This window comes from Pagrus major, chromosome 11, assembly GCF_040436345.1.
Source record: "Pagrus major chromosome 11, Pma_NU_1.0".
NCBI classification, from domain to species: domain Eukaryota; kingdom Metazoa; phylum Chordata; class Actinopteri; order Spariformes; family Sparidae; genus Pagrus; species Pagrus major.
Window position 1 is genome coordinate 30,019,165 of NC_133225.1, and position 72,089 is coordinate 30,091,253.

The window sequence follows — 72,089 nt, forward strand, 5'->3', positions numbered from 1 at the left end:
AGACACCTTAGTCTCTTGTAGCAGCATATACAATTAAATTGTATGTTTGAGATTACGCTGGATGTCTATAATGTTAAAGGTAATTCATGGCAGCTATAGCTATATTTTTATAATAACAGTGTTATGTCAAAGGACAAGTTTCGTAACCATTCGTATGAAGAGTCAGAGAATTATCATCTACATCTGCTGCTCTTCTTGACTTTACCACGTTTTATAGTATCAGCTAATTATTTAGCTGTCTGGCCACAACTATATATTTTTTATTCACTCTCACTGCATTCACAGTGTCGTTTTCAGCAGCAGCAGGCAGCTGTTATCAACTTAAACTCACCATACAATCTGCTGAGCACAAAACAGCAGAAGGTGAATTTAATGACAAAAGGGCCAGCTTTTTCCTTTAGGAGTTGTTAGTGTGGAGACCAGAAACAGAGAGCCAATACTGGACTTTATTCATTGGATAGATGCTGGACTTGTTATGAGTGACTATATTCACTATAACAACATATGTTACTGGCGTTCCCAGATTGTTTCCACTGCTCCCCAAGTGGCCAAAGCATCGGCTATTGCAGGTTTAAGTTTGTGTGCATTTAACCTGCACTACTCCTGGCTGCAAAACAAAAATGGAAGCCATAATAACCCTTGACAAAACAGGATGGGGGGAAATAATGGACTGGAGCTGGCAGAAAGAATGAATGAAAAATATTCTTATTGTACATTGTAGTAATACTACAGAATCTCCAGTTCTTCAGGGTTTACAAATTTCAAAACCAATGCAGGAAGATGTCTTGCTCAATGCAGTTGCCAAGGTTCCGCTTTTGCAATCTCGGGTTACTGTGGACTCAAAGAGCAAATGGATGACTCCTGTTGTAGGTCACTGCTCAGCCAGAGTGGGCTACACGTTTCCTTCACCTTTCTGGAGCTATAATGAGCCCTTTGCTGTGACATTCTCTTTGATTTTTGGAATGTTGGTTTTCATCTGGTATTGCATGGACATCCGCATGTTCCATCAATTGACACTCAATGGCATTGCCTTGCCTGTCTCTCCTAAAAAAGAAAGAAACAAGCACATACGCATGTTACCGCATCTGCTCCCGTACACACAAACACAAACAAATTGATGAATGATTTATTCGGAACTCTAAATATAAGCTGCAGGGACTCGCTTCCATTCTGCTCATATGAGACCGTTGGCTCTGAAACCTGAAAACATTGTTCTAAAAAAATGCCTAAAATGCAATGTGAATCCATGAAAGTAATGAGCTGTGACACAATCTCCACTAAAAAGCATCTTTTATTCAGAGCTTTAACAAAAAGTTTGACCTGCGCTTGCAAACAAACTTTAAATGGTCAGCAATGCACTTTAACAAGCAAGGAGAAACATCTCTGTCCAAAAACAAGACGATGGACCAAAGAATGTCTGTTCTTATTAGGTAGTCGTCCTTCACAAGCCATCATAGCTGCAAGGCAGGGTCAGAAGAAAAGCCACCCAATCCCGAGACATCATGATGAAACCGTGACAAATCAACTCATTCTTTCACTCCAGAATCTGCAAGTCGCTATGCCACGGGATTTCAGCTTCTCTTTGAGTTTGGGAACCAGTGAATCTCACGACTCAATGGTGTTCATTTCTCTAATCCAATCCCTGTGTAAAACCTCCCTTTGAACGTCTACAGAAAAGCTGAAAGGCAGCACATATCCCTCCCTCCGTTCGCCTGCTCCCTGCCTCTCTGATCCACGCTCGGTGTCCGACGCACAAGCGCTCGGATAGAGCGGGGATAGAGCAGATCTAATTAAGTTTGCTGATGGTGGAAGTGATGATTATTCTGCAGGAAGAAAGGAGAGGGAGGACGAGGGCAAAGAAGATAACGAGAGTAACTGCAGGGGGCTGACTACACCCTCTCCCTCCTACTCATGATCGCCGTCATCACCACCACAACCATCATTAAAGTCATTATTCAAACAATTAAAACTTTTTTGGGGGATTCATCTGCACTAAGATGATATCCATTATGGCAATCTACATTTAGTAGATTGACTCCACATGTAGCTGAGTCCTGGATTGTTAATTTATTAAACCTAATTCCATTGTGATGACTTTTCCTCTGGTTCTTTAAATAACTCAACTTTTATCAAATATCATTTGAACCACAGTTTATATTTTTCTGGGTAATAATGTGGTTTTTTTTTTTGCCTTATTTCTTGAAGGAAATTGGTACTTTTAGCAGAATTAAAGAATAAAGAAAGAAAATTAAGACTTCAAATGTTATTTATTATTATTATTTTCCTTCTTTTAGTTTTACTGTGTCCACTTTCCCTCCATCCTGCTTCATCTTCATCACTGTTTTCTAAAATGAAGCATCTGACTCCAGCACATCAGCATCCTCTGACCGTTCCTTATCCAACCTGGCCCCCCCGCCCTCCTCCCTCTGAACACCTCCTACTCTCACTTCCTCCAGTTACGTCTCAGCCAACCGGGAGTGTGCTCGCTGCTGGAATAAATTAAATTGCGGCGGTGTGGTACAGGGGAGGGAGAGAGAGCCGCGAATGCCATTCACACATTCCGTGCGCTGGAAGTCCAGGCACCGTCAGCAGCATCGGCAGCTCTCCGTGCGCCCTGCGTGCGCCCCGAGCGCGTCTCTCCAATAAAGAGCAGAAATGAGTTAGAGGACAGCAGTTATCGACGCTTCTCACATGCGGGTGGTCATCTGGTCCCCGCACATTCACCGACTTTCTCGCATCCCGGTGTGTTTTAAATAATTAGTCCACCTGGAAGGTTTGACCCTGTGCGCTCTTGAAGCATCGTGTCCGCTGCGGCTCATTCCGTTGGATTGGACCTACAGTATCTTACTGCGCATCGTCTGAGGCTCTCCGCTGGAAATATGCCACTGTGAGAAAGAGGAGAGGAGTGCGCTCTGAGGAGGTTGGATGTCATCTTGTGTTTCGTTCAAGTTGCGCTGCCCCTAATTGTGCGTCTGTTTGCATTTGTGGCGATAACCCTCCCCAAAGTCCCTCTCCAATGCCGCCCCGTCTGTGCACCGAGCCGAACCCAACTTCACGGTCCTATCAGGGGATTTTGCGGAGACTAATTCCGACCAGTCACGGACCACAGTACTTGCACAATAAGGTAAAAAGCAAGCAGAACAACTGCATTTTAAATATTAAAGCTTGTGAAACATCAGATTCAATTTGAAATACATTCTTTTAAGATTTAATTTGCTTTATTATCTACATTAACTGCACTGAGATATTCTGACCTCTAAAATGAGTGACCCTTTGCCATAATTTCTGACCCAGCAGTGCTTGACAAAGGCATCTCTCTCAGATCCTTTTTATCCTCCTCATGCCCAAACCAAAATTTCCACCTTACTGTTTTCTGTGATTACTCTGCTTCAACTCCTCTCCCTCTCCTTCTTCCTTCCAGCAGAACTCATCCAGAGTGCAGGGAGAATGAAGAGTCACCGGGGCCGGGGGAAGCAGCATGAGTGGCCCGTGCATCTCCATTAGACTGACGGCCCTCATGTTTCTATGGAAGTGGTTAATACTAAGCCTGCTCCAGAGCTGGGTGTCAGTAGGGGCCTGGGCAGCGGACCCTGCCGGAGCTGGCTTCAGCGGCTCTACTGGGCCCCTGGGCTGGCTCCTTTCGGACAAGGGTCCTTTTCACCACTCACAGGAGTTTGTTGATTTCACGGAGCGCTACCAACAAGGATTCACCACCAAGTACAAGATATACAGGTGAGAGACGGTGGGCAGGAGGGTCAGGGATCATTGTCTGCATGGTCTGCACAGCTGAGAGGTTGTTTGTGAAATGTAAAACCACACTGGAGCAAATGCAGATATATTGTGCAATTACATGAAGCCCGACATAATTCAGCCTTTTATTCTCGTGGCTTTGCTTGGAGAAAAAGAGGGATTTTTTTCAGGATCTTTAGAAAATTAAAGGCACGAGATCACACAGTACTTTTCTTTAGACTATAAAAGATGCAGATTTAGTAGGTGGCAAACTGTGGGATGAAGCATTGAGACGATTACTTAGCAGAGTTTTGCATACAAATGAAAGCTCTGCATGCATTCTGTATAGATGCAAGCTTCTTTGGGTGCGACTGCCTGATTCCCCTTTCTGTGGGCTGCGGAGACATATGGTTTGAGTACGATACAAACCGTCAGAATGTTGCATATCAGTGGAAACTCAAAGTGGAGATACCGCAGGAGGGTTTGGGCAAAGCAGCGGGACGTAACAGATATCTGACTGAGCCAGTTGATGTGTGACAGTGGGAAGACAGGATGGCTTCAGAAGTGTGTGGTGTGAAGTATAGTGGGTGTGTGCTTAGAAGCAGCAGGGTATTGTTTAAAAGCATGCTACAGGAGGACATTTTTCTTCACTTTTTTTTTTTTTACAGACAGGAGAGTGGAATTACAGGGAAAACTGAATGTTTCCATATACAAACTCCCACGTATGAACTCACAGGATATTACATACTTGTCTACTTGTTGTCAGTCGGATACGTGGCATGAAATAGTATACAACATGTGTGTTTTATGCTGCTTCCAAGTAGTGTTTTTAAAAATGCCAACAATTCAGAATCCAGCATCTTGTGGATTTATAGTTCACCCGCCCTATAGGGAGAAAGATTTGGGCTGAACAAGCAAACCATAGTGTTACAGCTGTAAAACTCAAGTGCACCTTGCAGGCTTTTTCCATTTGTGTGTCTGCAGATGTGGTTGTGTGTTTGTGCTGGTGTTTCCCTCTGTGTTTTATTGTCTTGAAGACAACATTTAAACTCAACTCATACCAATTAAATTCCTCTAGGCGGTGGTTCAGTATCTGTTTTAGGCAGGGACCCACACACATTGTAAAGCTGTAGGGCTGACATTGTGTGTGTGTGTGTGTGTTTGTGTCTTGTCTAATGGATATATAAACTTATATATGTTTACTTTACAAATTGCCATGGTAACTTCAAAGCGTCGCAGTTCTCTCGAGGTTAAGAAGTTTTGTGAAACCATTTCAAAATGCATTTTCCATTATTCACTCTTTCTATGAAAAGTTGACCTCCTGTTTTCAGCCATCACCAACAACAATAAGCTTCCCTACAGGATACTGTTGGTTTGACCGCGATTGCGTGCGCATACTTGAGTGTCTGTACTGTATTGTGCGTCGAGCCAGGTAAGTGTTTTGATACTCGTTGATGAGAGCGATGCTGTCAGAGCGTCCACAGCCCTGCAGTAGAGGGGCTGGTGCCAGCTGAACAGAGGTTTGACTGACACTGGCATTTAGCAGCTGACAGGGGTGACAATGCCAGGCAAAGATAGGGAATGTAGCGCTGTTGGCTTCCCCACATCCATCACTTCCTCCCTCGCTGCCTCTCTGCTGGCCTCTTCTCTCTGTCGCTCAGGATGTCTCTATACCTCCCTGTCTTCCTTATTGTTTTCCAACCTTGGCATGAAAATCATTTGCATACATAAGATTGGCAGTTTTACTAAAACTCGAACAGACATTGTTTGGCTTGTCATCACTAAAACTGTAGCGTTAAACCTTTTTTAGCATTCTGTAACCTACAGCATGACTTTTATTGACCTCTGTCAGCAAATAACCAGAAATGCAAACTTGACAAGTCCATAACCCTGCTTTCCCCTTGAGCTCTAGTGGCCTTTTCTGTTTTACTCTGAAGAATACGAGTAAGCGGACTAATTAGAGCAAAAAATTCGACAAAAACTCAAGAGAGGAAGTAGAATTTCAGCCTGTTAAAAAGTGGAATAATGTCCCTGCATTGTCATTCGCCTTCCCCGTCTTGAAAAACAAGTCTTTTTAGGCTTTAAATATCTTGCACTCGGAGCACTGTCATCCATCGCTGAGCAGTCGAGGATGCCAGTTAGTGGAGAACTGAAGAGATCAGAAGTGCCTTCAAAATGCAATGGGCTGCTCAGTTTTTTTTTTTTTCTTCCTTCCAAAAGAGACTCATGAATTTTGAAAGCCAAGCAAAGTAATCTTTGAGTCATTCGTATTGATCAACGACACTGTTCTGCTTCTTGCAGACACAATGCGGTCCTTTATGGCTCAGTAAAAGTCTCGTTATTGCCTCTTGAATCGTCACCACTATGTGTTGAAATTCTAAGTGCCAAACCGATGCTGAGGAGCGGCTAAAATGTCTTCAGTTTGGACATAGATATTTGTTCCTTGTAACTATAGGAAATCAGTGGCACACACTGAGTTCACGTACACCCATCCACAGAGAGGAAGACGGGGGATTAGTAATCACTTTTAATTAACCAGCAGGCTAAAAGAAGTTTAAATAAATACATTGAAATCCAACCTCTGTCTTTGCCTTTATCTCCACCTGCATCTCACATTTTCTCCCTTTTCCCTCCCTCCTCCTCGCCATCCCCCGCTTCTTTTCTCTCCCTCCCTCCCTCGTCAAATGATCTCAAACCAATTGCTCTCCCTCGCTCATAAATATTCTCCAGAGCTCGGTTGGCCTTTCCCGTCAGGGGGCAGGGGAGAGGGAGTCGGAGATGAGGGGGAGGACCGGAGGAGTTTGAGCACAGAAAGGAACCAGAGCTTTATCCCCCCCTGCTGGCCGGTCGCTGCACCAGAACAGCTTGTAGCCATTTGATATCATAAATTTAGAAATATAAAAATTTGAATGGGGAATTATTCAGAGTAGAAGTTATGAAGTTTATAATTTTACACTAACAACCTTTCATCGTCTGTCTGGACTGCATGAGAAGGACATTAAAAAGCTGGGAGAATTAGAGCTCTCCGTCACACCAGTGTGCTGTAATGTAAATGTGATTTTCAAACTGCAAATCCTCTGAGTGAAAGAGGTTTTCTCGTCTCAAGGTCCGATCAAATGCACAAGTGGAAGCGACGAATTAATGGATTTGTTGGATTCAAAAGCAGTGAAATCAGGCGTATTGGCACTTAGCAATCTTATTTCCAATGTGATTGCAGAAAAATGCGCCTGTTATGTCGGGAATAATGACAGTTTTAAAACACCTATTCATTACTTAATTCCCTCTCATCTCCTGGCGAGGGTCACAAATCTCATTAATGTGGCTTTTCATTTTAGACTGACAGCCGCCAGCTTGTTGCATCTTTACTTTTCTCCCACATACACCTGGTTATATTTGAACAAAAGACACAATTAAATCAATTACCAACATTACTTTGTTTAATCCTTTTGTCCACAGGTGTAGCATGAATTCACGTTTGATATTTGTGTGCAGTCGCTGCTGGTGTGTACACATCAGGGTTGGAAATGGGTATAAAATGAACAAAAGCATGTTTAATAATTTAGAAGCTTGTGGAGTTGTGAAATCAATTCAACGAATGTGAGAAGCTCTTGCTCCATGATTTCTTGTGTGTAGCCGAGCCGTTTCCAACGACAGTAGCATATTAGTCAAAATGTCAGCTCCTCCTTTCTTCTTCTTCATGGGCCATAAGTTTTATAACACGCCTCATCTCCCGTGCTTTCGCCTCTCTTTTCTCCTGTCAGCCCACAGGCTTTTACATTGACTTCATTTGATGTAAGGAGTTGTCGCTTGTAATTATGAAGTGATTAGTGTTTCAATTATATGCAAACATGTTTGTTAAGCCAATGGAATGCGGAGGCATGGCGTTACAATACCTGTGCTGTAATCGTGTCATTTAGAAATGGAGGAGGAAGAGCCTATTGTGTATTATCTGCCTCGTCTGTATGATTCCTCCGTTGTGTTTTGAATGCTTTAGATGGGACAGCACATTTAAAAGAGATTATAAAATGGGGTGGAATAGATGGCAAACTGCTGCATTGTGTTTACAAAGCAATGAGAGAAGAGAGGAGAGATAATATCATAATGCACTGCAGTGAAACACAAAACTATACGGAGCCCTACCGTATATCAGTCATCTGAAATTAGCAGCCCGTCACAGATATACTGGTATCAATGTATGTGTTATCTGATATGCATCAATATAACAACTTTCTTTTTACTGAATATAATGCAGAAAAAGTTGCTTGGGGTAATTAAAAATTAATTCCCAGTAAGTCCCAGTGGGTACCGTGTGAGTGCACTGATGTAATTTGAAAAATAAGTGCTAAATTATGTGTTTATGTTTATATTCTTCATGATGATGTGCATGTTAGAATATTACCGACATATCAATGTTGGAATTCTATTAGTCCCTAATATCAGTGTCAGCATCGGCCCCAAAAATCTGTATCAGTCAGGCTCCGTTACTATAGAAAACCATACTGTAGATAATACAGTAGGTGTACAGGAGATAATGATATAACATTTCTAAATGCTAAAATCTTAAAGTGTTCACTTCTCGTAAAGGCTAAATGTCGTATATTTAATACAAATACCCAAAGGACAGCTAGATTTTGGGGAAAATTTTCACACTCACCTTCACACCTACAGGCAATGTAGTCACCAATTGACCTAACCTGCATGTCTTTGGATTGTGGGAAGTATCCAGAACACCCGCAGGAAACCCATGCGGGTTTTGCTGTGTGGTGACAGTGCTAACCGCTGCACCAATGCTGCTCCTGGATTTAAAATATTACAAAACAATTTCCAAAAGACTGGCTTTACAATTGTTTAATGGGAAAGGAATGGAATACAGCACATTTGTCAGGCCTCAGTGCTCTGAGTGTAAACTGAATTTATGTTTACATGAAAACATCTTTCTGCACACCTCTATGACGATGTATTTAAAGTGGAAACAGACTGCTTTTCAAATTCCCCCTCCTCGTATTTGCCTGTGGAGGTACTGCTGGCGTCACTGTCACAGCGACAGTGTTACCAATGTAGCTACTGCTAATGGCCAGGCTACTGTCCAAAGCAAAAAACAAACATAAGAATCCCAATTTGACCTAGTTTATTCTGTAAAAAGTCCAGCCTGGTGGTGGGCAGAATAGTAGAGAAAACAAGTTTATAAGAAACCAATCTATATGCAGATGATGTTATTTTTCTACAGCCATTACACTTTGCATTTGGCAAATATTTCAGATGAATCAGTTAAAAAGTTATGGATATGGTCTGGTCATATTAAGGAAATTAAGTTGCTGGGTTAAAAAACACCCAAAAAATCATTGGTCATTTGTTCAAATGCCTGAAACGGCTTTTTACTTAGCCCTAAAACGTCTATGCAAATATTGACAGTTGTCTCTTAGTTGCTACAGCAACACAAAACCTCTCATCAAGGAGGTCAGGGTGGACAGTTGGGTTAACAAAGCATGAAACTTTAACACCGTTTAAACTTTTTTTTTATTTGAATTTGAATTTGATTTCTTTGAACAACCACAGTGATTTTTTCATAGCCTTAACTTAAGTAGCGTTAGTGCTAGGGCTGCTCGATTATGGCAAAAATCATAATCACGATTATTTTGATTGATATTGTAATCACGATTATTAAAGACGATTATTCATTGATTTGAGAACAAGCATTTATTGAACTTTTAACTCTGGTATTTCTTTTAACACGATAAGTTTGAACTGAAAAATGCAAATAAATAAGAAAAATATTTTAATAAAATGAATTAAATAATATGTAATGTAAAAATAAAAAAACATAGGTCCGTTGTGGTGGCAAAATATAATGCTGTTGACACTTCTCTTGCAACTTTTCCGCGACATTCGTCATAAAGGGCAGGCAGCGCAATTCTGCTGAAATGGTGACGTGATGGTAACACATACTACCGCTTGTTCAATGTGTTAATCAGTTAATTGAACCCCGGCTCGCTAACGGTGTTGATAGGGCACATGTCTTTGGCAATCATGTATGTGACGGCATCCGTTATTTCTTCATGCCTGCGGGAGCCGGGTGGATGTGCCTATCTTGCACAATATCTTCGTTTGTTCCGAGTCAGACTCCTCGAAACCGAAGTGTTTCCACACCACAGAATTCGCTTTATCTTTCTTCCCGACCAGAGGCTCCTTTCTGCCATCTTCTACCGTCTTCTTCTACACATTTTTTCCAAACACGCACCGGCGTGGCTGAAAGCGAAACTGTTCAGGCGGGGGCGGGGCGGAGCGGAGTGCACAGGTGGAGATGGAAGGGTTCGCTGCATTTACCACACAAGACACGGCGTGCGGCAGAATGATCGTTTTATTACGATTATCTTGTTTTCATGATCGAGGGAAGCCAAAATCGAAATCGAAATTGAAATTCAATTAATCGCCCAGCCCTAGTTAGTGCCAATACAGAGCAAACTTTCATATTTATCATTGTGTAATGGTTTTGGAAGGCACTGACAAACAATTTGTCCTGCGGTGAGGGATGCCAGATCAATAAAACACTTTGGAAGGCAGTGACAAACGACCTATTATGTTGTTTCGTTTGGAGGAATATTTGGGAAGATTGCTTTAATGGTTCATGTTGAGACTGAATGGGACATTAACTGTGGTCTCTGGCTTCAATGTGACATGGATGTACACCAAGACACCAACAAGTCCTTCCTAAGAGGTCTATTACATAACAGGACTGTGAGATGTTCGTTGTCATGGAATCACAAACATCGGAGCAATTTGAGGACACGCTTCGTTTATTGTTGGTGCTGTTTCTTTAAATCCGAAATATATTCCAGCACTTCCTCTCTGCTTCTCTACTTCCCTGACAGCCAAAACAAATCTGACCTTGTTGCACACAATGCAGCCGCAGGTAGAGGCTGTGAATCCTCGCTGCAATGGTCTTGTTTGTTTATAATCAATATATTTGTGTCTGGAAATTATTATGGTAGAGATTTATCTGGAAACACAAGGCAAAACAGACCCAGAGAGAGTAGAAGTGTAGACCAAGATACAGTTTTCATCGAACTACAGTTTTTCTCTCATGCATGAATGCCTGGGCGGCTTGTTCAATGAGAGAGTTGTGCTGGAGACTCCCAACAGAGGGTGAATGTGTCTCCAGGACAGAAGCAGTGCAGCCTCCTCCTCTTGATCACCAGCAGCGATGGCAGTGACGAGGACTTCATCCAGCGCAGAGCTTATGGCTTCTGACAAGTGTGAGATGGGGGAGTTATCAGGGCCAGAGGTCCATGGAAGCAGCTTTTATGAAAGAAAGACTCTGCATGAGTGTTTGACTATGTTTTGTACGGATCATTGGGCTTGGGCCGCATACCAGTTTCTGTAGGTATTTTCTTGTGCTGTAAAGGTCAGTTTATAATTGGGAGAAAGATTTGGATATCAAAATGTGTATCAGTATCATCTTACAATGGAGAAAGAGCCTGAAACTAAGAAAACATCCCTGCTACTCCTTTACTAAATGGTCAGAATTCACTCTGTTTGCCCAAATTTAAGTCCGTCATAAGTGTTAGAAATAGCAGGATATCTTCTCAAAGCACAGGAAGCAGGAAAAAACTGAAGATGTCAAAATAAGAGCATGTATCACCAGTAATGGCCTTTCAAAGCCAATTTTTGTTGCGCTTTTACCGTCTTCATGAAGTCATAAAGATGGAGACACTTCATGTCATGACGACAACAAATTCCTATTAACTGTTAACTAAAGGAATTCCTTTAACCATCATTACAATTTTCATTCGTTTGATCGTCACTTCTTTGTGTTATGATTGCATGTAACATAAAACTGCAAGATTCATGAATGCAGTTTTTACCACATGCATTTTATCTGAGAGAGAAAATTAAAGCAAATGTTAGAAGTAGGCTATTATCCAACCTGTATTGTAAATTACATTACATATTGCTAAACATAATTTTGGTTCAAGCATGTTCCATTATTGTTGTGAACATGCACTTCCTGTATAATAAACAAATAATAACATGCTTGCTTGTTTTTTGCAAATCACAGATATATCAAACTTTATATTTCTTCATGTGGCAACTTTACATTTCTTTAGGTTCAGGTTTCAATTTTACATTGTACTTAAACCTCACCCGACCATTGCACATTGTGTTAAGGGTTAGGAAAGATCATGTTTTTGCTTAGTATATCTCTAAAAACACCCAGTTTTGTCACTAGATACACAGCTTCAAATGGCCCGAATTCTCCTTAAAAAACGGCTTGAAATGTGCTGACATTTTATTATTTTTTTGTTCCCACTAGCACAGCTGAAAAATGTTCCGACATCTCCTTAAAGGAATAGTTCACTCTAGAACGAAATTCAGTCATTATCGACTCACCCTCATGCTGATGAGAAGTCTGGTGTAGTTTCTTATTCCTCAAAGTGCAGCTGGAGACCCGCGGGGGTACCCTCCGCCAACAATAATCCATATAACGAGCGTAAATGGTGTCCGAGACGAAAAGGTCCATAAAACTACACAAAAATGTTGTAATATTCCTCCATACTGCTCGTCTGCTGCAATCCAAGTGTCCTGAAGTGGCGACATCCAGAGTTTACTCGAAACGACGTCATTTAGTACATTTTTCTAGCCTAAACAGTCACTATGCTATATCTGCCTGGAGGCACGCTCCGCGTTCACGCGTTCAGTCGCGATAGATACACACCGGTATTTGGATGTAAATACCGGTCACTTGGATTGCAGCGGACGAGCAGTATGGAGGAATATTACAAAGTTTTTGTGTAGTTTTATGGACCTTTTCGTCTCGGATGCCATTTACGCTCGTTATATGGATTATTCCTGCCGGAGGGTACCCCCGCGGGTCTCCAGCTGCACTTTGAGGAATAAGAAACTACACCGGACTTCTCATCAGCATGTGGGTGAGTCGATAATGACTGAATTTCGTTCTAGAGTGAACTATTCCTCCAGTTGAGCTTGAATGTTACCATGTTTTAACAGTGGTCTCTGACTTGGAAGCCTTCTTGCCCAGCTGTAAGGAGACGACCATTCCCTCCACCTCCTGACATGGAATTCAGTTCATATACATGTAATGTGAATGTAATATATGTGAAACATATTGTGGAATTGTTCATTCATGGTTTGCAGAAACAGAAACTGCCAACATTTTATTCCAGCGACTCGGTTGTGTCCACTTTGAATGTAACTTCAAAATAAAACCTTTTGATCGTTTGGTTCAGCTGGTGACAACCTGGTTCACTCTTCATGTAACTGGGCCCGCTCACTGTACTGATGTCACTAAATACTCGGTAACATTGTTCACTGATGATAACACTGCAAAATCTTCTCATAACTGATGGGAATGGGAAAAAAGTGTTAGGCAACTAAGTGTGCAGTAAAAAATGGAGAGCTGTAAATGTGAGCGACTGTGTCATGAGGAGCAGGATTTAGCATCACTGGTGGCTCTTCTGTCTTCTGTTCCTTTTGTTTGTGTGTGTATTTGAGGTTGAGTGTGTATGCACAGCGTGTATTAACAGTATGTGCACGGCTCATTATATACACAATATGATTCCAGGCTTTCCTTGTTTTGTGTGCGGAGCAGTCTCTTGTCAACAGTGTTATGACAAATTGCAGTACAAAAGGGATCAGTAGTCTTCATGTCAGCTCACCCTCCTGCAAATCACGCTCTCTCTTGGATTCGCCCTTGCTTTCTGTTATCGGAGGTGTAGTGATATTCACGGGAGCTGCAAATCAATAATGCAATTGCTTTTTTAACAAATTCACCCTCCTACAACATTTTAGCTGTTTTCTTTCACGCTGAGCAGCATTTCACAGTTTCACAAAATTGCCCTGAGTCTGAATGACCTTAGTAGGCAAAATAAGGTGGCAAAATCGCATGTGGTTGTTTTCCTTTTCTTCCAAAAGGAATATAAATGTAAAAGCTTTGCTAAAAGGCAGAAGAAAAAACGACAGAGATAGCCACTTTGTTCTATAAAGGGTGTAAAGAAATAAAAATGGGTTTGGTAAACAGCTCAGTCAGAGTGATTTACAGGAAGTGACCATTTGAAACAAATAGTTATACAGTACCGATTTCTGCTCTTTGAGGGACGTCTCAAAGAATCAAGGATGATTCCTCTCAACATGCGCACACACACACACATAACCATAACATTTTAAGTCAATAATATCAAAAGCACAACATCTAAGAAGGAGGTTGGGGTGGTGGAGGGGCAAAAAGCATCAGTGTGAGTGTTTCAGCAGAGTAGAGTGAGAGAAGTGAGTCAGGTCAGGTCATAAAGGCCACTGTGTGCAGTTGCCAGTGATGGTAAAGCATGAATGAAGCCGATCAGCTAATTCAAGCGCTTCTTCAGAGCTCTGCCTGAGCTACTGTAACAGCATGGTTGATGATTTCAAAAACTCAGAGACCTGTATTTTGAGTTTAGCTTCATTTCATTATATGAGACTGGCCTCGGCAGAAAAATGACAGCAGTTGGTTATTTTTTTTTTTTCTGGCAGAAGCGCAAGTAGCATTTTTAAAACTATTCAGACCTAGTAGAGGTAGTCAGGGTGGAGGACAGGGCTGAGAAAGTGTCTGACTACAGTTTGCATCTGGTCGCCTGTGTACGCTAAATATGTAGCCTCAGCCAGTAAATAATTAGCTTAACTTAGAATAAAGGTTGGAAGCAGGGGGAAATAGCTTGCATTACTCTGTCCAAATGTAAAAAGATTTCCTCTCTACAGCACACTAAAAATGTGTTATATTATCTCTTTTTTTAAAGTATCAACATTTAAGCATTAAAAAGTCAAGTTGTTGTTTTATTGGGGGATATGTAGACTATTTCCTGGCGGGGTGCTGGGAGCCAAGGAAAAATCCTGAATAATGAGCAACAAAGAGTGACTTAAGTTTTGTTCTCTCTGACTTTAGTTCTCTTTAGTCCCTCTGTTGAGTATTATTTAAGAACCTTAACATTTAGAGTTTATCCATATAGACAATATATCGATATAACAATATCATGATGTCGCAAGTTTTGTCATTTCTTGGTATTAAAGGCTGCATTACAGTCAAGTGACCAAACTGTTCTAGCTGTATATCCACATACTGATTAATTTTTATCAAAAATCTCATTCTGTTAATATTAGCACCAATAGTCATCCCCACAGTATTGTCACAATACACAATGTTGAGGTATTTGGACAAGGCATTGTGTTATTTGATTATTTTCCCATATTGCCTAGCCCTACGTCCACAACAGAGTTTATGAAAGTGTATTACACTTGACATGAAATGCATTTATTAGATTTTTAATCGTTCCAGCCTGCATTTAATGCAATACACAGCTACTGCATTAAATTGCATTGGACTTTATGGAAAGCTACTGCTTGCGTGACAATTATTGGCAGTTGGTTTTGAAATCACTGTATGGTTGATGAGAAAATGAGGTTTCAGGAAAAATGGATCAACTCTTACTTTGTCGGACCTCAGGGAGTGGATAAAGCGATCTGACTTAACAGCTTAATTCAGTGCTCAAGGAATTTAATGTCAAATGCCGTTACTAGACTACAGATCCTATTACATGGGCGTAGGTTTCTATATAGATGGTCGTGACATGTCACAACCAATGTTCGAGGATTGCAAAATAGTCACTACCAATATTTGTCTGCTGCTGAGCCAGTAGTAACGTTAGTGAGTGGTAGTAGTGAGCATCTTCCAAACTGTGTCCGCTACTTGAAATGGATAAGAGGAAGAAACAGCTGAGAAACAGCGATTAAAAAGTTGAAGTCTCTGGAGGTGGAGGCTGCTAAATGTGCGAAGTTGACGGAGCTTTTTGGTGCCGGGACCAGTGACACCGACCCGCCAGCAGCCACAGGTGCTGCTGCGCCGGGAGACGAGGGAGGAGGACCTGACGATGATGAGCGAGTGGAGGCAGACAGGGTCAGTAACGTCAGCCTGGGGCTGGCTCGGCTAAATGTTTGAGACATGTCCAAAACAAAGTAAAAAAACGTTTTTACATTGAATGTGATGCGACCTCACTTACTGCATACTGATGAACGCAGCTAATGCTAATGCTAACGTAGCTGCCGCTAATGCTAACGCAGCTCCTCAGGGACTGAAGTCGTTATTTTCTAACTTTGACAATCTAACATGTGGCAGCACATCAGCCCGGAGTTAAAGGGCTGTGACTGTTGGTAGTTCTGGTTGATTTTGTTCAAATACGCCGAATTGTGATATTATGGGTTATTATTGTTCAGATGATTTAGCTAAGCTAGCTAACAGATGCTAACGTCAGCGGTCTCTTGTTGCCATAGCAACAGTAAACATTCACGTGGCCTGATGAGCTGTAAACAGAGATACAAAACACAAGTAAACCTGTAGGAAATAATAAGTTTAATTTGCAATATTTACCATTGAATTTATTGTAATCTTTCAATTCATTTATTGTTTACTGAGGTGATAACTATCTAATAGGTATAATTTGTGTGTAAATGTGTTACTTTTACTGTAGTTTTCAAATGGCTGTGTATAGTGTTAGTGTATAGTCTTGAGCATTTTCAGGTCACAAAGATCTGGCTTTTTTGCATTGGGAAACACTAGTAAAGTGTCCTAATGAAAACACGACAAAGCCATTTGACTACCTTGTTCATAAATGATGGTGTCAGGACTTTTTTTTATGACACACACACTTTCATTGATAGGAATACTTGGTTTTGAGGAATGACCTCTATTTTGAGCATGTGACATGCTTTTGCAGGTTATCAACAAGGTTTTGCAGTTTGTACTAATTGTTTTGAGAAATGCACCAACTGTTGTGCAAATGTAAGTAATGATGTGAGAAAAACTCCACCCCGTCTCTGGTTTTGGGTTCTTCCCGTTAGTCTCGTCCCACCCCTGGTCATAACATAACTTCTGTTGTGATTTGACACTATAATGAACAAAGATTGATTGGTTGATTGCTATAGCTGTCAGTTTTAGTCCTTGAGTTCATAGCTACGTGCTTTATTTGTTAACTGCTATCAAGGAATATGACTCTCCTTTGTAGTATGTGTGAGAAAGGACGCCACGAGATTTGTGGACTTCTTCGTGGTGTCCGCTGATAATATAGTGGGCTGGTCTGGACAGAAAATGCCAGAGCTGAATTTTTGTCCCAGTCCACCCCTGGTAATGTCACTACCAAAGCTGAGACCAAACCTACGCCCTTGTCCTATTACAATAGGCTGGCTCCCTAAATTGGTACTCAGTCATCAAAACTTTGAGAACCCCTGATCTATGACAAAATATTCTCCTTACATACTTGTATCTACAAGTTTCCTGGGGATGTTATTGGGGACATGATTATGGGGAATACTTTAACTTCTTGGCAGAACTAATGTATCATCATAACTAACGTATCAGCAACACATTAAATGGGTTAAGCAATAACAACAGTGTTAGTAGTATGGTATTAGTGGCTGTGTTCCCACATCATAAGCCAATTCAACTAGCTAGATGTCAGGATTGAACAAATGTACATAAAAATGTCGGTTCAGTTTCCGTCACCAGAGACACCGGAAGTTGTGTCCATAATTCGCACAAGGTATCATGAGGGAATAAGGTGGATACATCAATGTAGTAACAGTATTAATATACTGAATAAGATGTCCATTAAGGCGGAATCCACTTCAACCCTTAAAGGTAGGACTGAGCTGCTTTCTTCTGCACCATTTTGCCTCCCCGGTGCAAGTCAGTCTAATCCTGTGCAGCAGTTTTAGTGTTTGTGGCAATGGTTTCAGTCTTAGGTGGTAATCAGGTGCTTGATGCTACTAAGTGTTCCTCAAGTATACAGTTCAAAGGCATGCAAAGCAAAATGAGCAGGAAACAGTATGTTGTCTTGTTTATAGGACCTCTCAGCAGGTTTAATAGGATTTTCACAAATTAACGTCTGATGTTTGTTTGATGTTGGAAAAACTGTTGGTGGCAATTTCATGAAGCGTTCGCAACCAGCAGCTATTAACTACATCATTACACTCGGTTCCTCTGTCTTGATCTCGCTTTCGTTCCATTTGTCTCCGCTGGGGATGAATAACTAAAAGACATGAGTCTCTCCATTTTTTTTCCCCCTCCATCTTACTCCCACTCTCATTTGAGTCCGCAAGTCTCCTCTTGTTAAGACTGGATCATCAGTTGATTAGTGCGACTATGAAGGTGCCTTTCAGGAAAAGGCTTGCTTTGCAACTGGCATGTGTACAATCTCCTTTGATGTTGCTGAAATGAAAAGCCTCTTTGTTTGTAATTCTTAATTTCTGAAATAATTTCTCTGTTGCTAATAGCGTGTGCATCTTGAGAAGGATCAATGTCACATCAGATTAAACCAAGAGAAGAATAAAAAACAGGAAAGAAAATAAATCTGCAACATTGAAAACAGCAGAGTGGTTTCAGATTGCTTGCAAGGTCTTCCAAATAAATGTAATTTGGTTTATCTTACTGTGTGAAGCATGAAGGACTTTTCTCCCATTTTGCACAATTCTCTTTGGGGAGGTCCTTGAAATAACTTTGAGTCTGCATCAACCAACTGTTTTGCACAGCGGGTTATTTTGGTATCTGGGGTAACCCAGCTACAAAACACAACAATGTGTTCTGGCTCAGGCCTCTTTGATGATTAGAAAATGTTTGTCTATCATCTTAAGGTGCATCTCTTGGTAGCTTGTGAGAGTTTTTGTCTTCTTTTTTGAAAAATTAAGACGTAGAGAAATTACCGAACCATTACACAATAATAATCATTTTAATTGACCTGATACCTTTCTTGTTTGCTTTTTGTTTTTTCCATGTTCTCTTATGTTTTTTTAAATACAGACCTCCCATAGCTTTCATTATTTAAAAACGTGTACTTTTAGGGTCAAAATGTAAAAAATTTAGAACTAGTCTTGTCATCGCTAGTTATAGATTTTCCAGGTCAATTGTGTCTCCTAGAAATGACATCTCATTTTGAACAGGAAATATGTTTTAAAGGAAACATACCGCTACCCGAATTAGTATTTTAACAACAACATAGCGAGAATTTTTTTATATATAATTATCTGCAAAGTTGCAACTGAAAAATAATACACTTAAAACATATTTAATTTGTTTTACCCAACCTAAGCACCAGAATAAATGTTGGAAACCACCTACATGTTGGAAATGTACCATTTCTTTCAATTAAAAGTTTTAGTTTTATCCTGTGACAGTGCTGTGCTTATGCTCTGGTTAGGTTTAGGCACAACAACCACTTGGTCAGGGTCAGGAAAACATCATGTTTGGGCTTAAAATGTCTGTTCTAGTGGCCACAAACATGGCTTGAGATGCGGTTGAACACAAGTTGAAACACAACCTTGAACTGCGGTTGCTGGCTTGGCAGCGTTCTTGCTTGCAGCTCCACTACCATCCTCTCCACCTTTGGATACAAAAATTAGGTCATAAACTTGTAACGACATGATATGACACATTTTGTAGAAATGTCAATATATTACATAGCATATGACGCCACAAATGTGAACGTATCAGTAGTTTGCAGAAAACATTTCAACGTGGTGACTGGGCTGTTTCCACTCTTGCAATACATATCTGAAGCAGGGGTATTCAATTCAATTGCATAGAAGTCCAGTTTGAGAAAATGTCCTCAAGTGAAGGTCCAGAACTTCATACTGTCTGACTTGCATTCAGTGCCATATACAGTAGCCTATACTGAAGTAGCCTAGTAGTTGTGTCACCGTCTGTATGTGGTCAACAACTGTCAAATTAAATAAAGTACAATTTTTTTCTCGATTTGATTATTTCAGTAATATTGTCAGTTTTTACATTGAACTGGAGGGGCTGTAAATACGTACTTCAATAATAAATAAATGTTCTTTTCTCATTGTAAGTAAAATAAGGGTCGCGTTTTAAAATAGAATAGGCTACATAACAGAGAGCTTTTGAAAAACATGACTCTAAAGTGCTTAATTTTAGAAAAAATACAGTTTACCTTGAGTTTCCCCTTTTTTTCTTTTTTGTTAACTCCATTTCATATCTTAACATTCTCAACCAACTGTGTGAAAACAATCTCAACACCTCTTAACAACTGAACAGTGGTTCTTTGCCTCTCATGCCTCACTCCCCCACCTTCTCTTGTCAGTGAGCAAAGTGAGCTTCAGCTTTTCCTGCCAGGATTTTAAATCTGGGCTGTAATGGTTTCAGGTCCGTCCTCATACACCTGTGTAGGTGCTCAATGTGAGCCTGGAGCCATATTTTCTTTAAATAACGTTCACAGTGGAGAAAGCTGCCTTTATTTTTGGTGCCCTTAATTCAGATTTGAGTGTGTATGTTTGCTTAAAAGACTTGTGCTTCATCTCACAGCAGCGCTTAACAATGTTGCTTTTAATAACTGACACGGTATCAGAACGTATGAGACATACTGGTTTTAAACTGACTGTGAGAAGAATCAACATGTTAGAGTCCATTCTGGATTAAAAGCTGTTTTCATTGTCCACTTTTCTCTTTTTAGAGCACCACATGTGAAATACCTCTTCTCTGACCGACAGATTCCTGTCTGTATTATATCACTCACTCTAGTCACCCTGCTTGTCCGAATGTGCTGATTTGATTGGCTACATTGCGTCATGTGAGATGATTTACAGCAAATGCAATTGTTCTGTGGGTTTCCATGGGCCACTAAACCAACACTGTAAAGGCTGGAAAAGTGGTGCCATGTAATATAGAAATGCTCCATTAAAATGTGATAATTTGCAATAATTTATTGGTTATAGGCCCGGATCCGGGTCTGGATAGGACGGCCTCTGGGTATGGACCCGGAACAGGGTCCACCAATTGGTGACCTCTGATCTAAAGCATTATTAACCTTTTTATTAAACCATAGTCATGGTTGGGTACTTGAAGCCTTTTGTACAAATCCTAGCGCTTTCTTCCCCTGAAAAAACTTTGCAAGTGAACGTGATCTATTAGAATCCCGCTGAAACTGAACTGGCAAAACAAATTAGTTGTATAAGTATGTAAACAAAGTCTCTGGTAGACAAATGAGTTTTTAGGGCACCTAATATGTAACAGAATCTTATGTGCAATGAAAGACAAATATGTGATTTAAATAAAGGCTCCATATTGCATGAAGTCAGATGTGAAATTAGACTTTCCTGAGTGAATCCATTAAATGAAGTAAGTCATTTAATTAACCTCCTCCCCTTTATACCACTGATATAGCTCAAAATGTGCACTAATTACTATATAATGGAAGAAAATTGCCTCCACTGCATTCCACAGTTTTTCCAGTTTGTAAATATTGTGCAGTAAATCACAGTTTGAATCCAGAGTGTTGATATGAAGACCATCGATGTGGACCTAACTGCTGTAAAGTCATTACACAGTATCTGAGTAAAGCGGCGAAGAGATGCGAGTTGGAAGAAAACCGTGTCTTTGGCAGTAATCAGCTCGCTGTCGGGAACTGTGTATAAATGCAAATACTCAGAACACCTGCGAAGACAAGTCGAGTCATTTTGACTTTCTCTGATTTATCTTCCTGTTTTTCGATGTGACATTCAAATGTTCTCATGATGAGCTCAAATGAGAATGCACTGTAGCTCACCACATTATAATTAGCATTATCGAGACACTGACGACAGAGGAATTATAGAGCTGTTAGGTTTATTCATGCTAAACTAATTAACTTGCATACATAAAGTGAGTTCAAACATAAATTATATACATATATATATATATATATATATATATATATATATTTAAATGAATCTGCTTGCTCTTTGCTGTTTTAAAAGTTGTGTGTATGTGTGCTAACTATACTGCAAATTTTGACATAACACAATTTAATCTAAGATGCTGGCAAAGTGTCATCCAGTTTCACATCTGGTAACAGAGGTTTGGGTTTTGTATCAATTACAGAAGATCCTCGCACGTTGCCAGTCACATGTGACCTTGTGTATACGGCTCATGAATTGGCCACACAATTGTTCAGGCTAATAGGAGCAAATAACTGAATTAATATGCAAATCCCTCTGAAAGGATTTCAAATTGATCATGCATTAGCACAACCTCATTTAGCTTGATTTATTTCCCAAAGTTTGAAAGACATGGTTTGGCCCCCCCGTGTGGTTTCCAGTCATTAAACAGAATTATGAAGCAGTCAGAACTTATCTTTTGGGCTTTTTTATTAACCAGAGGGTCAGGATTTCACCCTGCAGCAGACTTTATATAGACACTCCCTGAGGTATTTTTCAAAAAGAATAATGACAGAGGCTGATCTAAACAACAGTGTATGTGGGCCAGTGCCACTGTAATTGTTCATGTGATACAGTATCACACACAATACAGTTTTACTTGATGCTTGAAATTAATTCAAGAAAAATAAAAATAAAGACGATACATTTTGGTAACCTTTAATTTACAAGCTGTGATTTATGTAGTAGTAATAATAATATAATAATAATTTATGTAGTAATGTAAAGAAGTTGCTAAGAAATAACAAAGTCAAATCCGTAAAATCAGGATAGAGACAAGTTGTAGTTGTAGAGATATTTAGTATTTGTATATCTTAACCTAACAGAAAGAGGGTGTTGGCATACATTACCAAAGTTTACCAAAGTCAAAATTCTTGTCGCACAAAACAAACGCAGCAGCCAGTTTCCATGGCCAGGTACCTTCACTACAATAAATCTAATATATCTGTGTTTTCATTTGAGGGTGACTCTATACACTTAAGTTATAATGTTACTATGTCGTTTTTTACTTTGTCATTCCAAAGAGTTCATGTTACGCAAGGTAACAACATTTCATGGTACCTACCTTGTCTTCATTTCATATTTTTTTTAATAATTTATTTGTAAAATATTGACATATTTCATCCAGATGGGTTACCAGGCGGGCCACACTGGCCATGGGAAAGTTATTACAGATTTACAGTTAGATTGCTTATTACCATGCTCTTATTTGTGTTGAAACTACCCATATGTTTGAAAGAAACAACGCACACTTAATGTCTGTAAATTTAATGAAATGAAAAAAGAATCAAACAAATGACAGTAGCAGCCATGTTGTTTCAAGGTAGCAATGTTAAAAAGTTTGAACTAACTTACAGAATAATCCTTTGAGCTAAAAAGCAGTTTTAGATTTGCATATTGCTTTAGTATAGACTTTATCTGCTACCAAGTGCCCTCTTTTGATTTTGGAAATCACAGTGTTGTCCCCTTTTGATAACATTTAATTTTCCTTATAATAATGTCCCCATTAACATGCCTCAGCAGTAGCAGACACTAGCCTTCTCAGTCACATACTGTACTGAACACTGACACAATCTGCATTGCTGTGCTTGGTAGCGTGTTTCAACTGCGTCAGCAGGTTATTCGCCAGGTTGATCCCCTGATTTGTTATGTTGGGCACCAAGCGGCACCCTCAGGCTGCCTGTACGCTGTGATCGATCTCAGACACCTGGGCTTTGATGGACAGGTAGCAAGGTATGACTCCCCCGGTCTGATCTCGGCCCCCCGTACCCCCTGCAGCTGCTCACCTCCTAGTGCACAGCGCTCCAGATCGCTCAGAGGGGGGGCTGACAGGTAGATGTGCAGCGAGCGCCCCGCTGCACAGAGCTGCAGGTGAAATAAACCTGCTGCCTGTTTGTGTGAGTGTGTGTCTTTGATAGGCTATTGCAGTCACTCAGCTTCTCACTGAAAACAGTTAGGGGTAAAATAAACCTGCAGTCTTCCATGAAACCCAAGATCTTTTCGTGTGGTGTGTAAAAGGTGAGGTTGAATTTCACGTGCTCGACACCAGATCTGTGCACATGCGTGTGTGTGTGTGTGTGTGTGTGTGCGCTGTACTCTCCAGCCTTGCTGTGGCACCATTTATAAATGTCCATCAGCGGGCAGCATAGCGAGGCACTGTGTCGATCACAGTTAAGCTCTCCCTCTTTCTCTCTGCGCTGCTCCCTTCTTCAGCTGGCCCCAGTGGACGGAGAGAAACACTAATGGCCGCTCGTTATAGAGAAACACTGACATGAAACGGGTCTTAATGAGCTGTTTTCTGTTTTGTATTTTTCTCTGGGGGTCATTGTTATTGGTGGGAAATTGATTGGCAGCAGGCCCGCACCCATGGGGGCTCTGCGATATTCTGGGCGATAGCAAAGTTGTTGCAGCAAGGGCAGCTTTGTTGCGATGTTTGCAGCTGCGGGGTGTGTGAATGCATGTGTTTTTGCATGAGGGAGCCGGTGTGTGTCTACTGGGTGTTGGAGGGTTGTATGCACTGTTAGAGAGAGAAACACACATCGGAATACCCAGGGTTCCCATTTGCTCCCTTGCAAAGAATATTTCAAGCAGTGTTCGGAGAAAACTTTACATTATTGAAAGTTTCAGGGATTTTTCTTCTCAGAAACCACATTAGTGGACAGCTACAGTATCTCTTTTTGCAGTCCTGCGCTATTGAAACCCAGCTTACCTTCAAATTAGATTGCGTTTGCCTGCCTGTCACAAATTGTTTGCATTGGATGCTACTAATGGTTGGAGATAAAGATAAAGTAATGGTGATGCAAATGAACATACTGATTGCCATATTGCATTTTTTCTTAAAATTCAATTGAGACTCAAGCAATTGAGATAAACCAACCAAATCAGGAATTGTGTTTTGGCTAATCCAGTTGAATAATATACCTGACTTGCATTAACTTGCATTGAAGTATGCAACACATTATAAGAAGATGGAGCTTTATAGCTTCATTTAGCTCATTTCATAGTTTTGTAACGCATATTTACTGCATGGTTCAGCCTCAGTGCTCTCATCAATCCTGTTTCCAGGAGCAGCAGGAAGCTGTTTCTAGCAAATGAGCTCTGACAAACTCACTGTATGCTACCTGCCAAGCACTCGAAAAGACAAAGTTAGTTGCTAGCTGGTGAAGACAGAAGGACATGTAGCTGCTAAAGAGGCAGAGATTTGTCTCAACGCTTGGTGGAGACCAAAACAGAGCTACAAGGAGAGGAGATACTGGGTTTGTCGGAAACACAGCTCCAAGTATTGTGACATTAGTTTCAGCATGTAACTATTAAATTAGCATGACAATAGCATTACGTTAGCCTTATATTTCAGAGGTTTGTGTCTTGTGGCTTGTTTTTGAGTATATTTTTGTCCAAAAATGCATTCATGCAGTTTTGATGGTGTAGCTAGTTTGGTAGCAATCGTGGAGTAAAATATGTAACACTTAATATCTTATATTCTTGGACAGTTGTCACTCAGATGTGAATAATAAAGGAGGGACTAATAAAGGAATTCTGAATTCTGATTCTGAACTGGTCCACCTAAAAGGTCAGCATGTTAACTTAGCCTGGGTCGAAGTTGTCGCAAGCAAGGCGCTGGAACTTGGGCCTGGTTCTTGAGAAGTTGTAGCATTTATTCCCCCACAAACAGCGTAAACTGTACATACACTGCACTGCTACCATCACAGCATGACTCCCAACGTCATACTCTCTCTCTCTCACTGTCTAGCACGCACACTCACTAAAGGTACCCAACTCACTGAGCTACTTGTATATCACATTGTGATTTGAAAGTCTTCGACAATGACCCAATGCTTAGGCATAGTGGGCTACCGGTCTTGCCGGAGATGTAGTAGTAATGTAAAATATGGAGATCGAAATGTATGTTGTGTTGCAGCCATCCTTTGACAAAACACAGTGTATTTTTACATGTAAATCTCACCTTTTGCAGCTTAACATGGCATACAAAATTCAAACTCAAATGCATGTCAAATTTTTTCTGTGTTCTTCTTCTCATTAGACAAGTCATCTACCTACCCAACAGTGATCGAAAGGTCTTCAATTTCTCCCCTCCTATGAACCATGTTTTTTTATCAGCTGTATTTGAAAAGCCCTAATCTATGCATCAAGCAGCAGCACTCAGTCTGCACTTGGTAGATAAAGGCAGCTGGCATGCTCCGAGGCCAGACTGAATATCAAACGACTTTAGATGAAGCCCGTTCCCTCCAAGAGAGGCCCTGAAAGCAGCAAGACTCCATCCATGATTATAGCCCGTCCAGCGCCTCAAAAAGTGACTCGAGATGAGAAAAGATTGCGCTATTATTTAAAATCGGTGGAAAAACACAATGTTTTTCACTATGGTGCAAAGCAATTCTCCGAGCCGGAGGTAGAAACAGCATGAGACCATTCATCTTTTAAAGAGTGGCACATAAGATTCACTTAGAGGTCGTGCTGACATCATATTTTATGCCTGGCAAGGAACAGATCTGGGTATGAGCCTCCTCATGTGGGGCAAGCTGTGTTCTGTCCACTTTAAAATCACAACAAAGGGCTGCGTTTTCTTTCTTTTCAAGAACTGAAAACAAGTGTTCAGACCAACTTAGTGGATTTGGTCTTTGAATTGTGTTTCCAATGAAAATGTCTCATAACAGATTCCAGATCCCTGTCACTTCTGACAATGATAGATCCAAACAGGGAACTTACAGTGTATGAGTTTATATGTAGCTTTCGTCTGACAAATGTGCCTGCATGCAGCATTCATATGTTGTCCTTTGCTTCCATTGAGTTTGTGTTTGTGTGACATTGCAGGGAGTTTGGCCGCTGGAAGGTGAACAGCTTGGCCCTGGAGAGACAAGAGAACAATGGCTTTTCCTTGCCGCTGGACCCCGAGTTCCTCCAGACCATTAGGCAGCTGGGCAGGAGGCCCAGTCTCGGTGCCATCACTGACAACATTATCAGAAAATACGGAACCCATTTCCTGCTTTCTGCCACACTGGGAGGTAAATAAAGTAGATGGGCAGGGGTTTACTTTGATTGTATTAATGTACATTAACACAATAAAAAGGTGAGGCTTTGGGCATCCAGAATGAACATGTGGCCTTTTTCCACTACAGGAAATCTACCAGGTACCTTTTTACAACCTCAGGAAGTTTTATCATGTTTACATCGTTTGCAACGTCTAAATTTAGTAGTGAGTCAAAGAAAATGTAACTTTTCTGTATTTGCTTTTTTTTTCAAAAGCTCACTAGATCTTTTCTAATTTGAAGACATCTTAAAGTCTTGTTTCCAAAATCCATAAAGACATCACGTCATGCAGCAATAAATTCCAAAGAACTGCGAGATGAATCTGCATTAAAAAACATTTTTTTAATGAGTTTTCACAATGTTAACAAAAGTCCAAAAGTTCAAATATGTTGTGGTATGTGACCTATTTGTCAGCTTTATTCAGAAAGTCTGCAGTACATGCATGCAAGACATGCATATTACGTATTATTGCTAGCTTGACCACGGAGCCCTTCACGTACAAAAATGACTCTAGAGGAGTAGGTAGAGCATCATAATTTGAAGCTGAAGGCCACTGATCAAGCTGCCATTTTTGACAAGTTGGGAGTGATGATGTGTTGGCTGGAATCCCAAGTAGAAATGGGATGAAGGGAATTTGATTTTATATTCTGAATGTAGTTCCTGCGGCTCATGTTCCTAGAACTACTTTGGTGGAAAAAGGCTGTTGTATAATTCCAACAACAGTGTCCTAAATTTGCCAGCCCCTTCTTTCTCTGCTTGTCCATCATTGTTGCTGTTGACCATCAGTTGTCAAACACAGGTGAATTTCATCCTGCAGTTAAACATAATTGAAGTGCTATACCGTTGCTTCTCCTACTCACACAACTACACATAAAATAAATATTGTCTCAGCTGTGACTGAGGGGCTGTTTGTGGTTTTTCCAGCTCATATTCTCTGATTCGACATTTAAAATCTGTGTTTGGAGTTGTTTGACAAAGATGTCGATGGATCCGGTGTTTCCATAACAATAGATGTAAGTTAGATGTAATGCGCAGCAAAGCTCCCATGGCTATCTGCTGCACAATCTCCTCCCAGCTCCTCTGCTGGCTCTTTTCATCTCATATCTCTTGTGCATAAACTCAAACAGTCTCAATGAATACCAACGGTATTTAGAAAAGATCGGGGAGATCTTGCACATGATGTGTTGCAAACAAAAAGAAAGGTATCACAGCTGAAGAATGGCCTAAAACAGCCTTGGTATTACCTTTGGCTAGTGTTAAGGAACAGGGTCGTATTCATCTGAGCAACAGTATTTTAAAGCGGTTTTGATTTCATTGAAAGGATAATCTGAAGTGTTTCCAATGGTTTCCTTATTTCAAGCCTTTTCTTTCAAGAAAAACGTGTCTATACTGTGCTATTCTTATAACTTATGAAATGATGTCATCTTTTTTATTCTCTAGTTGTTAACAGATAATCAAGACTTGCTAATAGACAAAGTGAGTTGTTAAAACTGATGGGTTTTTTTCACACTGCTGTAGAGATGTGTTAACCTTTATCTACCCCCAGCGGTACTGTATTATACTGTTAGTTCTACTGTAATTTCTCTACAAATTAAGACCACATTCCCCATGAAACCCAACACTGTTAAGAAAGATTTTTCCATCGATCTTTCACTCTTTCCACTAGTCAATACACCCTCCTCTGAAAGCTTCGGCCCTGTTTGTATTGAAAGACTGGCTTCATAAAGCATCTCAATTTGTCAATTACACTGTAAGCTGCAGACTTATCACCACATTTGACACCAAGGTATTAAATTAGCAGAGGCAGTTATGTTTTTTGGTTCAGAATTGTTTTTATTTTTAAGGTCATTATATGCAGATGAAATGTGTTCATGGGTCAATATTTACCCATAATGTGAGTGTGTGTTCAGGATGAGTCATTAGCGAATTTTGTGTGCATGTCTGCGTTTGTGTATTCACAGGGGAAGAGTCATTAATGATCTTTGTGGACAAGCGGAAGTTGAGTCGGACGTCTGAAGTGACTGAATCCAATGGCACAGCTGTGACTCTGGAAGCTCTGCACCAGCTGGCTGCCTCCTACTTTATTGACAGAGAGAGCACCCTGCACAAGCTGCACCACATCCAGATCGCCTCCACTGCCATCAAGGTAAATGCCCACTGCTCTCTGGGCTTTTGTCAAACACAATAGCAATGAGAAAAACAAGTAGATAGACAGGTTCAATTTGCGCCTATTGTTGGATATTTTTTTTTCATGTATTATTGCAGCAATTTCAATGAGGACACGGTTCAAATTAGATTTTGTTTCAGTGGGTAAACGTAATCATTGTATTTTAAAAACATGGCAAGTGGTCTTGATTAGCTCCCTCGCTAAAAAATTAATGAAATCATGGCCAGTATGGAGCGTTTGAATGGAAACCCTACAATCAGCAGGTTTAGCTTAATTTTAATGAGGAGAGCTGCTATTGCCAGCCAATCAGGGTTCATTTTTTTTCTTCTGTCTCTGTGGAATTACTCTCCAAATTAATTCAGTATGTACCCTTTTTTTTGCCTTGCAAACATTACAAACATTTAGTGACCTACATAACAAGAGTATGTATCAAAACAATACGATGATAACAGAATATTCTGGGATCATTACCATGAAATATTGGCTCATATTTCAAACCCGGAGTCTTACTGAACGCGATGACATTCACAAAGTTAGTTTGTTATTTAGAAACTTTGTTTATTGTTCTGAGAGATGCTATTGAAGCCCCTTGGACAACACACAAAGATCTATTCAATTTTCTTTTTGTTTTTTTTGTGCAGTACGGTAGGTGCGAAAGGTTTTGTATAATAAATACAAAATTCTTGCTGTGCAACGGCTGTTTGTGGGTTTTTTTTAAGATATTAATAGTGCATGTGCTCCCCTCTGGGCATAAGTATTGGAACAAATTAAGACACTCTACAGTGGTCAGTACTTGCCAAGTACTTACCACTTACTACCAATTACTGTACGCAGCTTACGACCCATCAATAGGCCCTCGGTGGGATACTCTGGCCCACTTCAATTGCAGAATATCATTATGCTGCAGAATATTAAAGCATATTTTAAAAGACATAAAGGAACTTCAGTCCTTGGCTGACAAAATTAGAACCACATTTACAGGCTGGACCCTCTGTATAGACTGATAAACTTAAGCTACCTTTTCCATTTTTAATTAATGAACCCTTCATAGTGAGTGCACTTTAAGACCTCACCTAATGTTGTTGCCAAGAACCCAGTGGCAGCTATTTCATAGGTTACCTCTGGATATTTCAATTGTAGAACTTCTCCAAATAAATGCTTTGATGGTGCATTAAGAGAAAATTATCCGGAGAGAATGCCTTTGGTGAGGAAACCTCTCTATTACTTCTCTTTTCTCAATTTTCTTCTCATCGTAAAATCTGTTGATGATGAGAAAATGTGTCCTGAAAAACCTTTTTAAATGAAGGAACTCCTTCCCACCTCTGTTTCCACTCTTTATGCCATGTTAAGCTAACTTGCTGCCAGTGGTACCTTTATATGTACTGTAAAAACATCGAGCCTTCTAATGTAACTCAGCACAAAAGCAAATATGGATATTTCACAAAATGTTAAACTAGTCCTGGAGACAGTTTAAGTAGAGGTATATCTATTAGTTAAAATGTATTTACTGTATATATTTCTTCATGTTCAAGTGATGTCAAGTACATGACACCGTGCACTGATTCTGTTTTTCATTTACCTCTCTTGAAGTACTTTTGTCAGCTGCAGAGGGTTTTGTCTAAAGATGTCTCTTCATTGTGTCCAAATAAAACTTCTTGTCACTTGTTAATGCATTCTGGGAACACACCTATAAGTCCTTTCTTTGTCTTCGAGATCTATAGGATGGCCACATTTGTCGGTGTGTTCCAAAACCATTACAAATCACTGTTTCAAAATCGTGTTCTTATCTGCCACTGATTAAGTCTTGGTTTAGTTCAGGCACAAAAACTAACAACTGTAGGGGACCTTCATCATCGTTGTTCCAATAATAACCACTTGGTAATTATTATGGAATGACTGCCATTATGGTTAAAAGAAACCAGCATAGACTGTCAGAGACAAACAGTGGTCTTCCAAGTTTAAGTTTAGTCATTTGTTGAGTCATCTATGCACCTTGACCTCCACCCTCTGCGGACTACTTCCCTTTGTTTTCCACAGATATGAGTCATAATTCATATGGTGGCTAGAGGGCTTTGTCCCTTAAATGTAAACATATCCATGTTGTTTTAAAGCTTCTCTTCCCTCCATTCTGGTGTGGTGCAGCTAGTTCGTTGAGTGAGCTGTCATCGCCAGTCTTAGCTGCAACATAACTGCATTAATTAGCAGCATTAATGATATTTTAATGTCATTTTTGCATTTTGGTACATGAAGTTCTTTAATGTGGTGAAGCATTATTTATACAAAACAGGAAATATGCAATCAAAAAAATGGAAATAAATCTTGCAGTGCCCTTGGCCTGTCCTGCGGCAGCCCAGGGTGCCATGTCACACACTTTGTTCATGTTGTTAAGACTTTATGAAATTTAAATATTCTTTTTTGGAAAAGAAACAGAATCTATATGCAAAAAACTGACTGATCTAGTTGACAGTCTTTATGTAGACGATTGATTAAAAAATATACATTTCTTCTTGCTAATCTTACAATGTATTCATTTTATATGCTGCTTTGATTTGATCGGAGAAAACACGCACACATGCTCAGTGAGCGAATGACAGCTCAAGCAAGAGAAGAGATGAAGTCAGCAGTATTGTTTACATCCCTCCTTGTTCTTTCATGTGTGTATTCACAGGCTCATATATGGAGCAGTGTGCTATGAATATCAAGATATGCTTATGATGTAAATATAACCTTGCATCCTTTACTGCTTAATACCTTCGGGGTGTGTTCATTCATCACTCTGTCAGTTCTTATCAAGAAAAATGAATTGAATCGGCCGAGTTTGCCCTTCGCACCGCAGACTGAATTCCCCGTGCCTTCCGAGGAATCTGTTTCCTCACGTGGCTTTAACGTGTTTACACGCTCGTGGTAAACAACAGAATGAAGTCATGCAGTGTGGGTAATATCAGCAACCTGCAAAAACCGTCATCTGAGACAATGTCAGCTTCCTCAGTCTGTTTGACTTGTGTGTCTGCTGTGGTTACACCTGCCTCTGCAGTGGTGGTTCTGTGACTGGATGTGCCACACCCAGACACATCTGATACGGAGAATAGATCCCCTTTTATTATTTTAGCTGTGTTTAAACCTGTGGTATGACCCATTTATTTGTTGTTGTTTTACTGCTGCGTCTGGTAAAATTGAAATTGAAAGAATGCTGACATTTCCTGAAGTGCGCATATATTTAGGTATTTATTTACTGTATTCACAACGTGTAAGGCTGAGGTTAGATGAGATGACATGACATAGTATCCGACAGAGAACAGAATGAGGCTACAATGATGACGAAATACCTTTGAAACATGAGAGCTCTATCTTTACCTTCAGAACATCACTTCCTCAGCAATCAGGCTCGGTGTCATCATGTGACCTCAGGACGGTCACAGAGTTGTAATAGATTTAGGAAACTATTTTAAGGAACCAGTTTCAATTTATGGTAGAATTATGCCTTAGTGTAGTGTGGAAACCAAAACATCAGCCCCCCCTTTTCCAAATTTTTATTTTTTTTCCTATGATTTAGAGGAGAATTTTGCCTACTTATAATAAACTATTCTTTAGGTTTATCTAAAGTAAAATTACAAAACGATTGTTAGTGATGATATAGCCCAGCCCATTCTCCCGTTGAAACAACATTTAAAAAAACGGCTGTGGTTGCAGGTGAAAAGATGTTGAATGGCTCTCAAATTAAAGTTTTTTTTCACCGACTATTTGAAGATGTTGATTAAATGTTCACATTTTGAGTATATTACACTGGGAAATCACAATGCGGTGTCTTCGTCAAGCTACAAAATTACTATTATTATGAAAAATGTCTGTAGTGCAAATCCTGCACTTGAGACATTATATAATTTCACTGCAGGGGTCAAGAATCTAACCACCAACCTTCTGACTGGTGGATGACCACTCTACCTTCTGAACCATAACCACCCCGTGTAGTTTGGTGGCATCAGGCCTCATATTTATTTCTTCAACTTGTGCACCTCACCCCACATGTTCATGTTTGGAAAGGTCAGAGCTGTAACGCCTAAGTACTTATGCATGTGCTGTAAAGCAGTAAGCATAATGTTTTATTTTACATGAATCTATAGAACTGTTCCCATTACAATGTCTGAGAAGCTTCTCTGTGGCAGCTCATGGCCTTAGGGGCTCATAGTTCCATATTAATTACATCTTAAATGTGTTGAAATCTGTGTATTGTTTATCACATTTTCACTACCAGTGCAATATGACTTTGGAGATATAACTTCACAATAATAAATATTGTCTCTCTCTCAAACTTCAACTGAACAAACTAGCTTGTGTTTTGTTACACATTGATGTTGTAACTGCATTTCAGCCAGTCGAAAAGAGGGTGGAAAGACATCTTGAACGTTCAGACTAGATATCACCCAGTTTTCAACCACAAATCAGTTCTTAAATCCCAGTTAGTGCTGACCGGCATGTATCAGCATTTGGTCCATTGAATGTCAGCACACTGTGAAAGCATCCACAATTTGAGGGAGCTGAGGCTGATGCATTCCAATAGCTTGTTTTCTGTGACCAACAGACCATATGACAGTTATATAAAACAGAAAACAAAAAATATTCTCACATTGGAAAAGCTAGAGCCAGCATGTCTGGTATTGTGTGCCTTTTGCCAAATTCATTGATTGAAAAATATTCCTACCCATCAAAAATAAACCCCTGATTTCATGCTAAGCTCACAAAAGGTTGGTTTTACTTGCCCATGTGTTGCTAACCATGCTGACCATGTTGTGCAAAAGACCTCTTTGGTAAGATTTTATACAGGGCTGCTTTGTTTTTCAGGCTGTAAATAAAATGTGAAAAAACTAAGAAAAGGTGACCACACGTTTTAAAATGCCCTTCTATGATCAGATTGTCTATTTCCCAAGTTACATTTGGGGTTTGAGTGAAGAAGAATAAGATGAAGACTCTTAATTGACATACAATCATACTCATATCCGACCCACAGGAATGCTCATTCACCATACATGTAGTATAATATACTGTGACATAAACTCTCAGTCTCCTTAAAATGTACATGCCTAGATTGTTATAGTTATCAGTCTGGTGGGAAGGGCGGTGTCACATCTTATATCAGAAAGAAGACAAGCCTTAAGCGTTCGAGGAGAGAACTCCGCTAGAAAAGCAGGCATCATGGTCTATTTCCTCCATTCTGACTGTGTAGCTGCAGCTAAAAAACTAAATTGCTTGCCTTTTTCTGTGCCGCAGCCCATTTTTCATTGACTTGTCCTTAGTGATGCCCCACTATACAGTCCATCAGAGATAAAACTGTACATTCTCTAAAGTGAATTGGCAAGTGGACGTTGAGCTGATTTGGCAGCCACCACTGAACCAAAGTGCTGCTAAAAACCTCTCTGATTGAGATGAATAGAGAAGGAGCCCTCTGGGGTACATTTGTTTGTGAGGCGTTTTCAGGTGACTGATGTAAAATATTCACAGCATCAGCAGCCTTTAATTCTCAACATGGGTTTTTTTTTACCTCACCCCAATGAAGACGAATGCCAAAACAAGGCCGCCTTTAAGAAGAGCACTGGTCCCCTGGTTTCAAGAGATAACATATTTTAAATGGTAGAAATGCCTGGCCTGGAGGCCTGGAGGACTGAGCACAGCAGCACTGGAAAATAATCAAAGACGGGAAAAATGAGATAGGAGTGTGGAAAAAATGGCTTTGCTGTTACGTAGTGTGATGAATCAGCCCTTCCATTTCAGTAATTTCCTTTGAGAGTCTCTGTCATTTGTCAAACATTTTGTGGTATAAGTTAAGGTGTCATATTGCGACTGAGCAGACGAGATGAGAACGAGACAGACCGGCCTTATTTAGCAGGCCTTTTTAGCCCGGGATCAAAGTGCGGCAGGTACACAGGAAATGCTGCATCAATCACTGTGCTTAGCTTTGATTTGGGGCCCAGCTCCTATGTATTGAAGATTCATTAAACTAAAGTTGGGAGGAGAATATCATTGACAGGGAGGAGAAGTGATAAGGAATGTTTGACCCAATTTGCTGTGCGGAGCCTTGAGTGTTCAGTCAGTCATGCGGCGTTACACTTCATTTGTCGGAGTAGGAGAGAACACAAGTAAGATTCGAGCTAGAGAAATCAGATAATGGCTGCTGAGGAATGATTTGCAGGGAACACAGCTGCCTGAGTTTGGGGGCAGTTTTGATGGCCGGATAAACAAAACAAAACCAAATAAAAAACAAAGCACTTTGTTATCACGAGCATGGATGAATAATTCATATGGGGCAGATCTTCATTATTCAAAAGGAACATAAATGTTCTTCTTTTGTCTTTTCACAGTGTTTTCAACCCCTTTAACCTTTACAAGATCTATAGGTTTCTTTCCTTACAGGGGAAGATAATTGTAATTGCTGGAATCAGCCAATCACAGACCATTGATTATTATTAACTGTAGTTGTTAGTAATGAGTGACGTAATAAACACACCATTAAAATGTTGAGTAAATAAACAGATATATGTATTTTTTCTTGATTTCAAGAAGTAGGTTTGAACCAAAACTATTAGAATTATTAAGCTTTTAGCTCCCCTAGACAAACACACTGCAGAACTCTGCTGCTCACTGGCTACTAACTGCTAACAGCTAACTAACTCTCCTGCTGATTTCAATACATATTTTGCAGTGACCTCTTAGTTTAACCAGCGCAGCATAGTTATGAGGTCATGCTAGGAAGCTGTGACTGAGGGGATAGATGGTCTTCATATGTTTCATAGGGCTTGCGCTAAGTAGCCAGACAGTGATATTAACTATTCTTCTATTGTCCCAGGCAAAAGAACAACGGGATACCCTTAGTCTCAAGCCCTGCAGAAAGCTATGGCATTTTAGTGGTGCATCATCTGATCGGCAACTCTGATCAGCCTTTATAGAATCCACTGATCAAACTATTGAGAACAAACCCAGCTGGCAAATTGTATAGGTCCACACAGGGAACAACATCAGCTAGTCTAAGCACAGTCTTGGTCATAAAGTACAGCTGTAGCCTGTACCAACAAGAGCGTGGATAGTTCTGGACTGAGTCTGGCAAAGTCTTAGCCAAGTCTGATCCAAGAGATACAGCTCAAGGTCAGCAACACCGTCCAAGTCCAACAACACGCAAGTACACCACACATGCAGTATGGCCCATTGTTAGTGCTTGAGTCTTTCATTTCTAGATGTGGGCCTCATACATCATGCCCAACGTGGCTGGGTCATCCAGTACTCAGCCATGTGTCTTACTACAGCCTTGATTAGATCACTCAAGTCTGACTGTGTATGCAATATGTCCCACATCATACCCATATGTGGCCCAAGAGTACACTGCTAGCTTGGAATATCAGCCAGTAATGATCGGTGGGCACACAGTCGGATAACCTTACACCTTTAAACTTCATGGAGGATGGCTCCTGGCTATAGACTCACATCTGAGGTCCAGTGTCAAGATTTTTAAGAATTTCACTTTATCCAGCTATTTGTCTTTAATCTTCTCTCTTGGCCCCCTTTCAAGTGACTTTCTGTAAAAGGAAATAGCTTAGTTTCTTTCAAAGAGACTCTGTGACTCAGTGAACATAACACCACATACAGTATTATATGCCACTTTCCCTACCAAAGGTTCCCCTCCGCTCCCCTGTGGCTTGAAGCCGCTTTTTTTCCCCTTTTTTTTTGAGGGCATGCAATAATCTCATTCTGATGCTATTTTCCTCCTTCTCTCCCTTTTCTTGCTCATAGTTTATAAGCTTATCCCTTCGTGGTTGACATTAGAGTGTAAGCCAGTGCAACAAAGTGGTCTTAAAATGTGCATTGAAATCCTCAAAGACTGAATAAACAGGCATAAACGTATCCCAGATGCAAATGTGGATTTTCACATCTTCTACGGCGTGGTGATTAAGCGAGTGACAATTCTTGAAGGTGCAGCGAATGAGGCAATTTTGAAATGAGAGATGATTTTCATGAAACATTAATGCTATCTCGTAGTTTTTTTCCAGAAAGCAGAGAGTGCAGCCATTTAAAGTCCATTGTTGCTCAATGTGACAACACAAGCCCCACTAAGTGACATTTTATGCTGTTTGTGTGGAATTATTCATATGAGGGATTCACAGCGGTGATGAATCTTCATCAGTAAAATGCTCTCACCTAACTGGTCTTACAATAATATTAAAGCCTTACATTTTTAAATAATGGATGTGCCCCAGAGCCATCTCTATCAGTGGACCATGTTAACAGGCTAAGTGCTGCGTTGCCCTGCAGAGGCCCCACACCAATAACACAGAGGCTATCATCAATCTAAATACTGTGCAAGACAGGCCATAATCTGATTTAGATAATACAGGTATTTTATTAGGCAACTTGTGGCATAATTTCCTTTCATTGTGTTCTTTTAATTCAATTTATTAGCTCTAAATATTCATTTACAGCTTCTGAGTGAGATCAGGCATAGAGGGGACTTTCTGCTTAGTCTTAGTTCGTGTTTTTATGATTCATTTTACAGATCTGATTGATTGATGAACATTTCTTTACGTATGTTCTTGTTTTTCACTATCCTGCTTTCTTGATTTGCTGTGTCATCTCCTTGCAACAACTCTACTATTTCATGTTTCCGTGGCAAATACAACATGATTGAACTTGAGAGGAACTGAGAGGTGTGTGTTTTTGTGTGTGTGTGCATTACCTATCCAGTGGGAACACTGGAACCAACAATCTCTCCCCCTCCCTTGTAGAAACTGAATAAAACTAGCAGCTTTGCAGTGTTCAATCCAGTTACAATGCCAGATTCACTGGCTCTGGCTGGCAAAGTCGAAACAACACGTCCTGAACCACCGCACTTGTGTGCTGGGTCGCTGGGAGTGGAACTGTGTCAACTTTCTAAGCAGCAATGTTTCCCTGAACGATGTCTCTGGCAGCAGGCAGAGCGGCATTTTCACAGAGTGTGATGCAGAGCTAAAAAGGATGCCCTCAGGGCTCACTTGGGAATGTTTGCTTGGTGCTTGAATATACAGACTAGTGACAATTAGAGGAGAAACACGAAAAAAGGAGTGGAGAAACATAATGGATTCGGATGCTTCCACACAGGGCACGAGAGCTCAGTGAATGATGTAAATCATATACGCAATGGCACTCACAGTCACCAGATGTCAACTCGGGTGAGCCACTGTGGGAGACGAAAGTCATGCATGTGTTAGATAGTGCTTTCATCATCAAAACACTAAATGAGAGAAAATCTTTGGAACTCTATTAGAGCAGTGAATGTATCCCTCCCAGGAGCACTGGAGCTGGTATAACAGCTCACGATGATCAAACACCTAACTAAGAAACTTCATAATAATTTGGCACCCATCTATAATTGACTTGCTCAGTTAACTTGCTCTCCTTTTTCCTTGATGTGGTGCAATATTTTATAGGCCTAAGCCCAGTCCGCATGGGACTCATATTACTGGGGGACCTCGTGATTTAGAAATATAACCCCCCACATCTGAATTTCATGTGGCACATTCACACAGAATATGCAAAGTCTGTATTTTACTCAAATTTACTGACATTATCCACCGAATATGAAGTCAAGGCTCCGTGTAAGATCAACATTTTAGAAGCAAAGCATCTGTTCTTCAGCAGCCACATCAATAATACAGTTTAGAGTTGTTTTGCCTACTTTCTGCATGTGTTACAAGCACAAATACATGTTTGCAGCCCATTTAGATCAAGCAAAAGATGCTTTGTGGTTGTACTTGAATTTGACAACCTTTTGTTGCTCCTAACTTTCTCTGTCATTACTTTTATACATCAATATAAACTATCACACAGCTCTCAACTGAAAACAGATTTTTTTTTTTTTTTTTTTTTTTAAAGTTTGACCCCAAATCAGAGATGCCGATTCACAAGGGACTAACTGACATGGTTTTGGGATTTATTTTAGTCATTTCCCGGTTTATTTTGAAAGTTCACTCTCTTTGTGTCATGTTTTGCTTTACACTTCCTGTCTTTGTCTTTTTTCCACCTTTCTCCTGTCCTGTTTTTGCACCTCGTATTTCATCTACATTGCTACTCGTGTTCTACGTGTCATCCTGGTTTGTTCTGTTGTTTTTAGGATTCTTGCTTTTAGTTACCTGCCCTTTTATTGCTTACCTTTTGTTTTGCTTTTAATCAGCTTTGTTAATAAAGCTCACTTTTGGTCACTTCCAACTGCCAGCTGAGATCCTTGCATTTGGGTCCTTTTTTTGCTAAACATAACACAAATATTATCACTTGACCTCAATGTTGGCTGAAAAATGGTATATAATTTGCAGTGGACCTTTTTTTGGCAGATCTGCATGGATTAAAAATCACAGTAGACCTCCACAATTAAACCCTGATTCAAAAAAAAGATGGAATGCTGTGTAAAACAACAATAAAAACAGATTTTTTAAAAAAAAATATGAAAGCCTTTACAACTAATGTTTAATTTGATGTTATAACTGATAAACTTAATTCCTTTTGTAAATACTCAATATGAATTTGATGCCTGCAATGTGAGAATTAAGTGAGAAAAACTACAGCATCTCAACTTTTTTACAATCAGGGTTGTAATACAACAGAGGAGTCCCCAGGTAACATTAGTCCCATGCAAATACGGCTGTATATGAAGATTCTCTCTGTGACTGAGCCTTTTATTACCTGCCAGCTTACAGGCTTGCTGGTTCAAGAATTCTGTGCAAGTGAGTGGCAGAAGACGGACAGATACAGCACCAGAGAAAATGACTTGAAAAAGGAAAGAAAGCATGAAAATGAAAAGGAAATTTAACCATGCATTAGCTTTTGTATGATCAGAATTCTGCTCCAGAACTCTTGCAATATAGCCCACGACTTTGTTGTTTGTCCAGTGTAATGTATGACAATTTGATACAGTACATTTCACTAAACGTCAATATCGATCCCCTATGATTGGGATTTGTCAATTTGCAATAAGAAATGTATACTTGTTGCTATAGGGATATTAATTTTAAACAGATCAGTCTGGCCTGAAGATATGTTAAAAAGGCAAACATTTTTACGGCTCTATGCGAGGAAGATGGAGGATTAATAAATTCTAAGGGAGCATTTAGACGGCAAGAAAGACATCAAAAAAGGCAGGCCTGCAGGGCAAACTGAAATTCATGCTGATAAGATAAACAAGTCACGTCCACAGCATGTGTAAGTATCACAAACTGCTTATTCTAGGAAAGCCTTTAAGTGCAATTAAATGTTCCATTAAATGCAGCTGTTCGTTATTCCAACACAGTCAGCGCAAATTATCTTGTACTCAATTACGGCACATTAATAATTCCCCCTCCAACCGATCCATGTCATTTACATATCACATTTTTGGAATCACTAGTATTTTCTCGCTTTTAGCAAACATTGCCCCATGAGGTCTCGGAAGTAGTGAAATATACAAAAAGGATTTTTTTTCTTTTTGGGGTCGATTTCTAATAGAGAAGGCTGACAGTGCACACAAGCTCTGCTCCACTGGGTTCTTTTTGCAGATGGTCTCATTGCTATGCATAGAAAAGCCATCTTTAGATTTGCATTTGGTCAATTTTCCCCTTTAAGTTGGACATCTGTCTGTGTTGGAAATTAATCTGCGAGTCCCTACGGAGCCTGTTCGGATTTTAATTAATTGTGTTAACGCATCAATAATAAAAAAGAAGAATGGAAGTCAGTTACTCTCTCCCACACTCTCTGTACCTCCTGACTGTCCTGTCTAATATGATGATATCTCATTCAAAGGACTTGATTTGAGTCAATGTAAATTGGAAAACAGTAGCTCAGATAATTATTAATTAGGGAGAGACTGAAAGAGACGCTGGATGTAAAGAGCTCCCAGCTTCTTTTCATCCTCATGTCACTCCCTATTTAGTTTCCTTATTGACCTTGTAGTTGTCAAAAGTAGATGTCAAAAGAAAAACAACTTTTCTGCCCACAGCTGCAAAAGTCTCAGTTTACCTCCTGGCTGGAGTTGCTGTCATTAATCTGGCAAGGAAACGTTGTTACTTTTATTGGACCTTTGGGAAAATATTAAAAGAAGACACCGTCATGGTGTTTGGCAATAATTCGCAAGTGACAGCAAGGAGATGGATTTCCCTTCAGGTTGGCAGTTTATCTTTGCTGCCCGTGGAGTCTGGATATACGCATGCTCTAAATCAGGCTTTTGTCAAGGATGATTGAGCTGAGATTGTGAACAATCTAACCATGAGTTCAAAGGAGAGGAGTTGTATTGTGTGTCTGTGTATCATCGGTGCATCTCTGGTGTTATGTCTTTGAGCCTTGGATAAAGTAGCATCTTTCAGATTTTTTTTTTTATGCCTGTCACAGAAGGTATTCTGTTTTGTCGTAACTCTTGTTTCTCGCTTCCAAGTTTATACGAACACAAAGAGTTTCTTTTCATTCTCTTCATGCAGTTTGTCTTTAACATCGTGCAATCTGTGAAAGTGTATTTTCTGATTAATTTATCTGCATTTCCAACACGTTCTCACTCCCAGCTCGTCAAATACAGCACAAAAAACTACTTGCAACATCCGTCATGGTCCTGTCATTTCAGTTTAGTTTTATTTGTGTTTTATGTGTTATCTGGGTTTTTGTGGTGGCTTTTGCTCTGTTTCCCTCCTGTGTTCTTGTGCTCCCTCCACACCTGCAATGCATCTCCATCATTAGCCCAGCCCTGTTCCTAGTGTTTTTCCACTCATTACCCTCACCTGTGTTTCTCCACCTCTTTCCACCTGCAGCTCACCCCCTTGCTAGTTTTGTTTGTATTTAAGTCCAGTGTTTAGTTCATTCTTTGTCGAGTCATCTGTTGTGTTTCCCTGATCCTCATGTTCCGTTGTGTTTGCCTGTTCCTGCCGTCGCCGTGATTCTGAATAAAACCTCTTCCATTGTACTTCCTGCCTGTTGTCTCCTGCTGTTGGTTCCACCTTCTCTACTCCAGTGTGACAATAACCAGCTGGACTTCCAAAATAAATGTTGCTTACAAACAGCTCACAGATCATGACATATTATGACTTTAGGACTAATAACATTGTGAAAACGTCACACACAAGAACTATGAGGTTAAGTTTAGTAAAAGATCAGATTTGACACCAACATTCAGCACTGTAAGGAATGTCACCTAAGTACCATGAGTTACAGCATTTATTGCATTTCTGTATGTCATCTTACTTATTTAAAATGACTACAAAACAAATCAATCTGACTCTTGGTCACACTCAGGACACAAATCACAAACCCTACCACCCAACCACCCTCAATTCTGATTTTTCTCACTCTTATACTACTGTGCTTCACGAAAGCCTACCTATAGCATCAAACTTAGAACGGTAGAGCCACTGACCAGGCAGCTGTAATCGATGCATTGCTGGACAGGCTGGAATCTCCATACTTGAGGCATTTATTAGGAACTTTATTACCACGTTTTACTCAGTGAGTTTACTTTTCTTTGTTGCATGTTTACCACCCAGCCATTCAAGCAGCCATCAGGGTTACTTTTTGCACTCTTGCCATGGATGTTAGCCAATATTTGTTGCTCTCAGTTTTTTATAAAAAAAAGAATTAAAAAACCTACACCAGCAGCAGCAAAAAAAGTTATTCTTCAAGAGAGTCTCTTTTCCAAATGTTTTCATGTCATTACATGAAATCGTATGATATTAGGTGCACTCAGTCTCTGTTGTGAGTGGGCAAGCCTGCATGAAAACCACTGCACACACAAGTACTGAATACAGCACAGTGAGAAACAAGCCCTTGAAATGTTTTACTCTCCAACTATGGAGTGAAATGGTGCTCTGAGAGCAATCACAGGATTTGGCACGACAGGGAGCCCATGCACGGACCCAGACCACTAGTCCATGATTTAAAACGGCAAGGTCCTCCAAATGAACATGATGGGAAACTTTTGTTACTTTTTATCAATAATGACTATGTTTTAAAGGACTACACAGCTTGAGTTTGGCTACATATTCACCTTATTCAATGTTCAAGAGTATGAACAGTATGATCTTGCCTGCTGCATGTGCTTGCACACAGTTATTGTCGGTTGAAAACAGTTTGTCTACAGTTCTACATCAGTCTGATTAATGTAGACAGCAGAGTACGGAGTAATGGTTGCCGAAAACTGAAGCAGTCTCTGTAGAAATAGTTGCTGTCTTTGTGTTATTGTATTCAGTCAACCTACATTGTATTACATTATTTAAATGTAGAATCAATATAAATATGGAAAATTTTGTTGGAGTTAAGCCAGCGGAGAATTAGCAGTGAGTTTTAATAGATTGCCCAACTGGTAATAGAAATAAACAGCCTGAGTGGAGCTGTGGATCAGTGATCTGTCTGAACCGCTACAAAAAGCTTCATTTGTCCCAGATAATCACTCCTTTTATTAAGAAGACAGGATCATTCTACTTGTTCATAAGTAAATACAAGCAAGCAATAAAAGGAACATTATCTAGTTGTCCACACTCTGTTAGGTTTGCTGTCATTTTGTTCTTGCTTACCAAAATGGTACATGAGCATCGGAGACTGGGTGCTTAAATTCTACTTCCCCTCCAAAAAACCAGCTTTTACTATTGCTATGGCAATTTGGACTTCTGTCACAGACCAGGTGAAAGCTCAGAGTACAAATAACAGAAGCTGTTTTCATGGATTTATTAAGCGTATTCCAAAGTTATTTTCACATGGCTCTCCAGCAGAGATACCAGGACACGGTGATGTTTACCGCACCGACTGTTTATTCAGGCACAGAACGGCTTTTTGACAATCCTTGCAAACACAAGCCGCTGCGTAACAGTCCACAGCCTCTGCATGTACACATTTTTCATCAAATAAACTCTCACTTCTCAAATATGAGCAGGGAAAAGGCTGAACAGAGTTCCATGTATGTGCGTAAATCGATGTGATTTTCTTCTTCTCCTACTCCTACACACTTTAACCTGTTCTGAGTCAATTAACCTGACTCAGAATAGGTGTGTAAAACCATGCGCCCTCTCTGCCTCCTGCTGCTGCTTCCAACACGCCCACTCATCACAGACCACTCATATGCAGATTTTCCTTCCAGTACTTTTTGTCAATTTAAGCTGTCTGACGTGACTTGGAGATAAATCTTTAAACAGGGGAATGTTTTCATTGCTAATTATGTAGGCATAGCTTTTGTGTGACAGATTGTCAGATATTCAAAAATTCCATGTTGACGCATGGCATGTGAATAAATAAGACGGTCATATCCCCTATAGACTGCCTGGTAGATGACCCCCTCTCAGCGCCGAACCAACAATTTCTGCCAACTTGTTTGGCGCCTCATTTCATGTCACTGAACCGTTTCCTAGATAGTAGAAGAGTTCTCCTGGGAAAGACAAACTCATGCTAACCAAATGTGTTTACGCTCCTCAGGCTGCAGTGATTTCATATCCTCCAGCCTTCAGTTCTCTCGTGGAGACTTTACAGCTCCCAAGCAGAAACATAAGTTTCCTCTGGGAAAATTGTCACAGCGCTTGTGTGAACTGCATGTAAAAAACATGAAACAATCATAGTTGAAGTAATCACACCTACTGACATCATGAATCCTGTATTTCTGCTACAGCTGTGCCACAGGTGCAACACAATTACCAAATATCTAGTGTGAAATTAATCTTGAGACCTTCTACTCTTTCCAAGATTTATGAGACCAAATGGCTCAAATTGTGACAGTGAAACAAGTCATTTCACAGGCGTGTGACACTCAAAAAAAATGTATCCACTGTTTTACAGCTGCTTCTTTCACAATGTAAGCTTATGGGAAAAAGTCTTTTCAGCCCTAGTGCAGCACATTACACAATTTGGCCACGACAAAAGTTGTATAATACACCCAAAATTCTCAGCAGTTAGAGTTGCATTGTGGGTAATATACTGTAGGCACCAACATTTGATAAGGAAAAAGAAATATATACATATATTGTAGATCTTGATACTAGGGCGCCGCTCCAATTTTGCCCATTGGCCACTCACAGTGTTCCCTATAAAGCACCAGTGTAAAAGAGATGTCTGTAAAACTGTTGACAGGACACTTTGAACTTACTCTTCCTATTATGAATTTTTGATCCATGGAGGTTTTATATTTGTAAAACTGAGTAAAGCGTTTTAAAAACCTTTGATGTCATCACAATGTAAAAAGAAGTGAACCCAGAAGCTATAAAACGTTTTGGTGTATGCACCAGGTGAACAATTCTCATTGGACTGAATGGGTTCACTAGTTTGAAATATATGCTGGAATACATTTAAAAAAAAAACAATAAATGTAGTTCTGCTTTGTTCATTTTAATACAGTCCCTTGTGAGTTCGACAAGTCATAGGAGTGCAGTGCTGAATCTGAGCCCTTCAAGCCTCAATTTTAAGAATGAGCCCACACTTGACAGCGATTATTTTGTTGCCAAGCCTCTCGTCACATTTGAGCCTGTGCAGCCCTGTAACAATATTACATACTTCATGTAAACCTTTGCACCAAGCAATTACATGAATCCTCAGGTGTGCGTATAATTGAATAGGACGTGCTTACACTAGCATCACAATGGATTTTAGCATGTTATGGGTGTCAGTGGGCACTGTAATGGGTAAACGCAATGTAGAGATACATTTGACAGATGACATTAGAACTTACTCAATATGCTTTATTCCAGGGGACCTTATCACAACTCAATTTCCAGCCCATAGCTCACAAAGTCATTCTCCTGTCCTGATTTGCACAATGGAGTGGCCTAAATAATGCCTAACGTATTTTGTGTTTCTCAGAAGAGCAGGTAGCAAAGGGAAAGGGTGTTTTTAATCTTATTCTGCATGACATTTAGTCATGCAGAATGACTGTTCGCCTCTTTCATTCTTCTCCCTTTATCTTTCTCTCTCTTTGTGTATATTTAATGCCATTAGTGGGTTTCTTTTGCAGTATGGATTATTGTAATGTGCCTGTTTTTCTCCCTTTAGGTGACCGAAACAAGGACAGGCCCTCTCGGATGCAGTAACTATGACAACCTCGATTCTGTCAGCTCCGTTTTGGTTCAGAGCCCCGAAAACAAGATTCATTTGCAAGGTTGGCCATCCATAATTGAACTCCCCCAATTTCTGATGGAATTGTCACAGTGTCTGTTCTCTGGCAAGCTTATAACTGCAGCACGAGAGTGTCAGAACGAATTTAGCTTCAATCACTCTTCTTTTTTTCTTTTTTTTTTGCTGTGCATGCTTGCAGAGTTCTGAAGTGAATCCCAGACAGTAATGATTCAGAACAAAAGTAGCAGAACTGTGCAGTAAAAATAAAACTTTAAGTGAATCTTAGCATATTGCATGTGACGCCAAGCATATGTCACCGTGGCAAAAGCAAACAAACAGAGGAAATGAGTTCCGCCTTTCAGTGATTTACAGATCTAACAAACAACTGCCATAAACACATTTTCTGCAACAACTAAAGTACTTGCAGCTCCCTCTTCATTCATCCATGTGACATTCTTATGTTTATGTTTTGTTTTTGTCCTCGCTGTAGGTCTTCAGGCCATACTGCCAGAGTACCTGAGGGCCAGGTTTGTGCAGGCAGCTCTCAGCTACATCGGCTGTAATGAGGAGGGCCAGTTTGTGTGCAGGGACAATGACTGCTGGTGCCAATGCGCCGTGGACTACCCCCAGTGTAATTGCCCCGAGGTGGATCTGAGGGCTATGGAAGCCAGTTTGCTGAAAATCCGAGATTCCTGGAAAATGGCCAACCAAGACTTTGAGGAGTCAGGTCAGTGTTGTCCTTTTTTTCCCCCACCGACAGCCAATTAGACCCTATTGCTTGAGGAGCCCATGGGCACAGAAAACTAGGGACAATTGCATCCAATCCATGTAATGGGAATCAGAGGAGCAATTTTTAAAGCAGCATCTTGCAGGACAACAGAGAGGATCATTGCATGCCTGTTAACTGAGATGACATAGATGTGATGGATTAGGTGCAGTCATAGCCTATAAATTTGTAAATAAAAATGTTGACGACAAAACGTTAATTTGTTTCATAAATGTAAAGTACTTATATCCTTTTTAAAGCGGCAATGTGCAAAACTTTTATTTTAAAGCATTCAAAAAATAATCTAACATTATTGACGGAATGTGAAGAAACCACAGCGTTGATGTTATGTCAAAGACATATATGTACTGTTTTGCAGAAATATCTGATGTTAGCATGCTAAACAGCTAGCCTCTCTTGTCCCATAATACAACTAGGGGCGTCCTGTCCCCAGCTGCTGAGCCTTCTCGTTTCAGGAGACACAGGCTGTGTCCCAATTCAGGGGCTGCATCCTTCGAAGGACGCATTTGAAGGCCAATTACGTCACAACGCCGCGCAAAGGCTGTCCCAATTCGAAGGCTCCTCCAAATGCACCCCACAAATGCAGCCTTCTTTTCCCTCTTTTTGGAGGACGCACCGCTACTATCCTTCGTGGCCTCCCATATCCCAAGATCCTTTGCGCGCCCGAAAAAGAAGAAAGAAAGAAAGAAAATGGCGACATCAAGTGGTGTAGATTGTCACTTTCGCGGGCCTGGGCAGCAGAAATCGTGACAGAAGGGTAAGGGTGGGAACATCTGGTGACGTAACCAGGAAATGCTCCGAAGGCTAGACCGTCCCATTTAACAACGGTTGACGCGGCCTTAGAAGGTCTCTCCAAAGGACTCACCGGGTCCTTTGAAGGATGCAGCCCCTGAATTGAGACACAGCTATAGTCTTGGTCAGAGCCGCAGTTAATCGCCTCCATAGTTTATGCCGTCTTTAACATGGCATCCTTAGGTCTTGGAGGCTGTGTTCAGTCGCAGTCTGGTATCCAGGCATGTTAACTGGGAGGCTGCTCAGCCCTGTTGCCTGCCGTGACTTCCCCTATTATTAGAGGTCGGTGTCCAGGCAGACTCGAGTCAGCGAATAGGGCCACTTAGCTCTAAGGCTAACTGAAGCTATTTGGTAAATATTTGTAATAAATATTAAAAAATTACACCTTTACTAGCTCTGAACTTTGAGAGGTTTTGGTCTAAACTGCATCACAAAATAATTGATAGACATGACTATGTTGCAGCTGATGCAATGACACATATCGCCAAAGAAACGGTGTACCATGTGGATAAACTAATGCTATTTTCATTTTACAATATCATTAGATATTGTGGTATTCTTCAGATTTCTTTGAGGAACTGTTTATAGATAAGATATTTGTTGGACAACCTGCTAAATTAAATGTTTGACAAATAAGGGTTCATCACATCGATGAAAAAAATCCAGTAAATCCAATACTGCCATAAAGCAGGCCTGCCTATTGATTGGTAACATGTTCCACAGTGGACTAATACAGCAAGAGATATTAAAGGCATTGCTCAGCAGAAACGGCACTGAAAAATCTCTACTGGCTGACGGATTTGTCATCTCACAGTGCACGTTGTCAGAACGTCTAAACCATTTCTTTAGCATTCAAACTACCTTTTGTTGAGCCTGTCTGTAAACAGAAATTGCACATTGCAAATCTCACAGTCCAGGAAATGAAAGGGCAGCATTTACAGTAATGTGAATGGGTCAGCAGTGATTCAGTCAAATGAATGCTTTTCAGTATCGTAAGAGGACCTGTCACTCCCAGACACAAACCACAGTTACTATGACCTGTTACCAGCCTGTGATGTAACCTGTGATTTAATACCGTGCTTCTTTCCTATTTTAACCAAAAATCAATCGCACGTGCTTTCAGACAAGCTTTTTGCAAGGTGATCTTATTGATGGAACACTGTCTAGTGACCACTTTGACATTTATCTCAAATGCTGCGCTCTAAGTGTATCATGTTTTTCACTGAATGTTCCAACGTAGCTCCTTTTCTGTGTCCCCATCATTACTGAAACTGTGAGTTTCAGTCATTTCAAACCCTTGCCTTAAGCTGTTCTTTTTGCACCTTGCTGGTGTTATTACTGGCTACATGCTTCTGCACTAAGGGCAACTTGATTAGCACTCAGCTGGCAATAACTTAAGCAGCAAGGTGCCCTGGGAACCGCAGTTGCAGTGCTGCATTAAATAAAGAAAAATACAGTTCCCTTGAAACCCCTGGGGATCCACTTGTATTTTTGATCTAATAGAGAACAACTAATATCAGCAGCAGAGCAGAGGGATTAATAATCATGACTGAGTGTTAAATGAGTCAGCTGATGGTCGACATGACTTGCATTGACCTTCCACCGAGTGTGAAATACTTTAATTAGGAAACCTTACATTCTGTTGCTGGATATATTAAGTTTCTTTACTGCTTCATGCTGTGGCCTGATTAAGTTTTCAGTGAGACAAATAATAGAGTGATGGACATATTAGTACAGTGAAACCCCTTGACGAGAGGGTACAATATGGGGATGTGGTCAGAATGTATTTCAATATTTTGCATTTTCCGTAAAAGAAAATACCCCCTGCTCAAAATTAACCCAACTAACAAGACACATAATGTATTAATTGTAACATTATAATATAGCAAGTAAAAAATATCTCCCAATGAAGCCTCTTGACACGCATCATCTCGCCCCCTAAAAATGTTATTTTCATGCCCAGAAAGTGTCTTTACTGGTGCTACTCCAAATCTGACAGTGTCTGCTATTTTTGAAGCACTGTTACCCTCCTGGGTTCAGCGGATGACAAGATAATAATGGTGGGTAGAGAGTTGGTTTCCAGGGATGAGGTATCGTTGTGTTGGTGATAAAATAATAGCGGTGTTCAGCAGCAACTTTCAGTTCCCATTTTCCACAGGATACTCCCCACTATGAACATGTTTAGTTACTGTTATAAGTATATAATATCTTATATGTTATAATATCTCCTCCTAACGTGGAAATACACAGTCAGTTTACAATAATTACATGTTTTACATTAAACAAAGCTTAGGGGAAACCACAGCCCTGTCTATTTTCATTAGTTACCATCCTGATGAGGCACTTTTAAAAAACACTTTAAGACATGTTACCCCAACCCTTTGCCCTACCCCTCTATGTCAACAGGTATCGGGAGACTCCTTCCCCTTGGCATGAGCAAGCAAGCAGAGGGTTAGGGCTGAGCGGTTAGGGAAGGGGGTGTATTGAGATTGGATCATTATCTCTATTAATATCCCAGGTTGCATTAGGATAAGGTAAGGATAGTTATATTAGACAGGGACTGGGAGACGTGCAGTGTAACAGGACCAAAAAAAAAAAAATAATTAAAAAAGCAGCCTCAGTGCCGCCCCCTTGGCAACAGTCCCATTAATGAGCCTGTCTTAAAAAATGATTGACACAGGCAGGCTACATGAGAGACACAAAATTGGTTTTGTTTTTTTCATTTATAGGAATTTGTGTGTCAGGCAAATATATACTAACAAGAGAGTTATTCTTGAAACTCCCTTTAAAATATTAGACGAATGAATATGTAAAAAGGCAATATCTTGACTGATAGAAGCTGCAGCATGTAGCCTCTCTCCTCAGGAGAATGTCTCTAATTTAAAAATGTAGGCCAGGGAAAGCTATCCCAAATACCCCTTTTAATATATTTTATTACAAGCTGTTTAATCAACTTTTTGCAGGGACGTGTAATACACCTTGCATAATCACCAGGGAAGCCATTGACACAATCGGTTTTCTAATCAGATGCTGTATTATCAAGATAACGTTAACTTATTACAAACAGTGCCAACATTTTATTATCAGTGTTGCACTTGCATTGATTTTCCATACAGCCAATCATGATAACAATGCTGGTGGTATTGTTATTGAATGCTTTGGAAATTGCATCTGTTTGCTGTACATTGTGTGTGCCGCAGACAGACAGCAGCTCTGAGGATATTATCCTCTGTGCTCACTGTCCATACTATTTCCTTACAGACAGACCCCGAGTATTAGCCCTGGAAAATCTGTTGGCTGTTCATTAATGGTGGAAAAAAACTCCCAATACTCATATTTTGCTCTGCCCTTCTGCATTAGCATATGTGTCAGACAATATCACTTCCAGTTTGCCCTGCGGCTCCTGAGCCCATGTGGCCCCAGCAAAGTGATTCTCTCATTTGGCCTGACTAAATTGAGAGTTAGTTTGGCCTGTGTTGGAGGAAAAAAAGTGTCTCATCGTTCATATTGCATCTCTCTCTGACTTCCAGATGAGTTTCAGAACTTCGTCCGAAGGCTTCCCACGTTCTACGCCCTGAACACGTCTGCCATTCAGTACTTCTGGAAGATGGAGCCGACCATTCACCAGCGCTACAAACAGCTGGAGCTCAGCACCCAGCAGCTCCTGACCAAGGCGCGACGCATCGTCAACAAGCTCTTCACCCTCAGCAAGAGGTGTCGAACTCAGCCCAAAATTATTATGCTGAGGGAGAGGTGAGAGGCTGATAAGTATTCTTGCTGACCTTTCTGTTGCTACGGGTGTGGAAGAGTGTGTGTGTGTGTGTGTGTGTGTGTGTGTGTGTGTGTGTGTGTGTATGTGGGAAAATGAGCAAAAATTCCAAAGCCTGCAGCCACATCACAAGTCCTTTCAAGCAAGCCGTGAACGGCAGCGCTCATTTATTTTCTTCAGCCCACTCTGTGCGCAGCGCTTTGTTATCCCCCCAACTAGGCATTATGCTAATAATGCACGCAATATATTAGTGCTTTGATATTCAACCGAGGTCCTTCTGAAGTGAGCTATAGTGTCACACCTGATGACTTGGCTGCACTCCCAGCCGAGGTCTCCTTACATCCAGGAAATCAAAGCTATCCTCCTGTGAAATTAAACTTTGCAGTGTTTTTAAAGAATACACTAAGTTTGTGAGATTCTCCTGTTGGTAAACTAGCCTGTGATGAAATCATAGACAAGAAAAAGTTTTCCTCGTCTCCTCAGTAGATCATCATCATTATCTATTTTTGTGTTTTTCTAAAAAAAATCAGTCATATAGTGTGCAAACTCTGAGCTTATGAAAAAGAAATGTGATTAAGTTCAGTACAGCTGACACAGCCAGGTTTATTTTAGGAGCTATTTCAGGTGAGAAACCAAATATTCATCTTCTCCAATGTGATTTCTTTTTTTTGTTGCTGCAGCTACACTCTCCGCTCGCCCACCTTCCCTTCCTGTTAAATAAGGGAACATAATCCCTGTTCATTCAAACAGCACATTATTCTTTATACAGGAATTTTACCAGTCACCCAAAAAATACATCACCCCATACATACATGCATGATCTGTATCGTTAACTCCAGAACCTTTAAAGAAAGTTGTCTTTTCTCCCTGTTCAACATAGTAGATGCTAAAGTTTCAGCACACAGCACAGTAGCTACAGAGCTGGTCCACACTTTGATGGGATATTCAAGGATTTACAGCCTTCTTAAGGTGCTAAAATGCCAAATTAGAATTCTCCTTATTCACTAATAGACTACACTGAGCTTTTATCCGCCAGTGAAATGGAAGAAAAGCGGCACTGATGAAAAATGTGAGTTTGGCCTCATGCAATATGTATTTAAAGGCTTTTCTTGTTTAGAGGCGCAAAATATAGGAGGAGGGAATGGTAATACAAATAGCCGTTACACTAGATTTATCACCGTAGGCTGACCACCACCGTAGAGGAAACTGCATCTGAAATTTAACATCGAGGAAAAAGCAGGAGGAAAAATCTGCTGCAATGTTTTATCGGACACGCGCACGGAGTGAGTCTATATCCTGAGAGAGAGAGAGGAATGCAGTTTGCTAAGACTCAAGACAAAAGATCAGCAATATAACACCCTGTTACCTGTCACACAACTTTACCTTTTTGTTTTTCCTGCACGTCCCCCCTGCCTCTTCCTGAGTCTTAATGGCTCAGTGCAGCTCCAGTCTGGTGCAATATGATTGAAAGAGCCAGAAATACTCATTAAGTAGGCTGTGATATTATCTGTTTACAGACGTAATCTAGTCCAGGGGTCTTCAACATTTTTCCAGGCCAAGGACCCATTAGCTGATATAAAGATTGAGAAGGGGCACCATACTACACGTAAACCGGGCCTGCGATAACATGCACGCAGGTGCCTTTTATAAACGAGCCGTGACTCATGTTAGGAATGTTAGCTTCACCATCCTCAAATTCTCTGGTGGTTTCTGAGGTGGAGGGTATGTCAGAGTCTCTTGCCTTGAGAAGTCACTAAACGATCCACTGTGGCTCACAATAATTACTGCACACATGGAATAATAATGCAGATAACTGGCCAATATGTTTCAATAATAAGTAGTTAGCCGAATGGGTCGCAGTTATGAATTGGTGACACACACTGATTTAGTGTACAGTTAGGTCAACTTGCTCAAATGATTGCACAAGGAATCATGGGTAGACTAGGCAAGACAGTCACAGACCCACTATAGACCCAGGATCTAGTCAAAGGACTTTTAGCAGTTTTACCACCTACCCACATTGACTATTCATAATTCAATCACTGATCTCTTTGTTGGGCTGACATCAGGCTGTTTAACTACCATGTGCTCACATATTGTATGGTCCAGATACTCAAATAATCAGTTGATTTTCATCTAGTTTATTTTTCTTAAGGGTGTGTCATTATTGTCCCATTACTTAGGTATGGCTGGTGCTTTTAATTTGAAGGAGTAATGTTGGTACAAGGCGGGGTGCTACTCAGTAGATCGGCAGGAGTGTCAGCACAGTATAAGTATGTCTTCCAAACAAATGAAAATGCACTTTTTGTTTTTTAAAGCTCCTTGCTAAGGATACAATATGAACCAATCAATCAGTTGAAAAGTTGGACCATCATTCACCTGGGAAAAGCTACACATATATATCCTACCTTTTGAAGAAAGATTACACACAGTGTCTTTTCCGACACAATAGTCCAGCCTCAGATGCTACTTAGCAGCAATTTATGCAAGCAGGTGAACTGCAGCTGGCCGCATTTACATCCGTCGTCTTTGTTAAAACCAAGCTAAATAAAGAAACTGCAGTGACGCAACATTTGCAGCCCTGACAGCAATTTGCAACAGGCTCAGTCAACATCCCCCTTTGTTTCTAAGAGCTCACAAAGTACAACAGCAAAATGCGAAAAGAAAAAACAGACGATGAAATATAAAGTGACTTGTCAGATATGTGGAGATGAATTGAAAACAAGTCACGTCTGCATACGCACCGAATTTAATATTCAATATTTTTCAATGCTTCAGCATGTGGAGCAAATTCATGGAGAGCAGTAAATGCATTAATGAGATATAGTGGGACTGATGAAAGTAAATACTTAAACTGGATAATTTGGATCCTGCTGTGATATAAACCTGGTGCTCTCAAAGGAGAGAGTCTGTCACTTTATATTAACATGGTTGAAAGCAAAGCACTTAGAATAAGAGATGCCTTCCCTGCCTTGATTGAAATATTGCATTTGACTGTATATCAAAGTCATTTAACTGCGGGATATAATGTATAATATTTCTAAAAATCTACCACAAAATACATATTTGGCTGACTTTAACTAGCTGCAATGGTTTTTTTTCTTGTTTTACACACAAAAGAATACAATGATTTCCTGTATTCAAGAGTGTATTTCCACATTCCATTGTGTGTAGCGACCTAGTTCATGGAGAACTTTTTTTTTTTTGCCTTCTCTGTAAAATAAATATGCATTTAAGTTTGCAGCCATTATTCACGTATGATGGTCTTTGATCATGGTCTTTGTCAGTTAAAGAAAACACAAACAGAAAAAATATGCTTTGTGACTTAACGTTGCAAATCCATTTTGCAGTTTCTATTGTAACTTTCTAGTACAGCCTTTGAAGATGAGGACAGTATGTTTTCTCGGTTTTGAGCTGCACCGTCTGAGAATACAAGGTGTCAGAGTAGCAGTGATGGACGCACAACACAACTGATGTTTTCTTGTGGTTCGCCAAAGTAAATATATATCATTTTTAATGGAAAAAATGTACTGTGTCTTCAGTGAAGTGAAAAGGCAAGCTCACTAGTGAAAATTGAATCTGTGGCAGAAGGAGAAAGTTTGTGTGTGGCACTGATGTGTGTGAAATGAGCTGACAGACAATGAACAGATTGCAGAGTGAACACCCAGCTTCTCTTCGGCCCGTGCTGCACACTGCGTCTCCATGACAGTTTACATGTCCTGCTGATACAATGCGCTTTGTGAAGGCGGGACAGCTTCCTCTGTCTTGCTGTGCACAGCCTCCACTCTGGAGGTGAGATATGCACAAGTGACTCTGATGAGATTCGGAGGAGCTCTGTACTGATAAAACCGTTAACACGTTACATCAACTGTGTTTTGACAAACTGCGACCAGATTTTAACTTTAATGATGCTAGAAAATGTCTTTTGCTCAACTATTGTACACTGTAATGTTGGAATATTGTATTAGAGTGGCTTCCTGTTTCCAAGCTCTCATCTTTCAACTGTGGACAAACACTGCAACGGAAATTTCCTGCAGCCTTCAGCTGCACATGAAAACTATTTTTACCGTTTTCATGCTTAATACGGAACGCTCATCGCAAAACAAAACAATCTGTCAAGTACTAGACTCTATTTTTCTTCCCATTTAGAGAGTGTACTTTGCCTTGTGCATGTTTTATATACTTGTTTACCTCATAATGGCGGTGTGAAAAGTATTTCTACTTCCACTGCTTAACAAAGGCAGCACAAAGTAAAACACAGGTATTTCATGCACTGGTGTTTCTGGGATTTTGGTCTAGTTTGTCTTCTGTGCAAAGAAAATGTCCAGGCAATCGTTTTAGTTCATATTTCTGCTCTGGACATTAATGTGAGGGCAGAGTGGCTGAGACAGAGATACCATTCACTCTATTACAAGACACTGTACTATCAAAATGATTTTTAAGCTGTTAGTTTAAGGTTAAAAAAAAAGTTACATTCTGTTGCTTTAATGTAAGTAATCAACTGGGGAGGTTTCATGGTGATATCTAGTCGAAAGTTTTACCCTCATCACCATTTGTGTCTGAAAATGCATTAAATCTTGCAATTCATATCTTCTTCTTAAAAGGTCCTTTCTCCATTTATATTTTGGAATCTCAGCCAGAAATTTCCATTTCAGTAGCACTTGCACTGACTAAACTGTACAGTTTTATTCCAATCTATATTCTGTGGGTTTTTAAAGGAGAGTGTGTTGATATTCTTTCTTTAGACTCAGACTTCCCAAGGAGAAATTCCTTTGCACAGCACCGTACACATCAGACAGATGGTACATAGGGGAAAAAAAACATACATTACCAAACAGCAATTACAATCCACACTTGATCCTGTTCATATAAATCATTCACAGAGTGATTTACATACAATTTTATTTCTAAAAACAGGACACAAATTGATGTTTTTAATCGATGTTAACTGTATTTTTTTTGATTTATGGAGTGGTAAAACAGATAAACGTTTGACCCTCATGCTTGAACCTGGCTTTATCCAATGTTAAAACTTCTGTTCTGTAATTTAAATTAAACTAGCACATATATTTTATCAGATAATGTCTGCATATTCAAACTTTAAACTTATCATACAAAAAACAATTAATGTGAGTAATCAACTGAGTGTCATGTTTATATATATATATTAGTTGTTGTTATTTTCTCACCCTATTCACTTGTAATATCTCCCCCATACAATGAGCAACTGCCTTGAAAAAAGTGACCAGTGCATTTGCAGTTTTAACATTACCATCACATAACACAGTGTGATAATATCACACTAAGTTTGCCCTTTCTGTGCCAATCCTGTAATGATGATTTCCAAGAGCCCCGATTACAGTCTAAAAACGTGTCTCTTTTCAATTCATAATCAAACCAATTTGCTTTTTGAATACATTGTAATAGATCAAACAAAGATGAACATGGTTCCATCAGATTCCATTCTCAAAAATTCAGAACCTCTCCTGCGCTGAATATGTAGCAGTTTTCAAATCAGAGCGTTTCAAATGCATAGTCAGTCTTCTTCAGTTAAAGTTTCAGTTTCTCCAGTTCAGTTAGATTTATTACAAATTACTTTCATCTGCTCTCCTTTGGCGACAGTGCTGTGCACAATCACATGCATTCAACATTTATCAATGTGTCTCATCAAACATTCGGTAAGCGAAAGTCAGCGAAAAACACTGCCTTAGAATTTATCCCTGTGTAGAAATGGGAAATGGTCCTCCAGATAATGTACTGAGGCAGACACTTATTTTGAAATGCTGAAATATGCCTCGTATATTTGCTCCAAACCTGGTTCGTGAAGTTATGGAAAGAAACCTGGCAGACTTTTAATAGCTTTGATCTAATATTCATCATGAAGTTAAAATTCCCAGTGCCGCACACACTGTGCAGCCCAGCTATTATTTAGCCGAACAACTGTTTGGACAAATGTTGTTCTTTCCTTCAAAAAATATGCTTTGAATGTAAATTACTTATACATGCACCATTGTTTCCCCTAAATTAATTTAGCAGCTGCACACAAGCACAATAACAAAACTGCAAACTCTGCTCGAAAACAAAAGTGGATTCAGAAGTGTGACAGATGTGAAACAAAGAAAGTCAAAGACTGATTTATGATATTATATTCTTGTCATGCGGTCCATCTGTTTCTCTTTCACAAAATATCTCAGGAATTTTGATTTACCATTAGAGCTTTTGTCTTAGAATAAATAAAACATCCAGTAATTGTTATTTATATAGTCATAGTCACTGACTCTAAATCATTTCTCTACATGGGACTAAATCATGCATGAAAATGCCCTTTTCAAATGAAATATCCTGCTGTGACATTTATGATGTTAAATACTGTTTCTTAAAGGCCCAGATGACAGATTTTCTTTACCAGAAGGGGTTTTACATGAAACACTATATTTTACCAAAGTTGGAGCTGAATGGTTATTAAACATGAGAAATGTCTCTCACTGGTTTAAACTGGATGAGACTGTGTTGGAAAAACATTATCAGAATCTGATTTGAGTTGTTTGCTGTTAGCTTATTGTACCGTTGTCAATCACCTGATGAAGCAGATTAACTCGCTTTTTAGTGTTTAAACTTAGAGAGAAAACTCCTTAGTTATAAATGTACTGACTTCACACTTTTAGCTTGTCAAGGTAACTTTTTTTAGAGCAAAAACGTTTGTGAAACTAAAAATGTGGACTGGGTATAATTCCTAGAAGGAGTTGATCAAAATGTTCAGGGATTTGAATGGAGCGCTCCAATGTGGGCCTCGCTTGGCAGGCGTGACTCTCTGGAGAATGTGAAGCGATGCAGAGCCGCGGAGAAGGGCTGACCTTTAGCCGTGCCGCCCTCGCTCCCCATTGTTTGATCACGAAGCAGATGAGGGAGATATTAGAGCTCTGCCATGTTTTTCTTTTTCTTTTTTTTTCTTTTTGCCACTGACATTGAAACACACATCACAGGATTTATTTGGTCATCCTGAATCACATTTGGTAGATTTGAGTGCAGGATGTGTCATCACAAATATGTTCTTAGAAAAGATTGGGATTTTAATATCAATACTCAATATTTTGTATATTATTATATTCCTACTTGACAAATAGAGATAACTGAGCAATTAACACAGAGGACACAAGGTAACAACTTGGAAAATATGTATATTTTCTATTTTATTGGGTCTTTAACTTATTATTATAATATTTAGTCCCATGCATTTTATCTATTAGATTGTATCTCTTAATTTTCAGAGTCTTTTTATCACATAACTCCAAGTAGCTTCTGTGTGGTCATTCTTAAATGTATGTGTTTCTGAGCAAAATTGTAATTCTTAGAAAATATTTCCAATAATATTAATGGGATGTATTTATACCTACAGTAAATACATACTGTTCTGTCTCTGTTGCAGGCCTTTCAGCTACTGGCTCAACTACATCCTCTCCATCATGTACTGCAGTGAGAACAACCACATCGGCTCCTACCTGGAGGAGACCAGGAGCTGCTCATGCCCCTACGAGCACCCACCCTGCCAGGGTGTGATCCCCTGCACGGTGGGCGAGGGCACCTCCTGCGCCTCCTGCTCCTATGAGAACCGCTCGCGTTGCGCCACCTGCAACCAGGGTTACATGCTGAGTCAGGGCGTGTGTCGCAACGAAGTGCCCGACTCCACTGACCACTACATCGGCTTTGAGACGGACCTGCAAGACATGGAGTTGCGCTACCTTCTGCAGAAACGTGACAACCGCATCAGCATCCACGGCATCTTTGTCAGCAACGATGTCAGGCTGAATAACTGGTTCGACCCGTCATGGAGGAAAAGGATGCTGCTGACGCTGAAGAGTAATAAATACAAGTCAAACCATGTCCACATGCTCCTGGGGATGTCTCTACAGATCTGCCTTACCAAGAACAGCACTCTGGACCCCATGCTGTCTGTCTATATCAATCCGTTTGGGGGGAGCCACTCGGAGAGTTGGATCATGCCCATTGACCAGAACATTTACCCAGACTGGGAGAGGACTAAATTAGACATTCCCTATGACTGTTATAACTGGACTTTGACTTTGGGAAACAAGTGGAAAACGTTTTTTGAGACAGTCCACTTTTACCTACGGAGCCGCATCAGAGGGCCCTCAAGTAATGGAAATGGAACTGTATATTATGAACCCTTGGAGTACCTGGAACCGGGACGAAATCTAGGCTACATGAAGATCAACAGCATCCAGGTATACGGCTATAGTATGCACTTTGACCCGGAAGCGATCCAGGACCTGATTTTACAGCTAGACTACCCATATACTCAGGGATCGCAGGACTCGGCCCTGCTGCAGCTGCTGGAGATCCGAGATCGGGTCAACAGGCTTTCCCCGCCCGGAGCGCAGCCTCTGGACCTCTTCTCCTGTCTGCTGCGGCACCGGCTCAAACTGTCCACCACAGACGTTGCCAGGATCCAGGCAGCGCTGCAGATTTTCAGTGCCAAGCAGCCCAACTCGATGGAATACGAAACAACCAAATTATGTAGCTAATAAGTGGGCAGGCGGCCAGGTGCACAGATGGCGGAGCAGTTATCACACAGGCCTGATGATGGTTAAGAGCAATTCTGGAGCCGTGCAAGGGACATTTGGGGGACATTTTCATTGCCGTCATGGATCTCAAGAGTGCATTTGGGATTCTCATGTCAGCTTTTCGTATAAATTTGTACAACATTGTAGAATTAAGGAGGATTTCACCAAACTTGCCTCATAGCTTTGTTTCCTCTCCTGATGACAATAATGACTTTGACAGTTAATAATATCAATTTAGAAATCCCACCACCGACATGTTGCCAACGTGCTGACGTTTGTAGGTTGCACAAATCAAAGTCACTCACATACATAAACAAAAGCTTTTGCTGATGAAGTATTACCCAAGCAATGTAGTCATCTCACAAATATAAACATTTCAACACCAGCATGTGGTTTTGTTTGTACTTTTCGCATCACATTTTTTTTTTTTTTTTTTTTTGTGGGTGCAAAAATGAACATAGAGGCATTCTTTACTATCATGTGTATCATCTACTCCTCCCCTTTTAACCTGGGACATACATAATGGGCCCTTCATTGTTTTTAGCTTTCCATACAGTAAACTCATCCCTGTTTTTAAACTCTACTACACATTTTTGTAAGAAAAAGACAAAAGCTAAAGAAACAGTGAATAAATAGATGCTGTATGACTTCAGATTTGCCGAGAAAACATGACACCACAATCACAATATATGTTACATGTGCTTTTATTTTTATAATGCTGTTGTTTGTGAAACAAAAGTTACAAAAAACACTGTCTATAAAATGTATAATACAATTTGTTAATACACTAAATAAAATACATTTTTATGTGTGGTCTATAGATGGTGTACTTCTGTTTTTCATTTGATACTGTTTATTCCTCAGCAGACCTCCATTACAGTCCATTACATTTGGGTCTTACAGTGAGTCAGCATCCAAAATACTTAATACTCATAAATAACTATTATAAAAATAGCCTGCTTTTTACCTGCTCTAACATGGCAAACCTCTGGCATGGAAAAGCACTTTGTCTTCTTCTTTGTTCGTTGATAAGTGTGTAAGCTTCACTCGGCTGTCAAGGATTTGACAAGTTTGGATTTTTCAGTCAATCAAAGCTGGCTAAAAAAGGTCACCTGGAGCAACTCCTCTAAAGTACAAGCCATTTAGAAACTCTTCTTTCTTTCTCCTGGTATTATACAGGCTCACTGTCACTCGTGTCTTTGACACTTGAATAGAACTGAGCTATTGTTATTATAATTATGATAATTAAACCTGTGCCTTTTCTGCTATGACATGTCATAATGTCTGCTGTGAAAAAAAGCAGACAGTATTTGACTTACCTTTGTCATCAACAATTATGAAACATAGCTGCACACACTCTCTAAGTATAGATTGAATATACAGAAGTAGGTTAGTAAGATAGATTAATCAGAAATGTATGAGTTAGGTAAAATGTTACTAACTACAGACTTTAATATGAATATTAACACATCTCCTGTAAGCAGTGTGCTGTTTGAGCGAGACTCAGGATTTGAACACTAGTGTTCAGGATGTCTGTCCACCCACCATCCACCCCATCAAGCCTTCTGTGCAGAACAAGAATGAAGAAAATAAAGTGGGCAAGAAAAGGATTTGTTTTGCACAAATGACAACTCGTGTTTTTCCTTCTCCTTTTTTTTGGCCCCTATCACAACTCATGTCTCTTAATATTATATCTGATATATATATTTACGTGGATGTTGATTAAATATGTATCAGACACACTGGAATTATTTTTACCAGTCATTGTTCAAAAACATGTAGTTAAAATATCCCTAAATAATGAATGAACTGGGAGAACTGCATTATGAATTTGAAGGAAACTCCTAAAAACTGACGTGACGTGAACAGCTGGAAAGAATACACCTCACTCTGTTGGATATGTTGGAACTACAGAAACATTCATACCACTTAAGAGTGAACAGTGGTGGAGGAGTTTCTGCCATCACAAATTATCCTCGGCCAAGGACAGAAACTGGCTGTCAGAGAGAATACAAAACTGACAACGGACAAGTACAATTTAGCCTTTTATCAAGTCACTAATGGAAATAACATAAATTAACTACAGTTCTTCTGACCTGAATGCTTTGAATATGACTCTTTGTTAATGATAAATCATGTCAAAGTTTAATGAGGCATAGACTTTGCCAACCTCAGTGTCAGAACTCAAAATACTTTTCCACAATCGCACATTCCTACTTTTACATACACAAAATAGAAGCCAGCTGTTGTAAAACAGAGCGACTCTGTAACACTAGCAGACTTAGTACAGTAGAGACGGGATCACCTTTTTTTTTATCTGCTTTTTTTTTTAGGCAATACCATAAATAGGATCGCCTTGGGATGTATTTAATAATATATGAATGTTATTCCCAGGAATCAGTTTCTAAAGGTTTGACACATTGGATGGGTTTATCACTAATCCAGCCAATGAGTTCTGCATATCCAAAACCTGTTGTTTAAGCTGTTACATATTTAACATATGTTTATTTATTTATATAAACCAAGTCATTAAAAAACAATTCAAAGAAACGTGTTCAAAGCAGGAAAAAGGTATCAGATCAGAGGGATGAGGTGCAAATGCATCAGTTTAGCCAGCTGCATTCAAGCTAATTTCATGCTGGGGGAAAAAAAATGCAAAATTCGGCAGTTGGTGGAAACCATTAAGAGCTTTTCCACTCGCTTTTCAAAATTGCATCTCTAAATGACACTTTTTAGCACTTTTCTGAAAGCACATTTGACAGAAAAACAAGATCTCTTGAGCAAAACTTTGCAGTAGTTTTCTTGGATGGCATAGTAGAAGTCAGGAAACCTAACCAAAAAAGGATTCACGGTCAGCTTCATCTGGATCATTAAATCTAACTAACTCTTGGGATATCCTTTCCCCTTTTTGATGTGATAGGAATTCATAAAGAATTGATAAACAGTATGTCTGGCAGTTTGTGTGTCTGATTTAAGCTACAACTGATCATCTTTGGCTGACTTTTTAAGATATGTAGACGTGCATACAAAGCTCAAAATGGCAACAGGAAGAGAATTTCTGGCCTTTGGATTTGTGCTGATGGATGGCTGCTGGAGGCAGTGGGGAAGACACGGCATCAAAGCCTGTTATCTCGGTTGGTTCTCCCACTGGTTTGTAGTCTGGTGTAATTTGTGGGGGTTTATGTCTTACTCCTGTGAAATAAAAGCATCTCACTCCAGATCCCCCAAGAGCCTTGTGCTATACACGTATAGCAGGCAGCCCTGTCTGCTCCACACGCAGCCATTCTCTCACACCTCTTGATGTTTAACCATTTCATATGATGAAAGCAGTCAATGTGGAAATGCAGGTTCTGAGACTCAAATTGCCTGGAGTATTCCCCATCACACGTTTAGACAGCAATGATGCTTTCTGCCAGGAATGTCAGAAAAATGCAAATCGCTCCTTTCGGCTGGAAATGTGGAATGAAAAGACGGATCAAGTAGGAATTACAAGCAGAATTTGAAAGATTTCTTGCCACAGGTTTTTCAAGATTGCATTAGCTGACCTGAAAGGAATCATTCCAATGGGCCACAGGTCATATGTCCCCCAGTCCATGTTCCCAGGGTTAGGGTTAAGTTTTTGAACAGAATACAATAGGATGGTTAATGTGTGTTAACAGAATATTGAACCAAGAAACAGAAGACAATGGGAACATGGGGTTTTTCCAGGGTCCTTGGAACATAGGACCCTGGAAAAACAGGATGCTGGGAACATAGGACTCATGGAAAAAAAGACAGTGGGAACAAAGGGCCCCAGAAACATAGGAACCTTGGAACATAGAGAGCAAAAATCACATCCCTCCAGTTTCCCTAACTGTTTGATCCTGTTTGAATTGTGCCATGAATTACACATATGCTTGACAATTCAAAAGATATTTTTTCAACTTGAGAAAGTCGTACGTTGTCATAAAACTGATGAAATATATATAATATATATGAAATATAAAAATATAACTGTGAAAATGCATAATTAAAGACTACACAGCCAACAGCCTGTTTGTGACGCTGTCTCTTCGTCTCGTAACTGAAACATTGTAGAGGTGTTAACTTACTCACAGAACTGACGATTGACCTGTTCACATCACTGCAGTTGTCAATATGACCAGATTTATTTTGAATTTCATCTTTGTTAATACTTGGTGTTGGTGACATGATGAGCGAGACGATGTAGTTCACTGAACGGTTTAACACAAAACTAGATAGTATTTAACTTTATGACAAACTGAAAATTATCTTTTAAATTGACGAACATCATATGTTTATTCTTTACTTATTACCTTTGGTGTTTTTGTGTTTTAATCATCCAGTCAGGACAGCTCCAGCTGTGTTTGTGCCGACCAAAACAGGTCTTTTATGCTCCAACATGATCTTGTCCCAACCCCAAGCAAGTGTATTTGTGCCAGAGCTGCAACTTCTGTCAACACCAACCTTGAGACTTGAGATTGATTTGTCATTTGATTAGTTATTAAAGTGCTGTAAAAGCACAAAGCTCGGGACTTTTTGATGTGAATGAACCGTTTTGGAATGCTCCTCCCTCTGATGTCACAACTGGAGAGGTGTAGATGTTCTTTAGAGGAAATGTACCCAAAATACTTCTTAGACATACAGAAGTGTCCTCTCTCCTCAAAGGGCTTTCCTATGAAGTTATTTAAATTCCCAGGTTTATTTTTTCTTTTTAATTACACTGTACTATTCTTGACATTACATTTTATTTGACAGCACAATTCAAACAGGATCAAAAATGTATTTGTCTCTCCCCATTGACTACTTGAAATAAGGTCCCATGAGCCCCACAGGAAGGGGCGAGACATCAGCACTCTATAGGATCTTTATTTGTTTATCACCAATTCATAACAAAAGTCATCTCATGACACTTTCCAAATGGATCAGGTCTAAACCACATCCTTGATTAATTTATTTACAGAGACCCAACATTTCCCCCATGAGCGAGCCCTTGGCAACAGCGGCGAGAAAAAACTGCCTTTCGACAGGCAGAAACCACGGAGCAGAACCGGACTCAGTGGTGGGCGGTCATCTGCCTCGATCAGTTGGGTAATGGGAAAATAGGGCCTTGGGAACATAGAAACGCTCCAAGGAAAAATCAGCATAAAGATCAAATATAAACACAAGAATGCATTTTGATTGATCTGACTTGGTAATTCACAGTATTTTCCATGTAAAATCACATGAGAACTTTCCCAATTTCCCAACATATACATTTGAAATACAGAGTTGTACTGTGTAATGGGTGCACTTTTTGTGCAGTTGATTGAAGAATGTATTTGTCTATTTTGAACTGTTGTTTTGCGGTGCCTTTATTCTGAAAACACTGTTGTGTCCAAGGCAAATTACCCACTGGTACAATAAAGTCTCACTTATCTGATCTTAACCCTGCACAAGAGACTATGTAAAATGGTGGATGAATAAATAGGAGTTTCATTTCAGAATAAACACTGTGGTGTGTTAGCTATAGCACTGACATACTGTGATATTGGCAGTTGCCTGGAAACCATACATTTTTTGCTGGTTATATCTCAAAAGCATTAATGTTTTGTTCATTTCTTTTCTCATATCAGAGCTAAACCGCTGTAGCATACTAATATTGCAATTGCACCCTACCAGCAGGGAATTTCCCCCCTTCAACATTTAATGGAACAGAGTGTAAGCCCCATCATGCACCACAGTGTCTGTCGCCTTGCTTTTGTTATTATTATTCTGCATAGTGATTTGGTTTGAAATTACCCATGCATTACAACAATCAGAAGTGACGTCAGTGTGGAATGTTTTGCTCTATGACTCCATGATACACAGTGAAGCCAACATTGTTATATGGACTCACAACAAAGATGTGATGTTTTCATCAAACCACAGGTCCAAGAGGGAACAGTGAGGTAAGCTTGAAATGAATTTCTTCATGCTTAGGCAACCTCATAATCCATCCTACAAAAACAGAGAAAAATAAAAACATCATGACCAGTTCGGGACATATTGTTTGTTAATGGGGCATTAAGCTCAGTGTCCGTGGTAACCAAAGCAAAGGAATCCTCATTAGAGAGTCTGCAGTCTTTTATTATCAAGAAAAATGTGTTTTGCAACATCATCTCGTGCCACAAAGAATTTACAAAGATAAGATTTTATTTTTGCTGCTTTGGTGATAAGGACTATCCCTAACATTTGAGACATACCGATCAACAGATGCTCAGACAGGAGCTCATTGATGGCAGCTGTGAGATATTTGGGACATGACTACATGACGTGGTGTTTATATCAGCCTCGTGTCATGGTCCCGTCAGTTTTACATGTTTTCTGTTCTTTGTGTGGTGTCTTGTGCCCTGTTTCCTCTGTGTGCTGTTTCAATCCTGTGCTCCTGCCCAGGCTCCCTTCCCTCCACACCTGCACTGCACCACCTCCGTTAGCCCAGCTGTGTTCCCAGTGTTCTTCCTAGCCTATCAGCTCCTTCCCTGCACTCTTGGTTCCTCCACTCATTCCCCTCACCTGTGTTTCTCCGCCTCTGTTCACCTGCACCACATCTTTTCGTTAGCTTAGTTTGTCCAGTCATTAGTTTACTCAAGTTTGTCGAATCATCTGTTGTGTCTGCCTGATCCTGCTGTTCACTTATCCTGTCCCTGTGGTGTATTTTCAATAAACCTTCTGCAACTGATCTGCCTGCCTGCTGTCTCTGGTATTCGGCTCCACCTTCATCTGCCCCCAGCTTGACACATTGATGGGAGTCAGATCTCAGCCTTTAGATGAAAACAGAAATCTGAACCATTTAGCTTTCAGCCACATCCGTGCCTTTAGTACAAATTTATGGACATTTCATTGAACGCAATAGCTGATAAAGGTAGCTTTAATTATGTGAATAGATTTTCAATTAATTGACTATTCTATTGTTTTCTAAGTGCTTATTTTCTCATGAAGAAATAAATATGACATACATGAGGCATGTAGGGAATTCCCATGTGAAGCTCCACTCCAGGCCAGGGAGCAATCAAACCTGATGCCCCGCTAGAGCTCACTTTTGAGAGGCAGACAGAGCTGTGGTGGCATTTAATGAGAAAATGTGTTTTAGGTTGTTGTCAAGGCATGCATTATGTTTGAAGGCTTTTGTCTTTAGAAGTCATCAGTTTAACTCAACTCATTAGCATAAAAAAACAAATCTTCAACTAAAATAATTTCAGTTTGTCGTTTGTCCTGGATGTAAAAGTTGGAGGACAAGATGACTGGAGTAGGTTTCTCTTTTATTTATCTATTACAACTTCCTGCCATTAGTTTGACACTAAATCACTGATCTTCAGGCGGCTGTGTCAAGAAATTCAACTGCATGCTCGGAAAGAAAATGAAGAAGACTACAGGCTGTGAAAATGGATATAATGATGGATTTAAAGAACTTAAAAGTTTTGTTTGAATACAAGATAACTCCACAGTGAGCATTTAAAAACGGCAATAACTGATTGAACGGCACACACAGAGCCGTTCCATCACAGCATAGGTATTGATTGAATTGATCACAACATTACCGGTCTCCGGTCGTGCTGTCATGGTTGCGTCTTATGCCATCTTCCCTCCTGTTCTCTTGTGCTCCTCTACAGCCTATTTTCCCTCCACACCTGTCTTGTATCTGTTTAACTAGCCCAGCCCTGTTACCTGAGTTCTTCCCCAGGCTGCTTTCTCTCCACACCTGCACTGCATCTCCTTCATTAGCCTTCCCTCATCCCAGTTTCTGCAGCCCCTTCCCTGTTCCTAGTGTTTTCTCATTCATTACCCTCAGCTCTGTTTCTCTGCCTCTCTCCACCTGCACCTCATCCCCTCGTTAGTTTAGTTCCTATTTAAGTCCAGTCTTTTGTTCAGTCACGGTTGAGTCATCTGTCGAGTTTGTGATCCTATTATGTTTCCCTGATCCTGCCATATTTCCCTGTCCCAGCTGTTGGTCCCTAATAAACTTCATCCACTGACATTTCTGCCTGCAGTCTCATGCATTTGGGTCCAACTTCTCTGCTCTCATCGTGACACTAACTGAATCTCTCCTGTGCTCCAGGTCCAAATCTCATCCTGCTGCTAAACATCATCATCGCCTGCTCGCCTCTCATTCATCACCTCAACCTACTCATCTTGATTTGTCTTTACAATAAATCCTGTTTTACTTTAACAGTGTAATGCCAGACATTATCAGCAGCAGTGTTTGTTCTACTTCTAGGGCCAAACACACATTGCTTGTAACAGTAATTGACATTATCATTTATTTGTATCAGAAATTAAATTTTACTTCGTAGCCACTTTTTCACGTCAGAGAATGTTTGACGTACAACTCTCAAGTAGCAGCGTTTCCCTCCTCGATGTTCTGTTATTTGAGAGCTTAAATATTTCCGCAATCAGTACGTGCTCTTCTGCTTTTATTGTTCAGCGTCGTGTTGTTTCTCTTCAGTTTAGTCCTCGCTGCAGTTCCCCACAGAGCAATCTGTACGGCTCTTTGAAAATGTACTTCATAGTTCACCACACAAGCTGCAATCAGACACAATTCCCAAAGTGACCCCAAGAGTCACAGCCCTTTCTCCAGCAGAAAGAAAACACTCATGCAAACTCATAACGCCTTAATAGTGGCACTAAAATATAACGTTAAAGGATGAAAGTGAAAGAGCACCGTCTGCAGAGAATGTGGTGGGTGAAGGTGACAATATTATCATCAGCTCAATGCCAGATCCTCAGAGAAAACATTCCCTCAGAAACGTAAAGTAGGTGGTGAGACATGTCCCCACTTGGCAGAGGCAGCCTGTGACTTTTAGAAGAACTTAAATGACAAGCAGAGAGAGTAATTCAGTTCATATCACAATAAACGCTGGAACATGAAGGAGTTTTGAAGGTTATTAACATTCATGTGGCCTACCTGCAGTGTACTTGAGCTGAATATTTTGAGAGCAAATGTTTAGGGGTATAAGTTATTTTTATGCACATTATGCTTCCTTGCCAGAGGGGGTAAGTGAATCTAATTTAGCGGCAATAAAACTAAATTAATGGACTACAAGCATTGGAGCACATAAAGAACTAATTCCATCTGAAAGTAACATTAACACAGAGAATATGTAATTGCGAAAGGGGTCTATAAAAATAGTGATTTGGTCGGCCAAATGCAAATGTGTCCCTCAATCAACTCTGCCAAGTTCTGCTCAGGCGTGACATGCAGACTGGATCTGAGGCAGGCTTTTTTCCTCAAATCATCAGATTACAGTTAAGCCCTGAAGTGAATAAGATATTTGAGATAATGGAGTACAAAGATTACCCTTAATCTAGCTGTGGACCCAGTAACAGCTGTGTTTATCTGGTCCTGTTGGTTGCCTTCAAAGCTTCACTGAGGTGAAAGGCGTCGCTCGCAGTAATGGACCCACTGAGAGTTTTCAGCTTTACAGAGCATTTAAACTTCCTTTAGCTAAAAGTTTTGGGTACTGCAAGCTCTCCTCTCAGCAACCCTATTTCCAGTTTTTAGCTAACATGATAAAACCATGCTTGAATTCAAGTGCCCAGCACGGATGGCGGACAAAGTTAGAAACTACGCTAGCTGGCGAAGACAGTCAAACATGTAACCTAACATAGCTGTTTACAAGCCATGTAGACTTAGCATCCTTGGACTACAAATGGGAAGGTAAAAACTGAACTAAAATCTACCATGTGGTCAGACACATGATGGCTTTATGATGTCTTTGAGCTAGCTGTTGGCCTGCAACACTTAGCAGGCTAGTGGCTCCCAAATATGTAGCCACTGAAGAGCGAGACTTTTCCCTATACGTTGGTGGAGACCAAAGCAGAGTTAAAGTGAGAAAGTAATCATGTCCAGCACAAGTTGTGTCGCTCATACCAATACGATACTTCGTACAAAAGCTTAATGAAACATACATTTGTATTTTTTATATTACAGGGAACTCCCATCATTTGGACGTCAACACATAATCAGAAGCCCAGACAGAGGTGAATCATTTTCCCACCCTCGGCAACAGTGAGTGCCAAAAGGACTTAGTGAATTGGGTCTGTCACCGTTCTTCTCTTCTCTTCTATTTAGAGTAGTTCCTGGTTATAGTGTAGTTACTTTGAACTGTGTCCCTCTTGATGATTCCTTTTGTGTGTTTAGATATCGATCTTTTAATATAAGACTCAATGCAGAAAGGTCGGGGATCTGAAAAATCAACATTTCCGTATCGATCCACACATAACTATGAGAGGCATTATCATGGGTTGGAACTGTTTGTCAGATCACAAAAAACTTTTTACAAAGACTTCATTCATTTGCAATTTCTGCAGTTTCCGTCTAGAAGTTTCTTGTAATTATTTCTCTCTTTGTTTCCACCCCCTTATGTAGTGAGCCAGGTGTGGGTGAAAGTGTTGTTCTCCAGAGACGCCATGCTCACTTTGACACCCACATTTGAGCAAATCAAATTTCTGAACAATTTAATCATATCCCAGCTGAAATTATATTCACATTTTGTGTCTCTGATATTTGTCATATTTGGCAAGTTGGAGAATAAAAACTTTGCTGCGCCATTTCACTGTCTTTAAGTATTAAGCTGCGTATGCAACTGAAAAACAATGCAGACCCTTGTGTTATTATAGCTGCTTTGGATTAAAGGAAGCTGATAACGCACTTGTCTAAAGTAACATTCATCAAACTTTTAAAAGAGGTTTAGAACCTCTGATGTGAAATTGAGCTATTTCTGCTCTGGGCTTTCAAAGCTCTGTCAGTGGCAGCAGGATGCACCACTCAGTCCTTACAGTTCTTATTAGGACTCAAAGCCCATTCCTCTGATCTCTTTTCATTCTTTATAGAACAGGAAAAGGAAATGAGAGGCTTAACAGAAAAACTACAGTAACAAAAATATGCTAACCTCATTTCTTTAGAAAACAAAACACATGTCTCTTTTTGTTCCTGCTCTCTTATCCACCACTCTTTGAACATCACAGTTTGCCCTCTTGCCCAACCTACTTATGCATGCCAGCAAAAAAGTATTTTGTGTCCATTTCTATTCCAATTGCTTATGATAGCAGGAGCGCCATGGTTTCCTCTGGGGCCGAGAAATGCTCATTTGAAAAATCGCCCAGACGTGCATGGAGGTTGCCAACCTCAATTTTTGATGCAGTAGCTCATTTTGTGTGTCTTCCTCAGGAGTCACAGCCCAGCCCCACCGGAGGCCTGGACGCACTAGCCAGCCAATTATCAGGGCCTTTTCCTGCACCTGCCCACTGCCGCCCTGCATGTGGGTCTGCAGCCCCACTCGAGGCCAGGGAGCAATCAAGGCTGATGCCCCAGTATATCTTGACTCTGTGAGGCTAACAGAGCATCGGTTGCATTTTATGAGAAAAGTTCAAGTGTTTTAGGCTGTAGTGAAAGGATGCATCGTGTTCTGAGGTTTTGGTCTTTAGAAACTGTCAGTTTTGATCTTATCACTAGCTTAAGAGTAAATAATGCAACCTTTTAAAATGCTCAAAGAAAAATATTTCTATTCATTCACTCTCGCATGTAAAATTCGTAGGTGAAAAGGAGAATTTGTTCAATGTAGGATTATTTTGGTAAAAAATAAATCGGTCTTCATAGGCAATAAAGTTCATATTCACTCCTGATATGCAAAAAGCATTTGAATGTAATTTTGCTCCGTTTATGCACAGTTAAGAATCTCTTCCCAAAGAAAATCAACAAGCCTTACTTGTTTACTTTGTATTATTTATCACTTTAAATCTTGCAATTTTATTTTTATTATTATTTTATTGTTAGCAGTAAACTGCTTTTGGGTTAACACATAGAAAAATATTGGGGGGAAAAAAAGCATGTAGAGTTTTATAAATTACATTCTAACTATGGCAAATCAGGTTGACATATCTGATGTTCTGGCATTTTAAAAAAGTATATCTACACCATCTGCACAAACCAGAACATGGAAATGTCGTAGGGGCAATTTCGGCTCCTGGTGAGCCCTAATCGGTGTTTACTCCTCTCTCCAAACCCTTATTTCCTATTTTCTGCTTCCTCTCTGCCTCCACACTCTGTCCTTCACTACATTTGTCCATCATTGTGACTAAACACTCGTGTTTTTGTCTAAAGCATGAAGAAAATTCTATGTTTCTTTCAGTCTGACTGCAGTTAATGGAGTGAGTAATGTGGTGGACCCTGCCTGACTCGCAAATGCATTATGGGGCATCTGCTCGTGGGATGCAGCAATCTTGGAGCAAGAGGGAGCACAGACACTGTGACTTTCCAAAAAGCTGCTCATTGCTCCAGGTAAAATAACATGCCAAGTGCACTCTGCTCATGTTCACAGACTCACACAGTGTCAGGGCAACAAATGAGGGCTTCAGTTAATATTGGTGTGTATCAGCAATTTTAGTATGTCTCGAAAGCAA

The 72,089-nt window shown here is 40.1% G+C and overlaps 1 protein-coding gene across 1 annotated transcript; it reads left to right on the plus strand.

Annotated features, from left to right (window-relative positions):
* The first annotated feature begins 3,478 nt into the window (after positions 1-3,478).
* On the plus strand, positions 3,479-59,630 carry LOC141005108 (BMP/retinoic acid-inducible neural-specific protein 3-like). The gene is made up of 7 exons (XM_073476869.1): positions 3,479-3,732; positions 26,302-26,492; positions 28,479-28,663; positions 45,677-45,782; positions 46,230-46,466; positions 50,849-51,071; positions 58,514-59,630. The coding sequence occupies exons 1-7, from the start codon at positions 3,479-3,481 to the stop codon at positions 59,628-59,630; spliced, it is 2,313 nt and encodes a 770-aa protein (XP_073332970.1).
* Positions 59,631-72,089: the final 12,459 nt, after the last annotated feature.

Bases quoted from the DNA above. Each gene is read 5' to 3' on its own strand.
- LOC141005108 (XM_073476869.1), top strand. From the start codon at position 3,479: ATGAGTGGCCCGTGCATCTCCATTAGACTGACGGCCCTCATGTTTCTA. The intron at 3,733-26,301 runs GTGAGAGACGGT...GTGACATTGCAG, and splicing joins ACCAAGTACAAGATATACAG to GGAGTTTGGCCGCTGGAAGG. The intron at 28,664-45,676 runs GTAAATGCCCAC...TTCTCCCTTTAG, and splicing joins TCGCCTCCACTGCCATCAAG to GTGACCGAAACAAGGACAGG.